General features: G+C 36.6%; 1 long non-coding RNA gene across 1 annotated transcript; it reads right to left on the reverse strand.

Annotated features, from left to right (window-relative positions):
* Positions 1-8,787: 8,787 nt before the first annotated feature.
* LOC128655793 (uncharacterized) lies at positions 8,788-40,443 on the reverse strand. The gene is made up of 2 exons (XR_008401907.1): positions 40,281-40,443; positions 8,788-9,050 (listed from the first exon to the last, which is right to left on the reverse strand). It is a non-coding gene; the product is annotated as an uncharacterized LOC128655793 (long non-coding RNA).
* Positions 40,444-72,089: the final 31,646 nt, after the last annotated feature.

A 72,089-nucleotide genomic window follows, 5' to 3' on the forward strand; every position in this document is an offset into this window, starting at 1 on the left:
TGTATACACGTGTGTGTGTATGCATGTGTACAGTGGTGGTTCTAGAAATTTATATTTTGTGGGGGCTAATAAAAGTGGTGAAGATATAGCACAAATAATAAAGTGAGCCTTTTGCAGTTCAATGGGGGTGCTTCACACTCGTTTGGAGGTGCATAGCATCGCTGAGCACCCCATAGAACCGCCACTGGTGCACGCGTGTATGTATATGTGTGCGTGTATGAATTTGTGTATGTGTGTATGCCTGTATGTGTGTGCCCCTCTTTGTATGTGTATATATGTGTATGTGCGAGCATATGAGAATGTGTATATATGTGTATGTGCGAGCATATGAGAATGTGTGCGTGTGTGAGTGTATGTGTCTGTGTGTATGTTTGTGTGCTTGTGTATGTGTGTGTGTATACATGTGTGTGTGCCCATCTGTGTATGTGTGTATTTGAGTGCGGGGGTGCATGTGAGAATGTGTGTGTGGGCTTGTGTATGTGTGTATATATTTGTCTGTGCGTATGTGAGAATGAATGTGTGTGTGTGTTTGGGTGTGTGTGCATGCGTGTGTTATCTGTGTGTAAGTACGTGTGTGTGCTTGTGTATATGTGTGTGTGTGCGCATGTGAGAATGAATGTGTGTGTGTGTGTTTGGGTATGTGTGTGCATGCATGTGTTATGTGTGCTTGTGTATGTGTGTGTGCATGTGTTTGTTTGTGTATGCGCGTGCATGTATGTTTGTGTATGTGTGTGCATGTGTGTGTATGTGTGCATGTTTGTATGTGTGTGTGTATGTGCGTGCATGTGTGTGTTATATGTGTCTGAGAGTGTTCTTGTGTATGTGCGTGTGTGTGTATCTGTGTATGTGCGTGCATGTTTGTGTGTATGTGTGTGTATGTGTGCATGTTTATATGTGTGTGAGTATGTGTATGTGTGTGCATGTGTGGGAGTGTGTGTGTATGTATGTATATATGTATGTGTGCATGTGTGGGAGTGTGTGTATGTATGTGTGCGTGCGTGTGTATGTATGTGTGCATGTGTGGGAGTGTGTGTATGTATGTATGTATGTGTGCGTGCATATGTATGTATGTGTGCATGTGTGGGAGTGTGTATATATATATATGTATGTGTGCGTGTGTGGGCGCAAATGTTGAAATTAATTGCTCTTAAATTAATAAGAAAGGAACAACCAGACAATCAGAACATAAAATTTGTGAAAAGTAAAAACCTAATTAGACAATTAAATTAACAAAAGATATAATGTATTTTGTATTGCTTCTTCACAAACTAGTTTTTGACCAGTAATACCCTGCTAAGACCCTTGGGCACCAGAGCAATTCCAGCTGCTGGCACACAGCATTCTGTTTGATTTATCCAATGAGGCATATACTTAAGATACACTCAGATTCAATGAAAGAAGGAAAAATGGGATCAAGTTGAAAAATTCTTTAAAAATGTCAGAAACAAGCTCACTGTACTTTTAAAATGCTCTACATTTGGGGGGGGGGGGGGGGAATGTAAGAAACTCATTAATCAGCAATATATATACATATGTGTGTGTATGTGTGTTTATCTGGAACAATACATCCTTTTAGAGTTCAGCTTAACAAGTTTAAAAGTTATAGAATGTAGAACATGAACAATATTTATTTGTATAATTTATATACTATTTGTAAATAAATTCATAAGATTACAATTAAATATACAAAATGTATTTACAATTAAAAAATCAAAACATCAATGTTAGAAATTGTAAAGATCTGAACAAGCAAATGTATTTTTTTTTAAAGCTTACATACAAAGATGTAAGCGTTTTTATAGGATAAATGCTAAGATTTAAATATTGAATGTTGCATTTGAATATTTGCATATTTCGTTATGCTTATTGAATTTTGCTTTAGGTTTTGATTAAACTCCATGAGTATCAGCATTCCAATACTAAATATTTGATTGTTACATTCAATATTTTTAAAACAAGCACATTTGCCAATATCAATACTTTTAAAGAAAATGCTGAAACATTTGTAAACCCCTTTTTCATAAAGTTAGTTGGATAGTTTCCTATCTTTGTTACATGTGGTTAAGAACATAAACTGTGGTACGCCCCGATCACCCCCCACCACGCCCGTGTCATGCCTGCCGCACCCCGGCCCCACCCACTCTGCCCGGCCCGCCCACTCCCTCCGGACAGCAGATCAGGTTTGTTTGTGTAAGGCCAGGTGTGTTTGTCCTAGCACTGTCTCTACACTTGGCCTTTTATATTATAAGATTCTCTAGTTTTGCATAACTAACTCTGTTATATTAATATACATTTTACCTCTGCGATTATCTTGTATCTAAGACTCTACAGACTGCCCCGTTATCACAGTTAATTTGACAGACATACATTTTAGCCAATCATTGTTGACTCATAAATAACTCCACTGGAGTGAGCACAATGTTTATCTATATGATACACATGAACTAGCACTGTCTAATTGCGGAAAACTGTCAAAATGCACTAAGATAAGCGCCTACCTAGGTTTAGCTTTCTACAAAGAATACCAAGAGGACAAAGCAAATTTGATGATAAAAGTCAATTGGAAGGTTTTAAATATGCCCTATTTAAATCCTGAAAGTTTAATAATGTCCCTTTAATGTTTTTTTTGCGTTTGAGATTACATATATTTTATTAAGCCTTACATATAATAACTTAAATGTTGCTTAATCCCTTGGCTAAATCTAGGGCTAGATTTAACATGATGTGAAAGTCCACATCTGATATTTATGAAGCAACGATTTAAACTTAGAGTTTGTGTATGGAAATCACCCAGGACTTATTTGACCAGGGTAAATCATAGGCCATGCTGTTGTGCAATTTTTAGCATGCGAGCAGGGGGTGCCATTGCACGAGCACCCCACAATGTGAGATGAAATGTGGACAAGTTCACAACCTTGTCCATCACAAAACTGATAAATCTAGCCTTTAAAGGAAATTAGATAGTTACTTTTTTATCTCTTTCAATACGAAAATCAGGCACTGAACTTTACATATGTAGAAATGAAATTCTAAATTTGGGTAAATCTATATTAAATAGTTCTTTGCTTTACTAAACACTGCAACATAGATGTTAATAAGCAGTTAATAAGTCCATGGTAATGCGCGTTAACCACAGAAGGGTTAGAGCGGCTAACTTCGCTCTAGCCCAGCCTATACTTTCAATGGATATCGTGGCTGTGCTAATTTGCGCTGGTATAACAAGTTGAAAGCTATAGTTTATGTTCAACCACAAACCGAAACTGCACTAGAATATTTAGAGCGACTTCAGGCTTGACTGAGACTGTAATGGTTAAAAAAAAAAAAAAAAAGATGCACAAAACACATGTAAAAAATATTAAAATAAAGTATTTCATACAAATGTACACTTTTTAATAAAAAATATATCATATTAATATTAGTAAAAAGTTTTTAATAGAGTTAAAAGGGATAAATGGCAAAGTGTTTGATTAGAAAGGGCTCAAATGTGTGTGTGTGTATATACAGTAAATATATGTGTATGCATGTGTATATTTATATGTTTATATGTGTAAATATGTATGTGCACACATAAATAAATATGTACACATATATAAAAAAAACACATGTATATACATGCCAATATATACACTTTTGAAGTCTTCCCAGTTAAATACCTGTACCTTGAAACATGCAATATCATTTGTATTCATGTGTGATGTGTTTTAATGTGTTTTGCATAGAAATACTTGAAATTCCAATGTTCTTTATATCGAAAATATATATATATATATATATATATATATGTGCATAAAAATATATAGTATATCTATATATCTATATGTGTATATATTCATATAGTTGTATATATATATATATATATATATATATATATATATATATATATATATATCTATCTGCATAAAAATATATAGTATATCTATATGTGTATATATTCATATAGTTGTATATATATATATATATATATATATATATACAGTATATATATATATATATATATATATATATATATATATATATATATATTTCAATAAAATAATCAGATATACATAGAAATATATCTTTTAAAATAAAAAGAACATTTTATCCTATGTGAAGAACATTGGAATGTAAAGTATTCATAACTCTCTTTGCATTTAGAACAGTTGGTCTAACGCAGTGTCGGGTTAGCGTGCAAGCGATAACTGTTAGGCTTTTTTTACAGCTGCCCCATAGAAGTTTATGGGGAGAAGAAGTAAGCGCAGTTGCAGCAGCCAAATTCCTAACGTTAGTGTGGTTTGGTCTTTTGCTCACACACTAACTTTTTACTTTCAACTAGTAATATGCACGCTAACCTGGCTACGATAATTTTTACTTTGAGCACAGTTAGTGTTATTTTGCGGGTGACTTGCAATATGGCCCTAAGATTGTCTATGTTGTCCAAGAAATAATAATGAGGTCTGATCCAAAGCTGATAAAAGATGACTAACTGGGGACAAATTATCTGTCCACGCTTTTAGGTTCACAAGTATTTAATTAGCTGTGCAACAGCTTTTAGGTTCACAAGTATTTAATTAGCTGTGCAACAACAACCCTCACCTGAAAGTTTCTGAACAAAATAAGTATTTCAAATTATAATTCTCATTTATTTAAACACTGGCTGTATATGAATATTAGCAATTGTTTTCATTAAAATATATAAAAAGTTAACATACAGTAATGAATTGAAGATTTTTTTAATAAAGTAAAATATTCTTTTATGCTGATATATTGTCAAGACAACATTTTATTCATTTACAGCCACAAACTGGTGTCTTAAGATCAATAGAGAGCTACATACATGAATAATCTATATTAGTACCTAAAATACAAGCTCATTTATTGACAAAGATCTTTATAATACAAAATTGCACACACACCGTGGCACATCTTTATAGACAACAATAAGGCATTTTCCAATGATAATATAAAATTGTTAGAAAGAAACATCACATTCATTTTTCAACCAGCACAAAATAGCTAAGTAAAAATATGCTGCCTCTGTTTATTATACAAGCATTTCTAAGAACATCTATAACTCCCCAACAATTTCTTTGATTTATGTTCAAAAACACACAGGGCATGAAATGATTTCTGCAACCTTACATTTCCCTCAAGAACATTGCGGGCAGCAGATATATTCTAAAACATCATGTTGGATTCCTTGTTATGTCTCCTTTTTAAAATAAATTTATGATAATCAATTACATACGCTTCAAAGGAACTGCCACTGGATTCCCCATCAGGAGAGCTGTTTGAAAAAAAAAATACAATTCCTTTTCCCCTACATTTACGTTACCACAGGGGACTGTGCCCATGCTGACATACAAATTGAAAGAAAATGTGCCAAAAAGGCAAAATAAGACATCTATCAAATAACACTGGTGTCACAGGTATTGCACAAAGGGGTAACCTTTTCTTTTATTTATGCAGAAGATGCTATGAGATAATGGACACTAAAATCTTCTAAAGAATTATCTATTGCTCACTGGCTTTTGTCTAGCTGTTTAATTGAATATTATTAGATGTTTTTTAAAACTTGAATTGCATGCAACTTCAGTGTCATCACAAAGCTGAATTTTTGGGCAAAGATAAAAAATATAATTTAAAATTTATAAAGAAAAATATATCTTTTGTTGACTAAGATTCCGTAAATTTTATAAACTATATATATACACAGTGGATATAAAAAGTCTACACACCCCTGTTAAAATGTCAGGTTTCTGTGATGTAAAAAAATGAGACAAAGATAAATCATTTCAGAACTTTTTCCACCTTTAATGTGACCTATAAATTATGCAACTCAATTGAAAAACAAACTGAAATCTTTTAGGTGAAGGGAAGTAAAAATAAAAAAATAAAATATGGTTGCATAAGTGTAAACTAATACTTTGTTGAAGCAACTTTTGATTTTATTACAGCACTCAGTCTTTTTGGGTATGAGTTTTTCAGCATGGCACATCTTGACTTGGCAAGATTTGCCCACTCTTCTTTGCAAAAACACTCCAAATCTGTCAGATTGCGAGGGCATCTCCTGTGCACAGCCCACTTCAGATCACCCCACAGATTTTCGATTGGATTCAGGTCTGGGCTCTGGCTAGGCCAATCCAAAACTTTAATCTTCTTCTGGTGAAGCCATTCCTTTGTTGATTTGGATGTATGCTTTGGGTCGTTGTCATGCTGAAAGATGAAGTTCCTCTTCATGTTCAGTTTTCTAGAAGAAGCCTGAAGGTTTTGTGCCAATATTGACTGGTATTTGGAACTGTTCATAATTCCCTCTACCTTGAATAAGGCCCCAGTTCCAGCTGAAGAAAAACAGCCCCAAAGCATGATGCTGTCATCTCTATGTTTCACTGTGAGTATGGTGCACTTTTGGTGATATGCAGTGTTGTTTTTGCACCAAACATATCTTTTGGAATTATTGCCAAAAAGTTCAACCTTGGTTTCATCAGACCATAACACCTTTTCTCACATGCTTTTGGGAGACTTCAGATGTGTTTTTACTAAATTTAGCTGGGCCTGGATGTTTTTCTTTGTAAGAAAAGGCTTCCATCTTGCCGTCTACCCCAAAACCCAAACATATGAAGAATACGGGAAATTGTTTTCACATGTACCACACAGCCAGTACTTGCCAGATATTCCTGCAGCTCCTTTAATGTTGCTGTAGGCCTCTTGGTAGCCTCCCAGACCAGTTTTTTTCTCGTCTTTTCATCAATTTTGGAGGGACATCCAGTTCTTGGTAATGTCATTGTTGTGCCATATGTTCTCCACTTGATGATGACTGTCTTCACTGTGTTCCATGGTATATCTAATGCCTTGGAAATTCTTTTGTACCCTTCTCCTGGCTGATACCTTTTAACAATGAGATCCCTCTGATGCTTTAGAAGCTCTCTGCGGACCATGGCTTTTGTGTAGGATGCGACTAAGAAAATGTCAGGAAAGACCTACTAGAACAGCAGAACTTTATTTGAGGTTAATCAGAGGCACTTTAAATTATGGCAGGTGTGTACTGACTCCTATTTAACATGATTTTGAATGTGATTGCTTAATTCTGAACACAGCTACATCCCCACTTATGCAACCACATTATTTATTTTTTTTGTTTACTTCCCTCCACCTTAAAGATATCAGTTTGTTTTTCAATTGAGTTGTGTAGTTTATAGGTCACATTAAAGGTAAAAAAAGTTCTGAAATGATTTATCTTTGTCTAATTTTTTTACATCACAGAAACCTGACATTTTAACAGGGGTGTGTAGACTTTTGGAATGTACTAGACTTAAAGGGATACTAAACTCAATTTGTTTCTTTAATGATTCAGATAGAGCATGCAATTCTAAGCAACATTCTAATTTACTCCTATTATCAATTTTGTTTTTGTTCTCTTGCTATCTTTATTTAAAAAGCAGGAATGTAAAGCTAAGAAACCGGCCAATTTTAGGTTCAGCACCTTGGATAGCACTTGCTTATTGGTGGCTAAATTAGTAACCAATAAGCAAGTGCTATCTAGGGTGCTGAACCTAAAATGGGCCAGCTCCTAAGATTTACATTCCTGCTTTTTAAATAAAGATGGCAAAAGAACGAAGAAGATTTGATAACAGGGGTACATCAGAAAGTTGCTTAAAATTGCATGCTCTTACTGAATCATGAAAGAAAAAAATTGGGTTTAGTATCCCTTTAATATACTGCTAAACATTTGCCCAGGTGTATGGAACATGAATACACCTCAAATTAACCCATTTGGATAATTATCAGTAGCTCAAGGAGTGGTTGTGGGAAAATAAAGATATCACATCTAATGGTTGTTATCCAGCTCAGCTGTTTTTGACTGTTAAAGGGACACTGAACCCAAATGTTTTCTTTCGTGACTCAGATAGAGCATGCAATTTTAAGCAACTTTCTCCTATTATCAAATTTTCTTTATTCTCTTTGTATCTTTATTTGAAAAGCAAGAATGTAAGTATAGATGCCGGCCCATTTTTGTTGAACAACCTGGGTTGTCCTTGCTGATTGGACAGCACTAATAAACAAGTGCTCTCCATGGTTCTGAACCAAAAATTTGCTGACTCCTTAGTTTAGATGCCTTCTTTTTCAAATAAAGACAGCCACAGAACGAAGAAAAATTGATAATAAAAGTAAATTAGAAAGTTGCTTAAAATTGCATGCTCTATCTGAATCATGAAAGAAAAAAATTGGGTTCAGTGTCCCTTTAAGGAACATCCGTTCCAGTTTAAAAAAAAAAAATGCAAATCAGAAAGATTGGAATCAACCCCATTGTTAGAAAACATAACAAGTAACTTGTATTATCAAAATTGCTTTGCTCTCTTTGTATTCTGCTAAATCTCACACCTGCTATATGAAACCTTTCCTGTGGACACCAGGAATCTTTTATTTTCCCAAAGGTGAATAGTTGGGTTTTCTAATCTGGGTTTGTTCTTTAATTCTGCCTGAGTATTTAGAATATTTTGAAGATTATATATCATAAATATTATGTGATCTTACATTGTTTAAAGCAAGGTGGTATAATAGTTTTCATCTGTCCATCATTTTGGTGTCAGAAAGGGATTACACAGTAATATAACAGTAGAGATTAAAAAAATATTAGCTGTCCATCAAAATCAACCGTTATGGACAGAAATATAGGATTGAAAGTTTGTAAATTGTGGAAATCTTACTTGTTGAATATTACCCAGAATGCCAAATTTCCCTCTACCATAGATTCCAAGACAGGGCAAGTTATCAATTTCGTAGTAATAAGGACACACACAAGGAGGATTTTATTTACGTATATGTTTACTGTTTACATTTCTTTTTGTTTGTTTGTGTTATTATGTTCAGTTTGATTTTACAACTTTACTTTTAATCTTCTCATCGATGATTAGCCAATTTCTGGGATGCTATCAGGTTACTCTTTACTCTCAATGCTGAGTTCTTGAAGACACGCTCTGCATTTTGGACTTTTGGTACCTGCTATGTTATCTCAGTATATTTTTTGTTCTGAAATAGTTCTTAGTTGCTTTTCTTTTTGTCTTTGTATACTGTAAAATGAGAAATAAAAAGAAAACGAATGAAAGTTTCTAAATTATTTTAGTTTCTTTTAGGTTGACTTTTAAGAACATTATACCAGTGATTTTGTGAGTAATTGGCTAGTTTCAAAGCAAAATGCCTTTTCTTTACCACTCCTCACCTCCATTATCTGATTTATCTTGCTACTTTCCCTGTTGATTCTGGGGAAACACTCACTGGTTCCTCTAGGAGTATCAGTTCTGAGATCATAGCACCTTTACTTTGTCGGAATTTCAGGATTAATTAACATTCTTTTCTTCATATACCTGATGACGTCAGTGCTCTTAAGTACTATTTCCAATCTGCAAATTCATGGTCTGGTGTCAGAAAAATAAAGTGCATTCAAAATGTCTTTGACCATTGTGATTAGTTTTGCATTCCATATTGTTAATGATCTCAAAATGAAGTTTCCACCTTTCAGACTTTGGGTTTGTTCTATAAATGCTAGTGCCTCTTCATGGGCCATCCATCTGAGGAAAAATGACTTTCTTTGCATTCATGCTAAAAGTTATTTGAACGTTTAGATAGCTGTTTCTCAGACACTGTAAAGAGTATGCTATTGACCCACTCAAATGGTTAGCATTTGGACTTACCCACCAGTCCTGAATATGTTTTAAAAGGAGTGTGACAGAAAACACAATTTATGCCAACCAATAAATCCATTCCTTCCTAGTCTAAGCTAAACCAAATGAAGGTCCAACCTTTCATATACCATTGATTTTGTGCATGTCTTCCATCTGTTCTTCAAACAAATTCATGCTTGTCTAGGTGTGAACTTACAGGAAAAGAGAGAGTGTGCATTCAAAGTGCAAAGAGGGGGTAAAAGCACTAGACGGTTGACATGTTTCCGCCGTGGGCCTTAATCATAACCCACGGCCGAAACATGTCAACCATCTAGTGCTTTCACCCTCTCTTTGCACTTTGAATCTGCATGGATTTTTTAACTTTGATGTTGCAATAAAGGAACTTTTTATCAGCAAGACCGCCTTCTCTCTCTCTTTTCCTGTGACTATTACCAGCCATTTGGTACTTGCTGTATCTCTCTTGCTGTGAGTATCTACACCTGCACTGGGCGAAGAAAGCCTCCACCCCTCCTCCCATGCTGATACACCTACACCTCCTTACAGCTCATTGCCGCACACTGATTTCAAGACAGAAGCTAACACAGAAGGCCAGATTGTGCTGAGCAATTTCTCAGCCCCATAAGGCATACGGATACCTGGATACTCTGCTTCCTCTCACGGCTAACAAGAGCTGCATGATAGGAGGAGTGAAAAGTTGTTCCTGCCTTTGGTAACGCAAAATCTTTGGATTTCTTAGGGGTGAGTAGGCTCTGATAAGACCCGGATACTAAATAAGTGTATGTGCAGGTTTGAAAAGGTACTCACTTTGTTTTGACAAACTCCATTGTGTATACTGTGGGATATTTCATCTTTTTGTCCTCACTTATATTTGGATATCTGTAGGTGTGAACTTATACTAATAGAAAAGGAAAAGGGTATCTATAAGGTGAAATATCCCTTAAGACTTATATGAGGTTTCTACCTACTTCAAAAAGGAATGCGTGCACAATGCAAACAATGGCGTGTTGAAATGACGATTTGAACATGCCAAACAAACAAACAAGATTGTCTTGAAAAAGGCCCATGTGTGGAGCAGAAACGTTGACTTGAATTATGTAATTGTTGCATGAATAAAATCATAAAAATTATCAAGACCTGTGAGTGCCCTCTATATCGTATTGATGTGTATGAAAATTATCTGACGAGACAACCGGGCGAAATAGAATAATCAGTAAGGTTGGAGTGCATGGATTACAGAACATACATAGATAGATAGATAGATAGATAGATAGATAGATAGATAGATAGATAGATAGATAGTGATTCACTGTGAAGACATGGAGCTTTAGCTAACTTCCTTAAAGGAACAGTCAACGCCAGAATTTTTGTTGTTTAAAAAGATAGATAATCCCTTTATTACCCATTCCCCAGTTTTGCATAACCAACACAGTTATAATAATACACATTTTCCTCTGTAATTACCTTGTATCTAAGCCTCTGCAAACTGCCCTATTATTTCAGTTCTTTTGACAGACTTGCATTTTAGCCAATCATTGCTCACTCCTAGGTAAATTCACGTGCATGAGCTCAATGTAATCTATATGAAACACATGAACTAATGCCCTCTAGTGGTAAAAAACTGTCAAAATGCATTCAGATTACAGGCGGCTTTCAAGCTCTAAGAAATTAGCACGTAAACCTCCAAGGTTTAGCTTTCAACTAAGAACACCAAGAGAGCAAAGCAAAATTGGTGATAAAAGTAAATTGGAAAGTTGTTTAAAATTACATGACCTATTTGAATCATTAAAGTTTTTTTTAGACTTGACTGTCCCTTTAATGAAATAAAAATTATTATTATTATTATTATTGATTATTATTACTATTGGTATTCTACAGTAATGCTTTCAGTACTATGCATAACCCTCCACCAGCTAAAATGCTACAAAATTAAAAGAATTATTCTTAAAAAAAAAAATGTATGTCAAAAATAAGGATTTCTGCAAACCTCTGCATTATTGGTCCATAAAAGATTTAAAGTCACTATAAAAATCATAATATTATGAACCCTAAAATCATTATTTTCAGAAATGGCTTAAAGGATCTCTTGTTCACTGGGAAATCTTCAGCTATTTTTTCTACTAAGAAGAGGCTCAATCAAAAGATTCACCAACTACCCTCTAGAGAAAACTGCAGATCTACATTTAAATGGAGATATATTTCCAAATGCACACACTACCTGGAAGGCAGAGACTGTCAAGGTTTCATACTGAGTTAATATAAAATAGTTTCAGCTATATTTCAGTGCTGTAACTATCCTGAATTTTAAGGTTTCTACATATGCAAGTCTAGATATAATATTTCTATCATATATATTAATATTAATCGCTTAGCCACATTTATTAACAAATCTTTATTATGCATTCATTATACTAACATTTCTTCTCATCACAGCAAATGCATTATACATTTATTTGTCAGCTAAACTAAATAATTAAGTGGTTCACTATTATGCCATAAACTGTTGGTTTGTATTGCAGCCAATTTAAACCGTAAGATTGAGTACAAGGTATATATTATGCTTCACCATGATAAACTACAAAGGTGATTAAAAACAACCTATTTCTTCTTTTGACTGTCCGAGCATTCAATAGCTTACTATAAACTGTTTTTATAAATGGGTAACTTTATAAGTAAGATGCTTGTGTTTTTTGTAGACCCGATCAAAGTCTGAACAATGTATGTGTGTTAATATATGTGTGTGTGTAAGTTTGTATGTGTATGTATTTGAGAGTGTATGTATATGTTTCTAAGTAATTATTTGTATATGTATATACAGTATCTCACAAAAGTGAGTACACCCCTCACATTTTTTAAAATATTTTATTATATTTCTTCATGTGACAACACTGAAGAAATTACACTTTGCTACAATGTCAAGTAGTGAGTGTACAGCCTGTATAACAGTGCAAATTTGCTGTCCCCTCAAAATAACTCAACACACTGCCATTAATGTCTAAACAGTTGGCAACAAAAGTGAGTACACCCCTAAGTGGAAATGTCCAAATTGGGCCCAAATAGCCATTTTCCCTACCGGATGTCATGTGACTCGTTAGTGTTACAAGGTCTCAGGTGTGAATGGGAAGCAGGTGTGTTAAATTTGATGTTATCGCTCTCACACTCTTTCATATTGGTCACTGGAAGCTCAACATGGCACCTCATGGCAAAGAACTCTCTGTGGATCTGAAAAAAAGAATTGTTGCTCTACATAAAGATGTCCTTGGCTATAAGAAGATTGCCAAGACCCTGAAACTGAGCTGCAGCACGGTGGGCAAGACCATACAGTGGTTTCACAGGAAAGGTTCCACTCAGAACAGGCCTCGCCATGGTCAACCAAAGAAGTTGAGTGCACGTGTTCAGTATTATATCCAGAGGTTGTCTTTGGGAAATAGACATATGAGTGCTGCCAGCATTGCTGCAGAAGTTGAAGGGGTGGGGATCAGCCTGTCAGTGCCCAGACCATACGCCGCACACTGCATCAAATTGGTCTGCATGGCTGTCGTCCCAGAAGGAAGCCTCTTCTAAAGATGATGCACAATAAAGCCAGTAAACAGTTTGCTAAAGACAAGCAGACTAAGAACATGGATTACTGGAACCATGTCCTGTGGTCCGATGAGACCAAGATAAACTTATTTCGTTCAGATGGTGTCAAGCGTGTGTGGCGGCAACCAGGTGAGAGTGCATGTCTGTGTGTGTGAGAGTGTGTGTATGAGTGAATGTATGTTTGTATTGTGTGTGAGTGCATGTCTGTGTATGTGAGAGTGTGTGTGTGGGTGAATGTATGTTTGTATTGTGTGTGAGTGCATGTCTGTGTATGTGAGAGTGTGTCAGTGAATGTATGTTTGCATTGTGTGAGAGTGCATGAGTGTCAATATGTGTGTGTTTGTGGGGGTATGTTTGTATTGTGTGTGAGTGCATGTATGTGTATGTGAAAGTGTGTGAGTCAAAGTATGATTGTATTGGGTGTGAGTGCATGGGTATGTATATATGTATCTGTGTGTGAGTGTGTGTTTGTATTGTGTCAGTGCATGTGTCTTTGTATGAGAGTGTGTGAGTGTGTGTTTGTATTGTGTGTCAGTGCATGTGTCTTTGTATGAGAGTGGGTGTTTGTATTGTGTGTCAGTGCATGTGTCTTTGTATGAGAGTGTGTGAGTGTGTTTGTATTGTGTGTCAGTGCATGCATCTTTGTATGAGAGTGTGTGAGTGTGTGTATTGTGTGTCAGTGCATGTGTCTTTGTATGAGAGTGCGTGAGTCTGTGTTTGTATTGTGTGTCAGTTTATGTGTCTTTCTATAAGAGTGTGTGAGTGTGTTTGTATTTTGTCAGTGCATGTGTCTTTGTATGAGAGTGTGAGTGTGTGTTTCTATTGTGTGTCAGTGCATGTGTCTTTGTATGAGAGTGTGTGACTGTGTGTGTTTGTATTGTGTGTCAGTGCATGTTTCTGTATGAGTGTGTGTTTGTATTGTGTGTCAGAGCATGCGTCTTTGTATGAAAGTGTGTGTGTGTGCTTGTATTGTGTCAGTGAATGTGTCTTTGTATGAAAGTGTGTGAGTGTGTGCTTGTATTGTGTCATTGCATATGTTTTTGTATGAGAGTGTGTAAGTGTGTGTTTGTATTGTGTCAGTGCATATGTCTTTGTATGAGAGTGTGTGAGTGTGTGTTTGTATTGTGTGTCAGTGCATGTGTCTTTGTATGAGAGTGTGTGAGTGTGTGTTTGTTTTATGTGTCAGTGCATGTTTCTTTGTATGAGAGTGTGTGAGTGTGAGTGTGTGTTTGTATTGTGTGTCAGTGCATGTGTCTTTGTATGAGAGTGTGTGAGTGTGAGTTTGTATTGTGTGTCAGTGCATGTGTCTTTGTATGATAGTGTGTGAGTGTGTGTTTGTATTGTGTGTCAGTGCATGTGTCTTTGTATGAGAGTGTGTGAGTGTGTGTTTGTATTGTGTGTCAGTGCATGTGTCTTTGTATGAGAGTGTGTAAGTGTGTGTTTGTATTGTGTCAGTGCATGTGTTTTGTATGAGAGTATGTGTGTGTTTGCATTGTATGTCAGTGCATGTGTCTTTGTATGAGAGTGTGTGAGTATGTGATTATATTGTGTGTCACTGCATGTGTCTTTGTATGAGAGTGTGTGTTTGTATTGTGTGTCAGTGTATGTGTCTTTGTATGAGAGTGTGAGTGTGTGTTTCTATTGTGTGTCAGTGCATGTGTCTTTGTATGAGAGTGTGTGACTGTTTGTGTTTGTATTGTGTGTCAGTGCATGTTTCTGTATGAGTGTGTGTTTGTATTGTGTGTCAGAGCATGCGTCTTTGTATGAAAGTGTGTGTGTGTGCTTGTATTGTGTCAGTGCATGTGTCTTTGTATGAAAGTGTGTGAGTGTGTGCTTGTATTGTGTCATTGCATGTGTTTTTGTATGAGAGTGTGTAAGTGTGTGTTTGTATTGTGTCAGTGCATATGTCTTTGTATGAGAGTGTGTGAGTGTGTGTTTGTTTGTATTGTGTGTCAGTGCATGTGTCTTTGTATGAGAGTGTGTGAGTGTGTGTTTGTTTTATGTGTCAGTGCATGTTTCTTTGTATGAGAGTGTGTGAGTGTGAGTGTGAGTGTGTGTTTGTATTGTGTGTCAGTGCATGTGTCTTTGTATGAGAGTGTGTGAGTGTGAGTTTGTATTGTGTGTCAGTGCATGTGTCTTTGTATGATAGTGTGTGAGTGTGTGTTTGTATTGTGTGTCAGTGCATGTGTCTTTGTATGAGAGTGTGTGAGTGTGTGTTTGTATTGTGTGTCAGTGCATGTGTCTTTGTATGAGAGTGTGTGTGTGTTTGTATTGTGTCAGTGCATGTGTTTTTGTATGAGAGTATGTGTGTGTTTGCATTGTATGTCAGTGCATGTGTCTTTGTATGAGAGTGTGTGAGTATGTGATTATATTGTGTGTCACTGCATGTGTCTTTGTATGAGAGTGTGTGTTTGTATTTTGTGTCAGTGTATGTGTCTTTGTATGAGAGTGTGTAAGTGTGTGTTTGTATTGTGTGTCAGTGCATGTGTCTTTGTATGAGAGCATGTGAGTGTGTGTTTGTATTGTGTGTCAGTGCATGTGTCTTTGTATTAAAATGTGTGTGTGTGTTTGTATTGTGTGTCAGTACATGTGTCTTTGTATAAGAGTGTGTGTTTGTATTGTGTGTCAGTGCATGTGTCTTTGCATGAAAATGTGTGTGTTTGTTTTGTGTGTCAGTGCATGTGTCTTTGTATGAGAGTGTGTGTTTGTATTTGATATGCATGTTTGTATACGTGCGTGTGTTTGTATACGTGTGTGTGTTTGTATACATGTGTGTGTATGAGTGAATGTATGTTTGTATTGTGTGTGAGTGCATGTCTGTGTATGTGAGAGTGTGTGTGTGGGTGAATGTATGTTTGTATTGTGTGTGAGTGCATGTCTGTGTATGTGAGAGTGTGTCAGTGAATGTATGTTTGCATTGTGTGAGAGTGCATGAGTGTGAATATGTGTGTGTTTGTGGGGGTATGTTTGTATTGTGTGTGAGTGCATGTATGTGTATGTGAAAGTGTGTGAGTCAAAGTATGATTGTATTGGGTGTGAGTGCATGGGTATGTATATATGTATCTGTGTGTGAGTGTGTGTTTGTATTGTGTCAGTGCATGTGTCTTTGTATGAGAGTGTGTGAGTGTGTGTTTGTATTGTGTGTCAGTGCATGTGTCTTTGTATGAGAGTGGGTGTTTGTATTGTGTGTCAGTGCATGTGTCTTTGTATGAGAGTGTGTGAGTGTGTTTGTATTGTGTGTCAGTGCATGCATCTTTGTATGAGAGTGTGTGAGTGTGTGTATTGTGTGTCAGTGCATGTGTCTTTGTATGAGAGTGCGTGAGTCTGTGTTTGTATTGTGTGTCAGTTTATGTGTCTTTCTATAAGAGTGTGTGAGTGTGTTTGTATTTTGTCAGTGCATGTGTCTTTGAATGAGAGTGTGAGTGTGTGTTTCTATTGTGTGTCAGTGCATGTGTCTTTGTATGAGAGTGTGTGACTGTGTGTGTTTGTATTGTGTGTCAGTGCATGTTTATGTATGAGTGTGTGTTTGTATTGTGTGTCAGAGCATGCGTCTTTGTATGAAAGTGTGTGTGTGTGCTTGTATTGTGTCAGTGCATGTGTCTTTGTATGAAAGTGTGTGAGTGTGTGCTTGTATTGTGTCATTGCATGTGTTTTTGTATGAGAGTGTGTAAGTGTGTGTTTGTATTGTGCCAGTGCATATGTCTTTGTATGAGAGTGTGTGAGTGTGTGTTTGTATTGTGTGTCAGTGCATGTGTCTTTGTATGAGAGTGTGTGAGTGTGTGTTTGTTTTATGTGTCAGTGCATGTTTCTTTGTATGAGAGTGTGTGAGTGTGAGTGTGAGTGTGTGTTTGTATTGTGTGTCAGTGCATGTGTCTTTGTATGAGAGTGTGTGAGTGTGAGTTTGTATTGTGTGTCAGTGCATGTGTCTTTGTATGATAGTGTGTGAGTGTGTATTTGTATTGTGTGTCAGTGCATGTGTCTTTGTATGAGAGTGTGTGAGTGTGTGTTTGTATTGTGTGTCAGTGCATGTGTCTTTGTATGAGAGTGTGTAAGTATGTGTTTGTATTGTGTCAGTGCATGTGTTTTTGTATGAGAGTATGTGTGTGTTTGCATTGTATGTCAGTGCATGTGTCTTTGTATGAGAGTGTGTGAGTATGTGATTATATTGTGTGTCACTGCATGTGTCTTTGTATGAGAGTGTGTGTTTGTATTGTGTGTCAGTGTATGTGTCTTTGTATGAGAGTGTGTAAGTGTGTGTTTGTATTGTGTGTCAGTGCATGTGTCTTTGTATGAGAGCATGTGAGTGTGTGTTTGTATTGTGTGTCAGTGCATGTGTCTTTGTATTAAAATGTGTGTGTGTGTTTGTATTGTGTGTCAGTGCATGTGTCTTTGTATAAGAGTGTGTGTTTGTATTGTGTGTCAGTGCATGTGTCTTTGCATGAAAATGTGTGTGTTTGTTTTGTGTGTCAGTGCATGTGTCTTTGTATGAGAGTGTGTGTTTGTATTTGATATGCATGTTTGTATACGTGTGAAAATATTTGTATGTGTATATGTATCTCTGTGTCTGTGAGTGCATGTTTATTTTATGCATGAGTCTATGTTTGTATGTGTGTGGGTGCATGAGTATGTGTATCTGAGTGTGAGTACAGGTATACCTAACTTTACAGCACTTCACTTTACAGCGCTTCGCTAATACAATACTTTGTGGAGCTGAAGTTCAACCTCCAAGGATTTTGAAACAGTTCTGTACTCATTGTGAGATTGCAAGAAAAGTGACTGGAACTATTTTGTTATGCACTGTTCACCCTGTTTACAACATTACAGTGCAATTTATGTCTCAGTATTGTAGTCTGGCAAATTTTACTACAGTAATTGTCACTATTTTACAGGTACACTTTTTATTAAATACTAATTGAATACTTTGCTGTGCTAGTGTTAAACTAAACTTAACGCTATTATACACCTAATATATGTTAGTTCAAACATGTTTTCAAGCTTTTAACACACTGGCAAGTGAAAAGAAAGCTAAAACCACATTGTTTCACATTAAGGCGGTTTTCACTTTACAGCGGGGCTCTGGTCCCTAACCCGCTGTATGAACGCGGTATACCTGTATATGTTTGTATGTGTGCAAAATGCGTAAGTACAGTTTACCCACTCCTTCCACTAAAAGAAACATGAATGATTCAGATAGAGCATAACATTTTAAACAACTTTCCAATTAACTTCTGTTATCTTATTTGCTTTGTTTTTTTTTGTTTCTTTTACTGAAAAGCACAGCTAGGTAGTCTCAGGAGATGGGAGATATCTGCTGATTGGTGACTGCGCTGATATACCTCTTATTGGTCTAGATTACGAGTAGCGAGCTAACTGTTGCATGTGAGCGATAAGGGGTATATTGCAACTCTGCATGTGTCGGAAGAAGTGTGCATATTACAAGTTGAAAGTAAATGCTTTAGCATGAGCGCAATTGAATTTAATGCACTTTGGGATAGCAGGACTTCATAGCTATAGTTAACTGTTACGCTTGCCAAAAAAGCTGCACAAAACACATCAAAAATACCTTTAAAAGTACAGTTACGCTCATAATAACACTGTCAAATAATAAAAAAAAAATTAAAAAATTGCTTAAAAAAGTTATAAGGGCTCAAAGATATGAGGTCTCTGGTGTAAATATTTAACATTCCAATATTCTTCACATAAGGGAATAAGTTCTAAGTATTTTTAAATAGATATTCATATATATATATATATATATATATATATATATATTTATTTATTTATTTTTATTTTACAAAATAACATTATATATATAAATTTGTATTTAAGAATAAATAGAACATTTACTACCATGTGAAGAACACTGGAATGTGAAATATTTATATTTTATGCTCGGTTAGCACACTTGGTTAAACGCATGTTAGGTGTTTGGGTAAGGGTGTTAGTTTTTTTTTCCATTTCTCGCACTCCATTGAAGTCTATGGGGAGAATATTTTCACACGGTCACGATAGTCGAAGTTCAGCTGTTTGAGTAAGTCGGGTTAGCTCTTGTGTGAAAATGTTTTACTTACTCGCGCTACCCGACATGCGCAAGAAGCTTACTACTTTTAAAGTTAACGTGCAAGCGGGAGCGATAAATTACGTTCCACTTGTATTCTAGCCCATTATTGGCTTAAAATGTGTTCAGCTAGCTACCAGTAGTGCATTGCTGCTCCATCAATAAAGGATACGAAGAGAGCTAAGCTAAATTGATTGTATAAATAAATAGAAAATTTGATTAATACTGCATAATCTGTCTGAATCATGCACAACATTTTTTGGTTATCATGTCTTTTTAACATCTCCACGGGAGTGAGCACAGTTTTATCTATATGGCACACATGAACTAGCACGGTCTAGCTGTGAACAACTGTTAAAATGCACTGAGATAAGAGGACCTAGGTTTAGTATTTAACTAAGAATACCAAGAGAACAAAGCAAATTTGATTATAAAAGTAAATTAGAAAGTTGTTTATAATTGCATGCCCTATCTAAACCATGAAAGTTTAATTTTTTTCTAGACTGTCCCTTTAATAAGCTTGGAATTACTCTTTTTTATATTAATACTTAATAATAATAATATATATATATATATATATAATAATAGTTTAGTATTCACACCATAATAATAATAGTTTAGTATTCACACCAAAGTACATTTTAATATTCACTGGGATAGAATATTCTTTCTTTGCAAGAAACTATAGAAAGCTAATTTAAACCCCTTTGTTCTTAGATATAATTGCATTATATTAATATGCACATAAACAAGACTACATGTGAGACCACTGAAAACAATGCCCTTGGGTGGGTGGGGGTAAAATACATTGCTCCACTTTCACTATAAAGTCATGTGATATCATGGGCTAAATTACTTATCCCTAGAAGATGCAAATACTTTACTGCAACAATCTAATTACAATGCAGTTGAATAAGTCTTCACACGTTTGTTATTTTTTAGTGAAATAAATTAAGTTTGGAATGTTGCTATTGATTCACGGCCTCAGTTTAGAGAGAAGCACTTCACTTTTTTGGCTCATAAATAGAACTCTGTGAAACTACCTTCTCTGTGTCTCTTAGGACTTCCGCACCACTCAAATAAGCAACAAAAAGACAGATATACAGGATAATCAGGATGGACATTTGTGGGGCAGCAACTGCTCACTCACCTGTAACAGTGCTCTGGATGGAAACCAGTGAAAACATTTCACAATATATCACAATCTCAGGCTCTTTATCAGTTTTTTGAATAATAAGGATATTTTATAGGTTTTGCAAATTACAACTAAATGACTAAAATAAAAACGATAAAAGCTTTTACTGAGGGGAATGTTATTGATGCAGACATGTTAGGGGATATATTTTTTTATCTTTGAGAGAAAGAAGAATATTTAGTATGTTTACTGCACAGTTACAATATAGGCTGCATACATGCCCAAAGTAGTTTAGCATTGAGTATGGGTTATATCTTAAAAGTTCAAGGGGCCACATTCCAGAGCTTGGACCATTGCCTGATAAAACTAGTACAGTCTTTTGTATCCCTGAGGTGTCTGCTTTATAGGTTTTATTTGCCCCAAACCTGTTTAGTGCTCATGTACTTGCAACCACATGCCCAAGCCTTGCTTTAATATTAAAGCTCAATAATAAATGTAAACAGAACATCAGCTAAACAAGAAAACGTTTACAATGAGTATATTTGCTGAGAGTAGCCAATCGTCTTTGCTCATTATTTTGCTTTGGAAGACTTAACCATATTAGAGATAGGACAGAACTATATTTTGATCAGAGCTTGTGAGACTAACTTGGGAGATTATGGGAAAGGAGGGAAGGGTAACAATTTCAGGGTGCATCCTCCGCAGCGAGTGATGTAGTGGTCTGATTTGCTATTTTTTATTCATTTATATATTTAACAATCAGAACCATTACAGTATTTTCCTTACTTAGAAAATAACACAATATAAATCTTACATTTGGAAAGATTATTTGTGGTTTAGTGGCAACACCTGTTTCTATGCAGAGAAAGTTTAATACAAAGGGTATATGACAATCTGATAATTTCCACCTTATCTAGAAATAAGTAAGCAAATAAATCTTCAATGTGCACACTCACAAACATACATAAATACACTCATACATAATGCTACAATACACCTCACACATACACCCCCAGTCTCACAAAATACTTTCCATCCAAAACACTCACAAACAATTCTATCTAAACACACTGATACATAATGCTAAAATACACATCACACATACCCCCCATTTAACAAAATACTTTCCTTTCCACACACTCACAAACAGAATGGTACTTCACACATGACCCCCCCACCCACAAACACTCTCACTAAATACTCTCCTTCCCACTCTCACAAACATAATCATACATAAACGCACTCAAACAGAATGCTACTTCACACATGCCTCCTACGCGTGCTCACTAAACACTCTCCTCTCTGATCAGCCAATAGGATGTAAGCAGCTCTCATTCTATTGGCTCACATGAAGAGGACCTCCGTGTCGCCAATGACCTTTGCTCTGCTGACCGCTCCGCCTTCACGCCTCCGCCAAGAAGATAGACCCACGATGGATGAAGATGGAGCCGCCTGGATAAAGACCTTTCCCCGCCACCGGGAAGAAGATGGATCGCCGTACTTCAGCAATGGTGAGTACCTATTTTGGGGCTAGTGTTAGTTTTCTTTTTTTTTTTTGAGGTTGTAATTTTTTTTTTAGATTAGTTTTTTTAAAAAATTTTTATGGGCAGTAAAAGAGCTGAATGTCCTTTTCAGGGCAATGCCCATACAAATGCCCTTTTCGGGGCATTGGGTAGATTAGGGGTTTTTTTTATTTTGGGGCGCTGGGGGGTTGTTATTTTAGGGGGTATTTGGTTTTATTTCTTGCAAAAGAACTGATAAATTTAGGGCAAAGCCATACAAAAGGCCCTTTTAAGTTTATTGATAGATTAAGGTTTTTTTATTTTGTTTTTTTGTTTGTTTTTTTTAAACGGGGTTATTAGAATAGGAATAACTTTTTTTATTTTTGATAATTTAGTTTGTTATTTTTTGTAATGTTAGCATTTTTTTTAATAATTTTTCTATTATTTTTTAATTTAGTTAGTATGTTTTTAATTTTATATAGGTGTTTTTTAATTGGGGTTAAGTTAGAGGGTGTTAGGTTAGGGGGCTTAGTTATTAGGTTAATACTTTGCGTTGTGGGGGGGTTGGTGGATTAGGGGTGAATGAGTTAATTAGGTGTTTGTGCTGTGGGGGGTTGGTGGATTGGGGGTAAATAGGTTAATTAGGTGTTTGCGGTTTAGGGGTTAATACATTTATTAGGTACTTTGCATTGCAAGGGGATGGCAGATAAGGGGTTAATAGGTTAATTAGATACTTAGTGTTGTGGGGGGTTGGCAGTTGAGGTGTTAATATGTTAATTAGGTGTTTGCGTTATGGGGTTGGCGGTTTAGGGGTTAATAGGTTTATATTGTAGTTTCAATGTGGGGGGTTAATATGTTTATTAGGTAGTTTGCGATGTGGGGGATGGTGGTTTAGGGGTTTATACGTTTATCAGACATTGCGTAGTGGGGGGTTGGCGGATAAAGGGTTAATACGTTTATTAGACATTGCGATGTGGGGGGATGGCAGTTTAAGAGTTGATGTTGCGCATACGTTAGGCGTTTGTTAAAGATTCCAGGGAGTTATGGTACTTTTTTACTCAATTCAAGGCTTGCTGCGTCTACCTTTGTGTTGCAAGGTGAAAATGGAGTAAAATATCTCCATTCTGCGCGCTTAAGTCCTTGCGCTGCATATGTGATACCGACTTGTGACGCCAGTTCTTTGCTAGTTTATGGAAGTAAAAACTGCAGCCGACGTGTAAAATATACGCAGGTAACTTATCTGCTGCGCCATATATGTGATCACTCGATTAGACTAAAAAATGGTGACGTCTCATTCAACAACATAACAAATAGTAATATCTAAATATGTGTGTTCTAGACCTGGTCCGTATTCTGCAAGCCAAATTGGATAATTTCCCTGCTTGACTGATCAGTGGCTCAGTCACTGTCATCTGACACATTAAGGATACACAAGGACAGTCCATAATATTTTCATAGACAATGGAGGATAATTTGTATCTTGCTCACAGTCCACCAAAAGATTAATGCCAATAAATTACAAATGTACAGTTATCATTGATATTTTTGCTTGTATTTGCAAATAGATACAAAATAAATTACCTGATCTTTCAATGTGGTATTTTTGTCCTTACCCTTATTTTTATCACAAGTTTGGTAATTTTCACTTTTTTAATGTTTAAAGATAATATACATCAGTTTACTTTTTAAGAAGATAGGCCTTAAAGGGATATGAAACCTATTTTTTGTTCTTTCATGATTCAGATAGAGCATGCGATTTTAAGCAACTTTCTAATTTACTTCTATTTTCTTCATTCTCTTGGTATCGTTATTTAAAAAAGCAGGAATGTAAGCTTAGGAGCACTGCAACCTGTATGCACGTGACTATGCGTTATCTTCATGCACATTAAAGCTTGTATGCGCATGACAATGTGCTCTTGGTGGATGGCACTACCAAGCCTTCAATGGGAGTGTTGGTGACGTGGCCACAAACGTGAGGTCACAAAGGGGAGGAGTCACAGTAGGAACAAGGGAGCTGGAAAGGGGAGGTTATTTAACCCTCTTGATCTCGCTTAGCTGCTACAGAACATCAAGACCCCTCATTTGCTCACCAAGCCCCCCCAAATAAATAAAAATGTTAAACCACACACAACATGGTTTTCATTAGGGAAGGTATCTTTAGGGACACATATTAAAAATGTAAAATGCTTATAGTAGACCCCCAATGAAGTTTATTCTATAGTGTACAAGTTTCTTTTTAACTGTGGCGACAGTGATCACCTAGCAGAAAAAAAAAAATATGCTTTTATTTCTACTCTGACACAAAGGGGCCCTTTAGTTTTTATTACAACACCCAAAGGCCTGTGTGGGACCTTCTTTCAAATGTGAATACCATTGAAAAACGATTCTATAAGGTGATCACAGTAGCAACCGTGGTCATCTGGCTATTTTAAATGTTTTTATTAAAATGTTCACAAATAAATACTTTCTTTTCTTAGATGTTTTGTTGTAGCCTTCTCACGTGCAATGAAATTTAAATATAATAAAGATATATTCTGAATCTGTAGTGCCTGATGAAAAAAAAAAGTATATAATTTTTGTGGGTCACTCACTAAAATATGCCTTACAATAGCATTTAAATTTAGGCCACAAAAAAATCTCAAATTTGGCTTAGTACAGATGTGTGAAAAAGGCTTAGTATTATTATCATTATTATTATTAGGTATTTGTAGAGCGCCAACAGATTCCACAGCGCTATAAACATAGTCGGTGTACAGGATAGCTTTTGTAGGGGTCAAGTGGGTAGAGGGCCCTGCCGAGAGTTTCACTGTTGTAGTCGGCTCTTATGAAGCGATCTGTAAACAGCTGGGCCCATAGGCTTACATTCTAAGGGGTTCAAGGGGAAAGCAATGGCGTTAGGGAAGGTTAGTGTTGGTTGTATGCATCCCTGAATAGTAGAGCTTTTAGGGAGTGCTTGAAGCTATAAAAACAAGGGGAGAGTCTTATGGAGCGAGGCAGGGAATTCCACAAGATGGGGGCCAGTCTGGAGAAGTCCTGTAAACGTGAATGTGAGGAAGTAACAAGAGAGGAGGAGAGGAGGAGATCCTGAGCTGATCGAAGGGGACGGGAGGGAGAGTATCTAGAGACAAGTTATGAGATGTAGGGGGAGCAGTGCAGTTGAGAGCTTTATATGTCAGGGTGAGGATTTTATGTTTAATCCTAGAGGCAAGAGGAAGCCTGTGAAGGGATTGGCAGAGAGGTGCAGCACATGAAGAGCGACGAGTAAGGAATATGAGCCTGGCAGAGGCATTCATAATGGATTGTAAAGGAGCTATGCGGCAGCTAGGTAGACCAAAGAGGACGGAATTGCAGTAGTCGAGGCGGGAAAGGATGAGAGAGTGGATTAAAATCTTGGTTGTATCTTGTGTAAGGAAATGTCTAATTTTAGCGATGTTTTTAAGGTGGAAGCGGCAGGCTTTAGCCAAGGACTGAATGTGAGGAGTGAAGGAAAGATCTGAGTCAAGTGTGACCCCAAGACATCGGGCGTGTGGGGTAGGGGTAATGATGGAATTATCAACAGTTATAGAAATTTTGGGGGTGGAGACATTGGAAGAAGGGGGAAAAATAAGGAGTTCAGTTTTGGAGAGATTTAGCTTAAGGTAGTGAGAGGACATCCAAGATGAGATGTGAGAAAGACAGTTAGTGACACGGGTTAGTAAGGAAGGAGGTAGGTCTGATGCAGAGAGGTAGATTTGGGTGTCATCGGCATACAAATGGTATTGAAACCCATGGGACTTTATTAAGGAACCTAGTGACGATGTGTAGATTGAAAAGAGAAGGGGACCAAGGGCAGAGGATGCTCCGGAGAAGGCTACACTAAATGCACGGTTAGTCAGATAGGAAGAGAACCACAAGAGAGCTGTGTCACAGATGCTGAAGGATTGGAGGGTTTGGAGCAGAAGATGGTGGTCAACAGTGTCAAAGGCTGCAGACAGGTCAAGGAGGATAAGCAGAGAGAAGTGGCCTTTGGATTTTGCTGCAAGTAGGTCATTGGTAACCTTGACAATTGCTGTTTCTGTAGAGTGATGGGGACGAAATCCAGATTGCAGTTGGTCAAGAAGAGAGTTTAGTGTAAGGAAATGGGATAGACGTGCGTAAACTAGCTTTTCGAGGAGCTTTGAGGCAAGAGGGAGTAGGGAAAAAGGGCGGTAATTGGAAGGGGAGGTTGGATCAAGGGAAGGTTTTTTGAGGATAGGTGTGACCAGTGCATGTTTTAGAGATGAGGGAAATATACCAGTGCTGAGGGAGAGGTTGAAAATGTTGTGAGTATAGGGGTGAGGGTAGAAGTAGTAGTAAAAGGGTTAAAGGAACAAAAAAGGCAAAAAAAACTTTCATGATTCAGATAGAACAGGCATTTCTAAACAACTTTCCAATTTACTATTACTATTATTTTCTAATTTGCTTTGTCCTTTTGGTATCCATTGTTGAAAAGCATACCTAGATGCACTACTGGCAGCTAACTGCTCTTTGGTGGCTGCAGGCATGTGCCTCTGTAAATTGGTTCACCCGATGTGTTCGGCTAGCTCCCAGTAATGCATCGCAGCTCCTTCAACAAAAGCTACCAAGAGAATTAAGTACATTTGATATTAGAAGTAAATAGTAAAGTTGTTTAAAATTGTATGTTCTATCTGAATCATAAAAGCAAAATGTTTGGCTTTACATTCCTTTAAAGTGTTCCCAATTAATTACCTGTTATACCAGCTGCAGATTACTAAAAGTATGGTCAATTGATCCTTTAGGTTTTTTTTGTATTTTAAATAGCTGGTTTTGCTTGTTCAAAACATTGCTTATTGTTCTCAAGGACATGTTTATTTAAATGGGCTAAGTCTGCAACTTTCATGATTTAGATAGGGCATGCAATTTTAAACAACTTTCCAATTTACTTTTATCATCAAATTTGTTCTCTTGGTATTCTTTGTTGAAAGCTAAACCTAGGTAGGCTAATATGTTAATTTGTAAGCCCTTAAAGTTCCCTTTTTATCTCATTGCATTTTGACATTTTTTCACAGCTAGACAGCATTAGTTCATGTGTTCCATTTAGATAACATTGTGCTCACTCCCGTGGAGTTATAGATTCAGCACTGATTGGCAAAAATGCAAGTCTGTCAAAAGAACTGAAATAAGGTGGCAGTCTGCAGAGGCTTAGATACAAGGTAATCACAGAGGTAAAAAGTGTATTATAGTGATAGTAAATCCTAGCGTTTCTGAAAACGCTAGGATTTACCAGTGGAACAAATAAAGGGGACTTTCAGTCATGAAGTGTAAAATACTTTATGCTGAAAGTTCCTTTATTTGTTTGAAGCGTTCTCCATGCTGAGCGCCTCAGGCAGTCCACGGCAGAACGCTATTTTGCTGGGAGCTGATCTTAGCCAAAAGCGTGCTAGCTTTCCGGCATGGCGCCAACTGGCCCGCATGGCTACTGGCTAAGAGATGGAAACGTCACCTCATAGCAAAATAGCGTTCTGGCATGGGCTGCCTGAGGAGCTCAGCGTGAAGAAAGTCCCCTTTATTTGATCCACTGGTAAATCCTAGCATTTCACAGATGCTAGAATTTACCATTACTTTAATATAACAGTGTTGGTTATTCAAAACTGGGGAATGGGTAATAAAGGGATTATCTATCTTTTAAAAAAATTCTGGAGTAGATTGTCCCTTTAAGGAGAATACAATAACATTGAAGTAGACGTTCATTAGTTATTCTTGCTGTTTTTGCTATTAAATATCTCTGAAAAGCATCCCTGAGCTTTTTTGTAATTTGCAAAACCTTGACAACAAAAAGACAGAGTTACATGATTAAAAAGAAAAAAAATAGACTGCATTTAATGGGACAGTCTTGTCAAAATTAAACTTTCATGATTCAGATGGGGCACGTAATTTTAAATAACTCTCCAATTTACTTTTATCATCAAATTTGCTTTGTTTTCTTGGTATTTTTAGTTAAGAGCTAAACCTAGGTAGGCTAATATGCTAATTTCTAAGCCCTTGAATGCATTTGACAGTTTTTCACAGCTATACAGTGCTAGTTAATGTGTGCCATATAAATAACATTGTGCTCACGCCCGTGGAGTTACTTATGAGAGGGCACTGATTGGCTAAAATACAAGTCTGTCTAAAGAACTGAAATAAGAGGGCAGTCTGCAGAGGCTTAGATACAAGGTAATCAGAGAGCCAAAAGATATATTAATATAACCATGCTAGTTATGCAAAACTGGGGAATGGATAACAAAGGGATTATCTATATTTTTAAACAACAGAAATTCTGGAGTAGACTGTCCCTTTAAAGGGACAGTCTACACAAAAATTGTTATTGTTTAAAAAGATAGATAACTCCTTTACTACCCGTTCCCCAGATTTGCACAACCAACATTGTTAGATTAATACACTTTATAACATTTAAACTTCTAAATTTCTGCATGTTTTAAAGGCTCTATTGACAGCCTCTTAATCACACGCTTTTGTATTTGCTTTTCACAACAGGAGACTGATAGTTCATGTGGGCCGCATAGATAACATTGTGCTTGCACCCGGGAAGTTATTTAAGAGTTTGCACAACACAGTACTAAATTCAACTCAATAGATTCTAAATAGTCACAGTCATGTGATTAGGGGGCTATCAGAAGATGCTTAGATACAAGGTAATCACAGAGTTAATATATTAGTATATTAATATAACTGTGTTTGTTGTGCAAAACTGGGGAATGGGTAATAAAGGGATTATCTATATTTTAAAATAATAAAAATTATATTTTAGACTGTCCCTTTAAGTGATTTATTGGGGAAATATGTTATGAGTTTATTGTCCCTTTAATGAAATATCTTGTAAGAAAAAAGCCTTGGGAAAAAAAAAAAAACTTTCTGTTTTCTTGCAGCTTTGACTAAAAATGACGTTACTTTAAAATAAAAAATGACTATATTTAGCAACGTGAAGCCCTTGCAATATTTATCTTGTAAAATAGGGCTATTTGTTATTGATACGTTTTGGGAAATCACAATGCTAACCATTTAAAGCTAATTCCCACAAACCAATGGGAAACTGATATGTTTTCAAAACGCAGTATGATGTCTTTTTCATTCTTTAATCTTTTAATGGGTATTGATTTTGTCTTCTTTTTATTTTTTTTTTGCAAGGAAAATGTCAAATATTTTAAAAATTGGAATTAAGGATTGAACAAAAAAAATTCAGCCTAGCTTATTTCAAGTTTAGAGATGTGCATGATGTACAATTACATGTAAAGAAAACTAAATCAATGCCCATCAAAGTATAGATATAGGCTCATAAGAATGAGCTTCTGATTTGCTGTATCACTCCTGACTTCTTGGTATAAAAAGGACATTTCTGAGGGAAGGATAAAAGGTAACTTAGGTTTATTTTATGCTAAACTACATATGCAACATTTTAACACACATTTAAATTGCCCATAAAGGCAATGCAGCCTTTCAACAGCCCTTTAATATATTTTAACATTACTGCTGTTCTACCGCAAATATATTTACAGTCTTTTCTTTTGAGGGACATAAAGTGCAAAAAAGAAAATGCTGTAATCCAAGCAATGACTCAATAAATACAATTATTTAACTACGTGTTTAACCCCTTAAGGACCACAGCACTTTTTTCTGACCGTTTGGGACCAAGGCTATTTTTACATTTCTGCAGTGTTTGTGTTTAGCTGTAATTTTCCTCTTACTCATTTACTGTACCCACACAAATTATATACCATTTTCTCGCCATTAAATGGGCTTTCTAAAGATACCATTATTTTCATCATATCTTATAATTTACTTATAATTTATTTATAAAATATGATGAAAAAATGGAAAAAAACACACTTTTTCTAACTTTGACCACCAAAATCTGTTACACATCTACAACCACCAAAAACAACCATACTAAATAGTTTCAAAATTTTGTCCTGAGTTTAGAAATACCCAATGTTTGCATGTTCTTTGCTTTTTTGCAAGTTATAGGGCAATAAATAAAAGTAGCACTTTGCTATTTCCAAACCACTTTTTTTGCAAATTAGCGATAGTTACATTAGAACACTGATATCTTTCAGGAATCCCTGAATATCCATTGACATGTATATATTTTTTTTTAGAAGACAACCCAAAGTATTGATCTAGGCCCATTTTGGTATATTTCATGCCACCATTTCACCGCCAAATGCGATCAAATAAAAAAAATTGTGAACTTTTTCACAAAGTTTAGGTTTCTCACTGAAATTATTTACAAACAGCTTGTGCCATTATGGCACAAATGGTTGTAAATGCTTCTCTGCGATCCCCTTTGTTCAGAAATAGCAGACTTATATGGCTTTGGTGTTGCTTTTTGGTAATTAGAAGGCCGCTAAATGCCGCTGCGCACCACACATGTATTATGCCCAGCAGTGAAGGGGTTAATTAGGGAGCTTGTAGGGAGCATGTAGTGTTAATTTTAGCTTTCGTGTAGTGTAGTAGACAATCCCAAGTATTGATCTAGGCCCATTTTGGTATATTTCATGACACCATTTCACTGCCAAATGCGATCAAATAAAAAAAAATGTGAACTTTTTCACAAACTTTAGGTTTCTCACTGAAATTATTTACAAATAACTTGTGCAATTATGGCACAAATGGTTGTAATGCTTCTCTGTGATCCCCTTTGTTCAGAAATAGCAGACTTTGGTGTTGCTTTTTGGTAATTAGAAGGTCGCTAAATGCCGCTGCGCACCACATGTGTATTATGCCCAGCAATGAAGGGGTTAATTAGGGAGCTTGTAGGGTTAATTTTAGCTTTAGTGTAGTGTAGTAGACAATCCCAAGTATTGATCTAGGCCCATTTTGGTATATTTCATGACACCATTTCACCGTCAAATGCGATCAAATTAAAAAAAAAACTACATTTTTAACAATTTTTGGTTTCTCACTGAAATTATTTAAAAACAGCTTGTGCAATTATGGCACAAATGGTTGTAAATGCTTCCCTGGGATCTCCTTTGTTCAGAAATAGCAGACATATATGGCTTTGTCATTGCTTTTTGGCAATTAGGAGGCCGCTAAATGCCGCTGCGCACCACACTTGTATTATGCCCAGCAGTGAAGGGGTTAATTAGGTAGTTTGTAGGGAGCTTGCAGGGTTAATTTTAGCTTTAGTGTAGAGATCAGCCTCCCACCTGACACATCCCATCCCCTAAAACCTCCCAAACAGTTCTCTTTCCTCCCCCACCCCACAATTGTCCCCGCCATTTTAAAGTGAATGTAAATTTTGACAACAAAGTGCCCGTTTTTTAAAAATTTGATTAAAAACAGGGGCACTTTAATTCATCAAAATTTACATTTCACTCGTTGTGAAAATACTTACCTTTTAATCTTGAAAGCCGCTGCATCGCAACCTCCGCCCGTCGCAAAGCCTCTTCCTGGGTCTAAAATGAGGAATTTGGCTTCCTCCAATCACGGCGTTGAATCAGACACTGATTCCCACGGGGGGAAGCCGTGATTGGAGGATGACTGATCCGTCATTTATGACGTAGGAAGAGGCTTGCGACGACCGGGGGAAGCTGGAGCGGCTGTCAGGATTAAAAGGTAAGTATTTTCACAACACAAGTGAAATGTAAATTTTGATGAATTAAAGTGCCCCTGTTTTTAATCAAATTTTTTAAAAAACGGGCACTTTTTAATGAAAATTTACATTCACTTTAAGTACTGGTAGAAAATCTGCCAGTACTAAAATAAAAGGTATTTTTTTTATTTTTTTTAAAAAACCATATTCTGCTGTGTAGGATCCCCACTTAGCCCCCAACCTCCCTGATCCCCCCCAAACAGCTCTCTAACCCTCTCCTTCTACCTTATTGTGCGCTACCCGCTTCCCTGCAATGGCTCCCACCCACCAACGATCCGATGCAGAGAGGGCCACAGAGTGGCTCTCTCTGCATAGGATGGCTAAAAAATGTTATTGCAGCATGCCTCAATATCGAGACATCACTGCAATAACATAAAAGCGACTGGAAGCAATCAGGATCGCTTCCACCACTTGAAAACACTAACGAGACATAGAAGCATATGTGTGTAGCAACCAATCAGCAGCTAACTCCCAGTAGTTTATTGCTGTTCCTGAGTCTAAGTATATCAACAAAGGATACCAAGAGAATGAAGCACATTTTGATAAAAGAAGTAAACTGAAAAGTCTCTTAAAATTGCATGCTTTATCTGAATAGGGTGACCATATTGCCGCTTTAAAAAGGGACACATATGAAAAATACATATGTCAGGGTTCTTATACAAAACAGTTCTTTAAACAGCCCGGGCATATGTATTTTTCATATGTTTCCCTTTTTAAAGCGGCAATATGGTCACCCTCTGGGGCCTATTTATGAAAGGTCTTGTGGACCTGATCCGACAGTGCGGATCAGGTCCGCAAGACATCGCTGAATGCGGAGATCAATACGCTCTCCGTATTCAGCATTGCACCAGCAGCTCACAAGAGCTGCTGGTGCAACGCTGCCCCCTGCAGACTCGCGGCCAATCGGCCATCAGCAAGGGGGTGTCAATCAACCCGATCGTATTCTATCGGGTTGAATTGCGGCGATTCCTGTCCGCCTCATCAGAGCAGGCGGACAGGGTTATGGAGCAGCAGTCTTTAGACCATTGCTCCATAACTTGTGTTTCTGGCGAGTCTGAAGACTCGCCAGAAACACGGGCCCACAAGCTCCATACGGAGCATGATAAATGGGCATCTATATCTGAACCATGAACACTTAAAGGTATGAACCAATTTTCATTTAACTGCACGTAATAGACACTACTATAAAGAGGAATTTGCACAGATACTGATATAAAAATCCAGAATAAAACCTTTTAAAAACTTACTTAGCACTGTTTATGAGGTTAGGCTTGGACATCCACTGAAATGGGCTGAGAGTAGACCCTTAACTCCCCGCTCCCCTGCATATGAAAAGACCCATTATACAAACAGAAGCAATCTGAATTCTGTATACATCAGTATACATCTAAAACTTTGGGGCTTGGTTAGGAGTCTGAAAATCAGAACAAAAACACTCCCAGGTGGGCTATATAAATGGATCAACTACAAAACATTTATGCAAAGAAAACTCTAGTGTACAACGTCCCTTTAAACAGTAAAATAACACAGCTTTTCTCAGACATGGAGATCATTTGCAATTAATAATAACTAACTTTTGTAAGAACATCCCATTCCTTCATATTTACCAGATGTAAAGCTGATATTAAGACCAGTCTGCTGCAATAAGATCTGAAACTGGGGAACTGAAAACAGAGCGCTGAGACAATATGTTATACAAAAAAAGCATAAATCTACTTTCCATCACACAATGAAAATACCAGCTCAAAATAAACTAGAATATTTTTATTAGTGACAATAGAAAGCAAGCACTGGAGATTTAGCAAGTCATTTTACAGGATACATCTTCACCACATGAATAAATCACACAGAAGTAACTAAAATATTTTGCCACATTAAATAATGTGCATTAAAAAAAGTTGTGTTTTTAATAACTAAATATAAACATTTTGCATTGTATGTAGTATTTTTCCTTTTAATTTATAATAGTAACAGTCTTGTGTTAACTTATGTACAGTATTTCCTCATATGTCTCACTCACAATATTATTACTGTTGATGTTTAATTATAAAGCAAATTCCATAGCACTGGGCACATAAGTAGGGGGTAAAAAAAAGTAGGGTATATATAGAGTTAACACTAGTACTGTTATGACCAGGGTAATGCTGGAATCAGGGGGTATGTCCCGTGTTATGGGTCATCCTCTCAATGTCCTGGACTCTTCTTTCTCCATCTTCTTATCAAACACAAAGAACCCTCCTCTAAGCTGCACAGCCCTGGTCTCAGTGTTTGTAAGCCGGGGCGGGATCTGGAAGATCCAGAAGACACTGCAGAGGCAGAGCAGAATATCTAATGCGGCTTAATCATACAAACCGCTTACCAGAACACATGTTTACAGGTCTTGTTCAAAATTTGGTAAACAAAGCACTAATGCAACATGTAAGACTAGTAGAATGCTTGGTTGTATAGATAGAGGTATTTGCAGCAGAAATAGAAATGTTTTTATTCCACTTTACTTTATCACTATTTAGGCCTCATCTTGAATAATGTGTACAGCTATGGAGAAAACATCTGCATAAGGGTGTAACAAAACTGGAATATGTTAAAATTAAGACTATTAAATGGTACATTGTTAACAAAAATAAAAGGCTGAGTAACCTTAATATGTATAAGTTAGAAAAGGAACAGAGATACAATGATAAGGTACTTAAAGTGATTGTAAACTTTAACCTTTTTCTTTACAATATTAGTAATCATAAAGTAAAAGATGGGGACTTTAAATCATGAAAAGCTTTGTAAACACTTTTTTTAATAATTAAAATTTCCGGTCTTGATGTTATCAGCCATTCCTCCGCCCATAACGGATACTCTAGTTCTTACTTCAGTGATGATTCAGGCTGTAACCAATCATACCGCGCCCCCTTTGGCATCCAAAGCAAGGGGTGTTATTATTTCTTTTCTGGATGCCAAAGGGGGCGCAAAACGATTGGCTACAGCCTGAATTCTAACTGAAGTAATTTGTTACGGGCGGAGGAACGGCGGAATATATCAATACCTGAAATTTTATTTATTAAAAAAGTAAGTGTTAACAAAGCTTTTCATGAATTAAAGTCCCCATCTTTAACTTTATGATTACTAATATTGTAAAGAAAAAGGTTAAAGTTTACAATTACTTTAATAAAGCTGAGGCCGGAAGTATTTCAACGCCATAAAAGGGGTCATAATCTCAAGATGAAGGGTAGCAGGTTTAGAAGTCATTTGCAGAAGAAAGGGGGCTTGAATCAAGGAATATACAAACACAGCAGGAAGGTCTGGGATAAGCATAAGGCTAATCTTTCAACTAAATAAGATTACATTTTATAGGAAATATTGGAACACTTGTGGCCTAAGGTACTTATCTGCCACCAAAATCTATGTTTCTATGAAGTACAAAGGGAGGAAGGTCCTGCTCCAAAGAACTCCCAATCTGCAGGTTGAAGGGTGGGAGACAAAAGGTGCAAAGTAGTGTGTCACATGCACTGTAGTTGCAACAGTGAAATAAAACAGTTGTGATTTATTTGTTAATTCAGATGAAGAGGAACGGGGAAGAGGTGGCAAACCTCTCTAAAAAGGTGAACTTTCAAAGAACGCCTCACGCTATACAATGTGTTACACAGAGCGGGTAGAGAGTCCCAGAGAATAGGAGCAATATGTGAGACGTCTGGGAGGCAGGAGAGGGAAGAAGTAAGTATAATGAAAGTGGACAAATGTAGGTCAGAAGTTAATTTAAGAGGGCAGTTCTGGGGTATTTAGAGATAAGTGAGATAATACAGTTGTGTGTGACGTTGCTGTAAACTTTGTAGATTAGGGTCAATATGCTGGTAGAGAGGGGCAGTTAGTTTTAGGGACAGGACAGTGTAAAATGTTACTTTTATATAGTGCTCTCTAAAATATAAACATTTTACATAGCAGTCGTAGAAAGTGAGGACAAAGTATTAGAAGAAAATGCTACAAGGTAACAGTGCTAAACTGAGGAGACAAACAGGTAGTCTCATTAAACTACAGTTTAGCTAATCGTCTTTAGAATCTATTACTATGACGTCTGTGGTGCAACAAATGATTGACTGCATGGGCCAAGCTTACAGCATTCATTTGTGGCAGGCAGCCATAACTTAAAATTATTTATTTAAAAATCTATCTATTTTCAAATGTTGCTATACAAAGTGTTTTATGCATTCCATACACTGCATGAAGTATGTCCTACTCCATTATTTTCACTCTTCTGCTACTTAAAAGGATACTAAACCCAAATTGTTGTTTTCTATGATTCAGATAGAACATGCAATTTTTAGCAACTTTCTAATTTACTCCTATTATCTATTTTTCTTCGTTCTCTTACTATGTTTATTTTAAAAGCAGGAATGTAAAGCTTAGGAGCCAGCCCATTTTTGGTTCAGAACCTGGGTTATGCTTGCTTTTTTGTGGCTAAATGTAGCCACTAATAAGTAAGTGCTATCCAGGGTTCTAAACCTAAAATGGGCCGCTCCTAAACTTTACAGTCCTACTTTTGAAATAAAGATAGTAAGAGAACAAAGAAAAATTCATAATAGGAGTAAATTAGAAAGTTGCTTAAAATCTATTGCTATATCTAAATCATGAAAGAACAAATTTGAGTTTAGTATACATTTAAGGTTAAAAATTGCGGAAAATAGTAAAAAATACTAAAAGCTTGCATATATTTAGTATAAGGTCTGTCTACTAACTTAAAGGGACAGGCTACACCAGAATTTTTATTATTTGAAAAGATAGATACTCCCTTTATTACCAATTCCCCAGTTTTGCATAACCAACACAGATATATTATTATTTTTACCTCTGTGATTACCTTGTATCTAAGCCTCTGCAAACTGCCCCCTTATTTCAGTTCTTTTGACAGACATCCATTTTAGCCAATCAGAGCTGGCTCACTGGAACTCCACGTACGTGAGCACAGTGTTATCTATATGACACACGTGAACTAACACCCTCTAGTGGTGAAAAACAGTCAAAATGCCCTGAGAGAAGAGGTGGCCTTTAAGGGCTTAGAAATTAGCATATGAACCTCCTAGGTTTAGTTTTCAACTAAGAATACAAAGAGAACAAACCAATATTGGTGATAAAAGTAAATTGGAAAATTGTTTAAAATTACATTCTCTATCTGAATCATGAAAGTTTATTTTGGACTAGACTGTCCGTTTAAGCCAATAGCATGTGTAATATATACAAGTTGTTTAATGCAGGCAGTAAAGCCTGATGACTGAATGGCTAAGGACCAGTGTGCAGACTCTTTATTTGCCTTCAGCTGCAGTTACTATGTCTGCCTCTATCACTTACAGCCCTGATGTCAAGTGAGATTAATACAAGAGGACAGTAATCATTGGTTTTACTTCACATAATATTGAATGGAAAATACACTAGTTTTATAATTGTGTTCACATGCTGAGCTAGCAACTAATTGTGATAACTTCATTTATAAATGCTTGGTTAAAGTAATTAAAGAGAGCAACGTTCAACCATTTCAACACTTTGTTTTAAAGTTTGCCCTTAAGACTATGCATGCGCTCAACAAGCTTAGTATTATGTTTTTTTATGACCAAGATTTACAATAAATTAAGAGAACTCTCTTTAAATGGATGTTATAGTGCAAAATGACATGTTATAATTTGTTAGAGCATGTCCTTTTAGCACTAATGACCCTGCAAGAATATTTGATTAACCTGTAGCAGGGGGGTTAAACACATTGTTAAAGTACAGCTCAGAAGCTGCAGAAACCTGCTGGTCCCAAGCAGACACAACCAGCGAGCCAATCAGCAGCGATTGCAATGCACAGAACCTCTGGCGCAAGAGTTACGTTAATCTTTGAGGGAGTTAAACACATAGAGTTGCAGCATTGTTAGTGTTAAAATGACATGCTCCAACAAATTAGAGTGTGTCATGTTTGCATAATAATACCCCTTTAAAGTAAATCTCTCTAAATTCCTCATCATATATAGTGATGGCTAACTTCCTAACACGTGGGGCCTCAGATCAATACTATAGGAACCTTCAGTGCTTCATATAAATTTACAGCTATTAAACACATAAAGTATAATATATTTCCTTAAAAATGTCCTGTGGCACAAGACCAGACTTAGCTAAGGTTGCAGGGTACTCTCTCCGTCTGCTGTTCTCCCTACAGAGTTGTGGCCATCTTGTTGCCTCACCCACCATCATTTTTAGTTCTGTGTTTTCCTGGAGCCACAAAAATAAAGGCACACATTCTTAATCCTACTTTTTCCCAGGAAACACAAAAACGAGTGCAGAGGGACGCATATATACCACACACCACCTGTTGCATATCCCTGATACAAAACGTTAAAGGGACAGTCTACTCCAGAATTGTAAAAGTTTAAAAAGATAGATAATCCCTTTATTATCCATTCCCCAGTTTTGCATAACCAACACAGATTTATTAATATACTTTTTACCTCTGTGATTACCTTGTATCTAAGTCTCTGCAAACTACCCCTTATCTCAGATCTTTTGATAGACTTGCATTTTAGCCACTCAGTGCTGGCTCTTAAATAACTCCACATGTTGGAGCACAATGTTATCTATATGGCACACATGAACTAGCGCTGTCAAGCTATAAAAACTGTCAAAATGCATTGAGATAAGCAGCGGCCTTCAAGGGCTTCGAAATTAGCATATGAGCATACCTACGTTTAGCTTTTAATAAAGAATACCAAGAGAACAAAGCAATGAGATGATAAAAGTCAATTAGAAAGTTGTTTAAAATTGAATGCCCTATCTGAATCATGAAAGTTTAATTTTGACTAGACTGTCCCTTTAAGTGTAATTAAAATTTGGAGACCTTCTGCCCTCTTTGGTGAATCAGCTCCACAGAGTAAACCAGGTACTGAAGAGGTTGGGTTCACCAAAGAGTTATTTGTGAATCTAGCCCACTTATCTTATTTAATTTTGTTAGTCAGTGAGAGATGCCAAGCTATGTAGATATTAATTTTACATAGATATTTGGCCTTGAACATTATTAATCATCCCCACCTTATCTTCAAGCACAACCTGATAAGCAAATTGCTCTAAAGAATGCCAGGGCCCCACTCATAAGGAACAAGCGTGGTTTGGAATTAACACAGATTACATCTCTACGTAATTACCAGTGGTCAAGTGCTGACAGGTAGGAATATTAATGCATTTGCGTAACTAAACCAGTTTTCAACTAGAGTATGATGAAGGGACAGAAATAATTACTTCACCTCCAAGGCCTGAACTGGACATCAGTCCACAGGAGCTTATTTAGCTCAAATATTCTTTCAGAAACCTGGGCATTAACCCCTTACAAAGCATTGTCCTTTTCTACACACACCTTATATAAATTAATTATGTTAACTTGTATTAACTTAGATAGAAAACACTCAGAACAAAAAACAAATATCAAAAAGTGTCAATCAACCATATACTCTGTGTATGAATTGCAAATATAGCAAAGTGTGTGTGTATATATATATATATATATATATATATATATATATATATATATATATAAATGTGTGTAACCGTATATATTTATATACACAAACCTGCAAATAGGTAGATAAAAACTATTATAAACTGATACCTCTTCTTAGTTAAACACATCAATAAAGTAGTGAAAGAGTTAACACAGTTGTATACATATACTATTAAAAGGATGCAAATCTGCTAGAATATGACACATTCTACAGCAAATACAGTGTGCCAAGCTCTTATTCACTGTATATAAGTAGCTGTTTTTGCAGATTATATAATTGCAAAGAAACACACAGCAGCGTTGCATTTATTAAGCATTGATTTACATTGAGTTTGTCCTTGAATCAGTCTGGTACTACACGGTGTCCCAGTTGATGCATATAGGTCTCGTAACTGAGCTCATCATATATTCATAATTAGGACATTCTGATCCCATACACAATATCAGAACATAGACTTCTATATTCCAAAGTAAGCACAAATAAAACATATTTGATATCCCAGCTATACCATGTGGTTTTACAACACTGCAAAATGTAAAGAAAAAAAATAAATAAATCAACATTAAGATGTCACCAGTTATACCATTAGGCCCCTCCATCTGCAAAATTATTTATATATAACATTTTAGAAACAATTGTTTGCAAATGAAATAATGTTAACCCTAAAGGGCATGGATACAGTGTATGAGTTGTATTTATTTTTTTGGGATTGTAAAGTGGTCATGAACTTGCACTGTCTGACAGCAATTACATTTTGTGACTGTAAATGTGCATTGTTGATGCAAAATAAAATTTTAAAAGTCATGGTCTCATAATGCAGCCTCTGACCTCTCTCAGCTAATGATCTTGACTGTACCAGTAGGTGAACTGGATTCATTTTCTTGTCTCCAAATAGAGAGAGGGTCACACAACTTGCACAGTCCAGAAGAATGATGCTTAGATCACTAACATACAAGTAATGCACTACAACTCCAGCAATACAAAGGTCAGTATCTCCTGCTGCTTTCTAAAACTCTATTTAAAAAAAAAAAATCACTTTCCAGTTTTACAATTATAAAACATTACTCTGTCTGCATAACGCAGATCAGTTTGTGTTAACTGATGCTGTTGGTATTTTAATGTTTTACATTTTTTTCTAGACACTGAGCAAATGTAAAAATAAAAGGCTAAGAAGCTGTCCTGTAATGTTTGCCATGCATTACCTGCATGTGAGCTGATGAGATGGGCTGTTACAGTATCTTGTCATATCAGGGCTGCAGCAGGTAATCAGGTAAATGCCGTCAAGTATTTAAAGAAGCAGAAGCCGGTGGAGTTGCTGCTATTGAGTAGTGTGGAGCATGCAGGAGTATTGTAAGCGCAGACACACACACACGTGCACACGCCTCCTCTCACTCAGTCCTCCGGCTGTCATAGCTCAGGCTGAGTCCTCAGAACATCCCTTAGCCCTCTCATGCACGAGCATCCATCCCAAACCCCTCCCCTGCCTCTGTCACAGCCTCTCTCCCCTTTGTGTGGTTAAGGTGGATTACACAGAGCTGCTGCTGTTACTGTTTATAAAACAAATATTCTATAAAGCTTGTTTCACAAAAGTAATTAAAATATATAGTAGAAAACAATTATTTCCTAATAACAATGTTTTCTTTCAAAACTAAAAAATCCCAATAAATGCTACTAATTTTTCACAGATAGAAAACAATCTTTATTCCAATAATATTACAATTGAAACTACTGTGCTAAAAGGGTCTGACTGGTTTAGGTCCACAGACCATACTTATAGTCCACATAGCTCTCTGTACACTCCATCCTCATAGGTTAAAACAGGGCAAATAGATAAATAGGATAAATATAAAAATAAGGATAAATATAACTGAGTACAAAACAGTAATATAATATTACAAGACTTTACACTTGATGATAAAGTCAGTCATACACAAATGTACTTAACTTTATCTATAAAATTGCAAAGCTATTACATTGCATTTGCTAACCTACCAATTACCATAAAGTATATAAATATGTATATTCTACTTGATCTGAACACAATTATATTCCATTATATCAAATATCTAAGTTTCCCAAAATATAGCAAGCATATAACTATGCAGATATTCTGTATAATCTAAGGGCAAATATAAACCATTTGCTAATTTACAAACTAGAATAAAAAAAGTATAATCCATGCACAAAAGTAATTAAATTATAGATCAGTATTTAACAAAATCACTTAGTTATACCTAGAAGAAAGGGGGGGAAATACTCAATTTTCTCATAACAGCCCTGAACTGTAAACATTTTCCAGCAAATATATCATAACATTACACAGGAGTTCCTATTAAACAACAGAAGGTTCAATACATTTTGGGGGGCAACTCAGAATTTCAGTTTTAGATCCATTACAAGCAAGCAGAAATTAGAAATCTCTCCACATTTTTCATATTTATGAGACCTTAAAGGCTAGATTAGAAGTGGAGCGATATCATTATCGATAGGAGCGTAAACGCGGTCGCAAGGTTGTGGTTTTCTTTACGCTCAAATCCATATTACAAGTGGAGCTATCAAAATTACTGCAAATTCATTTGTGCAAACTTATGGTAATTTACTCTCCCCATATTTTCTATGGGTAACGTACAAGTTTAAAGTAAATGTGATCGTGAAAACACAATCAAATTTACTACTCAAACTTTTTACACAACTTCAAAGTTCACGTAAAGAGTTTGGCCAGATGAAAAAGTTACACTAAACTACTCTATTAACCCCTAAACTGCCATCTCCCCACAGTGCAAACTATCTAAATAAAAGATTAACCCCTAATACGCCATTCTCCCACATCACAAACTATCTAAATAAACTATTAACCCCTAAACAGCCACCCCCACATCACAAACTATCTAAATAAACTATTAACCCCTAAACAGCCACCCCCACATCACAAACTATCTAAATAAACTATTAACCGCTAAACCGCCACCCCCCACATCGCAAACTAAACTATTAAAGGGCCACTAACCCCACCAAATAATGTTATATGATTCTGCACACAGTGTGCAGAATTATATAACATTATTTGGTGGGGTTACTGGCCCTTTAAGCCCTAAACCACCATTCCCCCACGTCATAATACCTAAACTATACTATTAAACCCTAAACCGCCACCCCTCCTCACATCACGAAGTAATACACTAACATCTAAACCCCATAAACTGCCCCTAACTTAACCAAATTTTTTTAAAAAATCCAAACTACCTTAAAAAAACTGTAAAATTAAATAAAAACATACAGCTAGATTATGAGTTTTGAGCGCTATTGGGATTTTAATGACTGCCACAAAAGCGGCGTTATTTCACCTCCCTATAGCGCTGCTATTACAAGTTTTAAAAAAGCAGGCTTGTGCGGGCGATATGGTTGCATGAGCTCCATACCGCACTAAAATCAAGCGCTGTTTTGACGTGCTCATGCGCGATTTCCCCATAGACATCAATGGGGAGAGCGGGCAAAAAAAAAAGCCTAACACCTGCGATCGTGGAATGAAAATCTCCGTAACGCAGCCCCATTGATGTCTATGGGGAAATAAAAAGTTATGTTTAAACCTAACACCCTAACATAAACCCCGAGTCTAAACACCTCTAATCTGCCACCCCCAACATCACCGCCACCTACATACAGTTATTAACCCCTAATCTGCCGCCCCCGATATCGCCGACAATTAAGCCCTAATCTGCCACCCTCAACATCTCCTCCACCTACATAAAACTATTAGCCCCTAATCTGCTGCTCTGCTGCTCCCGATGTCGCCGCCACTATACTAAAGTTATTAACCCCCCCTCTGACCTCCCACATCACTACCACTAAATAAATCCATTAACCTCTAAAGCTAACCCTAACGTAACCCTAAGCCTAACACCCCCTAACTTTAACATAATTAAAATACAGCTAAAGTTACAATTATTAACTAAATAATAACTATTGTAAATTAAATACAAACTTACCTGTAAAATAAAACCTAAGCTAGCTACAATATAACTAATAGTTATATTGTAGCTAGCTTAGGTTTTATTTTTATTTCACAGGTAAGTTTGTATTTATTTTAACTAGGTAGACTAGTTAGTAAATAGTTATTAACTATTTACTAACTACCTAGTTAAAATAAATACAAACTTAACTTTCAAATAAAACCTAACGTGCCTTACACTAAAACCTAACATTACATAAAAAACAAACACTTCATTACAAACAATAAGAAACAAATTATCCAAAATAAAAAAAGAATTACACCTAATCTAACAGCCCTATCAAAATAAAAAAGCACCCCCAAAATAAAAAAACCCTAGCCTACAATAAACTACCAATGGCCCTTAAAAGGGCCTTTTGTGGGTCATTGCCCCAAAGATAACAGCTCTTTTACCTGTAAAAAAAATACAAACACCCCCCTCAACAGTAAAACCCACCACCCCCACAACCAACCCCCTAAATAAAATATCTAAAAAAAAACTAAACTCCCCATTGCCCTGAAAAGGGCATTTGTATGGGCATTGCCCGTAAAAGGGCATTTAGCTATTTTACATGCCCAGAACCTAAACTAAAAATAAAACCCACCCAAAAAACCCTTAAAAAAACCTAACACTTACCCCCGACGATCCACTTACAGTTCTTGAAGTCCCGCTTGAAGGATCCATCCAGCCGGCGAAGTCCTCATCCATGTGGCAAGAAGTCTTCATCCAGACGGCCTCTTCCATCTTCATCCAGCCGATGAAGTCCTCACCCAGGCGGCAAGAAGTCTTCTTCCAGACGGCATCTTCTATCTTCATCCATCTGGCACGCAGCGGGTCCATCCTGAAGACATCCGGCGCGGAGCATCCTCTTCATATGGTCACCGCCGTAAACTGGAACTTCAATGCAAGTGACGTCATCCAAGATGGCGTCCCTTGCATTCCTATTGGCTGAAAGATTTCAATCAGCTAATAGAATTAGAGCTGCTAAAATCCTATTTGCTGTTCCAATCAGCCAATAGGATTAGAGCTGCTAAAATCCTATTGGCTGTTCCAATCAGCCAATAGGATGAGAGCTCAATCCTATTGTCGGTACTGACAGGCTAAAAGGTGTGCGGTACACCTATACCGACAAGATTTGTAATAGCAGAGTTAGGGAAAATGAAGCGTTATGGGCCATAACTATGCTATTTGACTCATAATGCAAAACTCGTAATCTATCTGATAATCTTACCTTTACAAATAAAAAACCCTACCATTATTAAAAATAAAAAAACCTAGCATTACAAAAAAAAACTAACATTTCAAAAAATAAAAAAACTAACATTACCAAAAATTAAAAAGTCTAACATTACAGAAAATAACAAAGTAATTACCAAAAAAATTTACTCCTATTCTCATAACCCCTATAAAAACGACCCCAAAATTAAAAAAAAAGACCTATTCTAAAACTAAACTACCAATAGCCCTTAATAGGGCCTTTTGTAGGGCATTGTCCTAAAACGAATCAGCTATTATTAAAAAAACAAAACACATTAACCAATCTAACATTAATGCCCCCCAATAAAAATAACTAAAAACCTAATCTACAAAGTGAACTGAAAAGGACATTTGGATGGACATTTCCCTTAAAATGGCATACAGCTCTTTTGCTGCCTATTAAAAAAAAAGGAAACCTAATCTTTAAAAAAAAAACACCCCAAAAATAAATAAAAACTTAACACTAACCCCCAAGTTGGTACTCCCCGATGTTGATGTGTCAGCGCTCCATCTTTATCCCGGCGGTGGTCCTTCTTTATCCATCTTCTTCTCCGGTGGTCTATCTTCTTATCGTCTTCCCGGCGGCAGCATTGGTCGCTCCTCTTCGTGCGGTCCCCAGCTGCATACTGAATTATGAATGCGAGGTACCCCTTTTATTTGGGGTTAACTTTGCATTCCTATTGGTAGATTTGAATCTCCAAAGTAAAATGAGCCAGTCTGCCCATTCTCCTCTGACCTCTGACATCAACAAGGCATTTTCGCTCACTGGATATTTTCTCTTTTTCAAACCATTCTTTGTAAACCCTAGAGATGGTTGTGCAGGAAAATCCCAGTAAATCAGCAGTTTTTGAAATATTCAGACCCGTCCGTCTGACATTAACAACCAACTGCCACGTTAAAAGTCACTTAAATCCCCTTTCTTCCCCATTCTGATACTTGGTTTGAACTTCAGCAAGTTGTCTTCACCATGTCTAGATGCCTTAATGCATTGAGTTGCTGCCATGTGATTGGCTGATTAGCAATTTGTGTTACCAAGCAATTGAACAGATGTACCTAATAAAGTGGCCGGTGAGTGTATATACATTGCCATTAATGCAGTATAAATGTCTTGGACCTATGAAGTTTGATGCACATTATAGTGAAAAATTACTTCTCTAATTTGCTACAGCATGCAATTTTTACACAGTTTGCTGCGGAACTCTATGGCCTAGCAGAGCAGAGCTATTGGTAGCGCAGGGTGTGCTATCCATTTTGAGAACCTGTACTAAGAATAGAGCGCAATCTGGTATTACAAGTCAATGGTATCTTAGCATAACCAACATTTATTTAGCACGTCCTATACTTTTAATGGATAGCACATATTACAAATGGTGAGTTATATGTTGCTTGAAAGTTTAACACATAGCTCTGAAATATTTAAAGTGACTGAAGTAAAATGTTAGGGCTAAAATAAAGCATCTCTCACCATATGAAACCAGGTCAACGATTGTTAAAGAGAGTTACACTGTCTGTGTCACTCTCTGTAACAATCATCTGTTGGTGCCTATTTTTAGTGGTTGGAAGGAAGGAGGGAGGCGGGTGGGCGGCCCAGCGGAAAAGGGGGGAGGGAGGGCCAGGGTTCCCTACACTACTGGCTGCCAGTAACAAATATGGTGGTGGACAAGAGACCTGTTGGGGGGATCAGGGAGGTAAGAGGATAAGAAGGGATATATATTTAAAAAAAACAAAAAAGGAGCGCTGGTTTACAAATAGTAGATAATTAAATTATCCTATGAGCAACCTGCTAATCAGTATGTGTCAGTATATTCTACAAAGTGCTGTATGAATACTATGATAGTTAGATGAACAGGTTCATATACATATACTAATCTTCAAAATAATCCAAATGAGTTTAAAAGGAAAAAAATTGAATTTAATACATAAAATTCCAGAATAAAAAATAATAAAAACATTTATATATTTAAGCACATTTCATAAAGCACAATATACAATTAAACATATCATAGAAAGCACACATTAAAGGGATAGTAAACCCCAAAATTTTATTTTATGATTCAGATAGAACATACAATTTTAAACAACTTTCCAATTTAATTCTATTATCACATTTTCTTCATTCTCTTGTTATCCATTGCTGAAGGGACAGCATTGCACAACTGACAGGAAGCTAAAAATATCTATTTAGCCAATCACAAGAGACAAATGTGTGCAGGCACCAATTAGCAACAGCTCCCACTAGTGTATGATAGGTGCATATTCATTTTTTAACAAGGGATACTAAGAGAACGAAGCACATTTGTAAATAGAATTGAATTTAAAAGTGTCTTAAAATGGCAAGCTCTATCTGAATCATGCAAGTTTAATTTTGACTTTCCTATCCCTATTGCAGATTAATTTTATTAATTTTGGAATATAATATTTATATTAATAATAATAATAACTATTATTTATGAAAGAATTTGCTTGTGAGAAAGACAGCTTAATATAGCAACTTTATTAGTCACAGCACCCAAAATCTTAGATCACACGATATAGTAGTCTATGCTTCTTTATATGGTACCATTAATATGAGTTACATTAAATACATTACATAAAACACATTGACATAACTGCATACAATTTCTTACATCAAATGCAAACAGACATAAAAACAACCTTATAGCTATAAAGTAAATAAGTGCATAATAGAATTACCTCTGGGGCCCAGTAAGGGCTTGTAACCTCTTTCCTTTCCTTTCTCCTCTCCTCTCTCTTCCTTCTCCCTATACCTTATATACCTTTTAAATGACAAGCCTCTTCAGCTAATACTTCCCAAAATGGATAATGGTGGGTATCCATTTTGGGTTAGCCTTTGAATGTGATTGGTTAGTATAATTCTGAGATATATTTTTGTATTTCTGCACTTCTAGCTATTTCTGACTTTTGAATAGCTGTTTCTTAGGCCACCAGTTGCGCTATTAATCATGCTCCTGACATGGCTTCTGGCCTGGACTTTATTTAACTAAAGGAATTTATTGCTTTATTCTTGTAAATGAACAGGTGTGTTCTTGGGAAGTTGTAGTATTTGAAACACACACAAACACACATAAATATATATATATATATATATATATATATACACACACACACGCACACAAATACATATATACAATTTGATGATATTTAGCCAATTACTCATATTGTAACAGTCGCCCCCTTGTGGCCATGAGAAAATTTTTGATTGGCCACACCTTATGAGAGTAATTGCTTATGTCTCATTTCTGTTAATATTCTTAATTTCCTCCGCTGTTTCCTCATAATGTATCTGATATGAATTATCAATATGATTAGTGTGATAACCAAACACATTTGTACAAGTAGTAGACATTTCATCCCAATTTCCACCCATGAATTGGTTGTTGCTAGTTCAAAATCCCCATCATGTAATAGTTCATTAAGTTTTACATCTGCCTTCTCTATCATGTTGCTAATGTGCATGATATGAGTGTCTTTTCTTTCTAAAAGTTTTTCTAAATTTAAGGATAGGGAATCTATGTGCACATTGAAAATGGGAATGTAGTCCTCAGGATTGGGGATAGGATTGCTATCCAGTATATTTTCTTTGCCATAGACAGGTACAGGTGTAATTACAGTATTACCAATGGTAGTGTACTCATGTGGAGTGAAACAAAAATTTGGGTTAGATATTGGACACAACTGGCCCCCATAGAGATACTCCCTATAGTTTGTGACAATACAGTACTGTCCGTCCATATTGTATGTGGCCTTCACCATAGGAGTCCTCCATTTTGTTAGCTGTATAGGACATGTGGCTTCCTCTGGTATATAACTTGATCTTTTCTCAACTTGATCTTTTCCTGTTACAGCAAGGCTCATTACAAATGTCTTCTGTCTGTCATCTGTGGATAGTCTATCAGCTCTCTTTGCATCATAAGTTGCAGCTGCTGGGCTTGCCTCAGTATCCAGGATGTATGGATTCATCATACCATTCTGTTTCACGGCTTCTTTTGTGTTAACATTGTCATCCCAACTGTTAGCGTCTTTTGGTGCAACTGAGGGGACTGATCCTCTCATAGGGGTTACTCGCAGCATCTTGCTCAGTATTCATGGTGGATGGGTTGCTTGCCCCACCGGACTCTAGACCACAGACTGGAATGTCAACTTCAAAGACATTGCAACGACACAAGTACTGGCTTTCCTTGACTGTGCAGCAGGCGGTGTGCGGTACTTTCCAGCTCCCATTTACTTGTATCAGAAGTTCAGGAAGGTTTAGTCGTTCTTTGTATACATTCTTCTCCAAGTATCCCACTGAATGAACCTTTGCCAGCTTGTTGAAGAAAGACTTGCTTGGATCAAAAACAGGAAGTGACATAGTGAAGGAAACATACAGAATATCATTCAATGAGCAGGATCCTGGCTTGCCACGACAATAGTCAGCACCTCTATTCGGGTGTGGTGTCACAATACCTAAATTTCTAATAGTGGAGGTAGGCAAAGGCCTACACCCAATTCCTGAAGAGCCTCTTACACTATTCACTCCACTCCTGTTATAGGATTGAGGACAATACCATCTAGTAAGATCCCTGTCTCTTAAGATGTCTGGGACTTTTCCTGATTCTATGTCTTTGACTACATTTGTGATTGTGGTGAGGATATAACTACCATATGCAGTACAAATTATCTCTCTACCCCTCTGATTCATTGTTCTCTCCTTATTATTTAATTCAATGATCTCATTAATTTTATCTTGAGTTTTGGAGAACAATTCGGCAATATCATGCATATTATACACAGTGAATTTTTCCTCTTTAGCCAGACCCTCAATACCTTGCAGAACAGGTTTTAAAACATGTTGCCCTTCTTGCTGTTCAAAATTGCCTATGTGTCTACGTATTACTTCCAAATCAGCCCTATTCCAAATTGACATCCCAGATCCAAAAAGACCAGGGATGGTCCCAATGATCCCATCTAAAGTTTGGAGTTTTCTAGATCTAAAAATACCTTTTTGGGGAGGGCTGTCCTGTCCTGCAAATGGGTCTTGAGTTCTGCTGTGATAACTGGCAACAATATCTACTAATAAAGAAGCATAGAATAACGATACATTGGTATTTTCACAGACTCCAACCTCTGCCATGTTCCATTTAGACAAATTTAAAACAATTGGCACATGCATGAACTGAACATTATTTAAAAGATTTCTAGGGATTGAGGTAGCAGTAAGCCCACTGGTTGGTCCTTCCTCTGTTTTTGGGCAGTCAGGGAAAATGGTGTTGGTAGGGGAAGAAAGTTCATTAATTTGAGTTGTTGTTATGGTACTTGTGGATAAAACTCTTGGGGACACCTTGAGAGTGAAGCTACCTGGAACATATTGATCCATTACTGCTGAAGGATTAATAAAACTGGGTATAGAGAGAATAAAATTATAGGCCCATCTGCCATTGTCTGTTATTTTAGCTTCTTTAATCATTATGGATCCGTTTTGGAAAACTTCTATTCTGTTTTTGTATTTCATTGAATTTCCAGGTTTACCATTGTCCCAAGCTTTGTTGTCTTTGTCAGCAGGACCCCACCAGGATACACGTTCACTTCCTGTACCCTGCACGGCAATGGGAAGAATGACAGAGTCACCTTCATTACACTCAACAAGATTTTGTAGCTTTCGGATTGATATAATTGCTTTGCTGCTTATTGGCCTGGATATGCTTACGAGCAGAAACAGGATTCTTGTCATTCTGTAAAAGCAGAAAAAGAAATAAACAAAATTAGTTGTTTGCCTCCTCCCCTCTGAATGTTTTGAGCTGATTGGCATGGACCCATTTATCCTGTGTTTTATTTTTGTCTGTTATTCTCACTTTGTACACTGAGGGGCTTAGCTTGTCTATGATTACAAATGGCCCTCTCCATTTCTTAAAGAGACAATGGTCAGCCGGGCGAAATTCAAGAAGCATGACCTTGTCACCGACTTCCCAGCAACTTTCCCTCACTCCTTTATCGAATTGGACCTTAGCCTTCTGATGGGCTTTTCCTAGCTGCTGTGCTGCAAACAAATGAATTTCCTTAAGGGCCCCTTCCAATTTAATTAAATACTGGTCTAATGATAATCTATCAATAGTAGGGGTATGCAAATCTACCCATAGGTGTTCTGGTAATCTCATTTGTCTGCCTGTCATTATCTCAAAGGGAGTTAGCTGTGTAGCTGAGGATGGTGTAGCCCTGATAGCCATTGACACTAGAGGTAACAGATTATCCCAATTTTTCCCATTTATGTGTACAAATTTCCTAAGCATTGTTTTGATCTGTCTATTGGCTCTTTCTACTTGACCTGAGGATTCTGGGTGATATGGGATGTGGAAGTTTTGTTTTACCCCTAACATCTGTAAACATGTTTGCATTACTTTCCCAGTGAAGTGTGATCCCTGATCTGATTCCACAGACGTGGGTAAACCCCATCTAGTGAAGATCTGTTCAACTAGGATTTTAGCTGTTGCCTGTGCAGTGTTGTTCTTTACAGGAAATGTTTCTACCCATTTTGAGAAGAGGTCTGTAACTACTAGTATATATTTGTTGTTCCTAGCTGTTACAGGACCCATATAGTCAATTTGGAGGGCATTCCATGGGCCTTCTCTTCTTTTTAACCTAGGAGGGGCATTTACTTTTCTGGTTGATGGGTTTACTTGGGCACAGACAATACAATTTTCACAATATTCCTGTACATCCTTAACCATATTTGGCCACCACCCCACTGTTTTAAGTCTCTGACCAGTTTTCTCTACTCCTTGATGGCCACCTATTGGAAGATCGTGAACTAGGTACATCATCTCTTTTCTGTAATCTTTTGGAACTACCCAAGTGACTTCATCTCCATTGTGAAGCAGAATGTTTTGATCCTTGGACAACTGCAGCGATTTTATGTGTCTAGCTAATATGTTTCCTTCTGAAATGTCCAGTACCTCATTTTTTAATCTCTGTATGATTTCATTGATCTCTGGGTCCTGTTTTTGTATTTCTGATATGTCTGGTGTGTCAGTTTCTGAAGTTTTTGTAAATGCACATACAGGGGCACATGTGTTTATTGTATTTGTCTCTAGAATTTGCCATATCTCCCCCCCTTGTGCCCCTTGTTTAGCTAACTGGTCTGCAGTATGATTTTGTTCGTAATAAGGTGAGTGAGGTGAATGACTTTTTACTTTACATACCCATGGTTGTTGTGCTAGACTCTTGGCTAAAGAGACAATGTATTGTAGGAGGTGTGCATATTTTAGAGGAGTTCCATCAGAGGACATGTAGTGATGTGTATGCCAGAAGGGCAGAAATTCAGTTAAAGCATTGCAAACCCAGGCCGAATATGAGAATATTATGATTAGATTGCCCTTGGAGTAGTTCCAGAGTATGTGCGATTGCTGCTAGTTCAGCATATTGTGCTGATTTAACATTACATGACCTGTACACAGACTGTGTCAGGTCCTCCCCAATAATGTATATCCCAAAACCAGCTACTGGGGACCCCTGATCATAGAAACATGAGCCGTCAGTGAATGCTTGGGTGGCTTGTGTTGGGACAGAGGTATCTAGGGAGAATGCTTTAAAAAATGATTCTGAGGCAGTAATGGGTAGAATGTCACATTCATGTGGCACACCTTGATAAAGAAGACCATGGGCAGGAACTGATGGGTTTGTACTTGCTTTTACAGTTATATACCTATCCTGCAGTAATAGGGCCCAATTTGCAAGTCTGGCATTAGACACATTACCATCTTTGATTCTATCTGTTAGAAGGAATCTGGTTGGTGTGTGGGTAGAATGTAAAATTATTGGATTTAGCCCTATGATGTATGTGAAGTTTTTAACTGCCCAAAAGGTGGTGAGGAGGTGTTTTTCGCAGACAGAATATTTTTGTTCCACAGGAGACAGGGACTTGGAGGCATATGCAACGGGCCTCTGTTGTCCATGTACTTCCTGAGCCAAAACAGCAGACATTGAGGTGTCTGATGATGCTGTCTCTATGTGGTACGGTAACTGAGGGTTGGGATTGGCTAATGCTGGTGCTTTAGCAATTGCTTCCTTTAGTGTGTGTACTGCAGTTGTGTGCTCTTTTGTCCATTCCCAAACAACATCTTTTTTTAAGAGGTCATAAAGGGGTGCAGCTATGTTAGCGAACTGGGGAATGAAATTTCTTGAGTAATTTACCAGTCCTAGGAAGGACCTCAGAGTCGGTACACTGACTGGGAGGGGTAGTCGAAGTATGGTTGTTACCTTATCTGCTGCTATGGTTCTCCCGTCACATGTGACTTTAATTCCCAGGAATGATACTGATTCCCTGAGTATCTGTGCCTTTGATGGATTACACTTCAAACCTTCATTTTTGAGGATGCTCAGGTTCCTCTAGTAGCTGTAGATGCTGCTCCTTGGTGCTTGTCGCTAGTAGCAAATCATCTACATACTGCAATAGATTCTTAGGTGAAGAAAAATTAGCCAAAATGTCTCTCATTTTTGCATGGAACAGTGAAGGTGAATTATGAAATCCTTGAGGGAGACAGGTGAAGGTATAGCTTTTGTCCAAGAATTTAAATGCAAATTTGTACTGGCATATTGGAGAAAGTGGCAGTGACCAAAATCCATTACTTATGTCTAAGGTACTGTACCATTTATGTTCAGGCCTAAGCATTTTCAAGACATCAGGAGATGATGCAACAGTGGGAGCACAACTAGGTGTGACATTGTTGAGTTTTCTGTAATCTATTGTTAATCTCCAGGGCCCATCTGGCTTTTTAACAGGCCAGATTGGAGAATTATTTGTTGAAATGCATGGTCTGATCACACCCTGTTCCAAAAGTGATGTGATAGTTTCTTGTATGAAACTTACAGCTTCTTCTGGGAAACTGTATTGCTTTTGAGGAGGGGGATCAGGACCATGAACCTCAATCATTGTGTTAATTATCCCACAATCATGCTTGTGTTTTGCAAATGCATCATAGTGTCTTTCAAGTATGGGTTTTATCAAAGTTATATCTGGGTGATCCTTAAACATTTGTAAAATGTCGTATGTGGCATTGTTTGGTTTTACTGCTGCAATTGCATGTGAATCTGAAATTACCACAGTTGCCCCCAATGAATCAGTACAACTTTGTAATAACACCAGGTTAGTAAAATCAAGCATGCATGCATTTGGTACAAGAAAGTCAGATCCCAGAAGATTAGTTTCATTTGGTAGTGAGACTAAGGCAAAGGTTTGTGTGACATTGAGATTTCCTATTTGTATGTCTAATGGTTTTGATAGCATTGTGTCCACATTATTTCCAGCAAAACTTTGCAGATGTATTAGCTTCCCTGATGACAGAGATGAATTATGTGGTTGTTTGGTATTCAGAATAGATATGGCTGCCCCTGTGTCTATTAACATTGTACATTGATAGCCCCCAACTTGTGCTGACACCTGTGGACGTCCACATTTATCTAGTGCTATTATTGTTGGGGCCATTGATTGTCAATTCACACTATTTTGAGGAGTAGATGTTTGTTGAAGGGAATTACTGTTGTCTTTTTGCAAATATTCCTGTGTGTGGTGTACCCTATTTGGTGTTCTTGCATTGTAGTAATGATTTCCCCGTCCTAAGCCCCGCATTAGGTATTTTCCTCTGAGAGGTCTACCCCTAAAACCTGATTGATTGGTCCTAAACCAATGTGGATTGTATGGAGTGTTCATTTCTCCTTGGGGATATGGGCCTTCCACCACTGTATTTTTGCTCCCAGTCTGTAAAGATGCCACCCTTTTTACCAGGTACCTATCATTCCTGTCCTGTAGTCTGCGTTGTTTATTTGCTTGCACTGCCTGAAAAGATCTCTGCATTAATTCTACAATCTTTGTATAGCTATGCTTTCTTGGATCTATTAGGTGTTCACATTTACTTTTAATTAATGGGTGAGAATTTTGTAAGAGGAGGCTTTTATATTCTGGGTCATTTCTGTCTACAGCCCTGCCATTGCCAATATGATATGCTGCCCACAGTCTATTAGCATATACAAGGGGGTTTTCCTCATTGTGTTGTGTTATTTGACAGGCTAGCATTATACCTACAGCTGAGGGATGCATGATTTTCTGTAGTTCCTCAACAGATTTTTCATAGCTGCCTTTACCTTCCTTAATAACATCAGGTAGTGCACACCAAACATTCATATCTATAGTTAGTTGTAATACTTTAACTTGATCTGAGGGATTGCTTACTCCTAGTAATTCACATTTTGTTTAACAGTAGCTGCATGTGATGTTATATGCTCCCCTGTACTCATTTTTCCAATTGAGTCTGCTGCTCCCATAAGTGTCTTGAGTGGCTGTGTGGGGTGTCTAATTTGGGGATGTGTGGAATGTACGGCTTCCCCTGCACTGTTAAAGCCTTGTAAGGTTTCTCCACTATCTAAAGTTGAGAAAGTGAGTGGTTTGAATGACACAGGGGTTATATGTGTTGTCATTGCCTCATAAGTGTCCTGTTCCTGATCAATGAATATGGAGCATTCCCCATTGACTATATCTCCCATGGCTATAGGCACACTGAAATCCTGATTATCTGTGTCTTCTTGTACCCAAGTGTAATCTCCTGGAGAGTATTCTAAATCATGTGTACCCATTTCATATGCACATACTGGAAATGGTGCAGTGGCTGCAGTGTTGTTAAAATGTATTCTGTCAGTAGCTGCTTTCTGTCCATTAAGAACTGAAATTTGTTGCAGCAGCTGTTTTTCTTTTTCTTTACAATGGGCATGGTCAATTATGTTACCCTTTTTAGTTTCAATTAACTGATCTTGCAAAACCTTATAAGCACTTACAATATCATTCCTTTCTGTTTTGGTCTCTATTAGTGTCCTTTCAAGTTCTGACACTTTGGTTTGTGCACATTTTAGTTTGTGTGTTGCGTCCTCTTGAGAGGTTTTAAGCATTTGATTCATAATATTAAGGGATTGTATCTGTGTTTCTAAATCTTCCCTTTTCTGTTGTTCAATTTTGACACAGCTTAAGGCTGACTCCAGCTGTCTCTGGTGTTGTTCTAAATTAGCATTAATTGCCAGGCATGCTGCATAAAGACCTGCAATTGCCATGCCTTTTTGTTTATTTTTAATTTTATTTACACTTTTTTCATTTTTAAACAATTCCTGGACATAAGTCCAGGCATTTTCTTTCTCTTTGGCATCTTTAGCAAATTCTGTGCTTTTATGCTTAGTGATATATGAAAGAATAAAACTTTCTAATTCTGACATTGTTTCCATATTTTTTTTTATATATATATTTATTTATTTACTTACTATGGCCTAGATTTGGAGTTTTGTCGGTAACGACCCTCGTAGCTAATGCCGGCATTTTTCTGGCCGCACCATAAAAATAACTCTGGTATTGAGAGTCCACATAAAGGCTGCGTTAGGCTCCAAAAAAGGAGCGTAGAGCATTTTTAACGCAGCTTCAACTCTCGATACCAGAGTTGCTTACGGACGCGGCCAGCCTCAAAAACGTGCTCGTGCACGATTCCCCTATAGGGAACAATGGGGCTGTTTGAGCTGAAAAAAACCCAAACACCTGCAAAAAAGCCGCGTTCAGCTCCTAACACAGCCCCATTGTTTGCTATGCGGTAACCCTTCCTACGTCTGCACTTAACACTCTAACATGTACCCTGAGTCTAAACACCCCTAACCTTACACTTATTAACCCCTAATATGCCGCCCCCGCTATCGCTGACCCCTGCATATTATTATTAACCCCTAATCTGCCGCTCCGTAAACCGCCGCTACTTACATTATCCCTATGTACCCCTAATCTGCTGCCCCTAACACCGCCGACCCCTATATTATATTTATTAACCCCTAATCTGCCCCCCACAACGTCGCCTCCACCTGCCTACACTTATTAACCCCTAATCTGCAGACCGGACCTGAGCGCTACTATAATAAAGTTATTAACCCCTAACCCGCCTCACTAACCCTATCATAAATAGTATTAACCCCTAATCTGCCCTCCCTAACATCGCCGACACCTAACTTCAATTATTAACCCCTAATCTGCCGACCGAATCTCGCCGCTATTCTAATAAATGTATTAACCCCTAAAGCTAAGTCTAACCCTAATACTAACACCCCCTAAGTTAAATATAATTTAAATCTAACGAAATTAATTAACTCTTATTAAATACATTATTCCTATTTAAAGCTAAATACTTACCTGTAAAATAAACCCTAATATAGCTACAATATAAATTATAATTATATTAGAGCTATTTTAGGATTTATATTTATTTTACAGGTAACTTTGTATTTATTTTAACCAGGTACAATAGCTATTAAATAGTTAAGAACTATTTAATAGCTAAAATAGTTAAAATAATTACAAATTTACCTGTAAAAGAAATCCTAACCTAAGTTACAAATAAACCTAACACTAGACTATCAATAAATTAATTAAATAAACTACCTACAATTACCTACAATTAACCTAACACTACACTATCAATAAATTAATTAAATACAATTGCTGCAAATAAATACAATTAAATAAACTAGCTAAAGTACAAAAAATAAAAAAGAACTAAGTTACAAAAAATAAAAAAATATTTACAAACATAAGAAAAATATTACAACAATTTTAAACTAATTACACCTACTCTAAGCCCCCTAATAAAATAACAAAGCCCCCCAAAATAAAAAAAATGCCCTACCCTATTCTAAATTACTAAAGTTCAAAGCTCTTTTACCTTACCAGCCCTGAACAGGGCCCTTTGCGGGGCATGCCCCAAGAAATTCAGCTCTTTTGCCTGTAAAAAAAAACATACAATACCCCCCCCAACATTACAACCCACCACCCACATACCCCTAATCTAACCCAAACCCCCCTTAAATAAACCTAACACTAAGCCCCTGAAGATCATCCTACCTTGTCTTCACCATACCAGGTTCACCGATCGGTCCAGAAGAGCTCCTCCGATGTCCTGATCCAAGCCCAAGCGGGGGGCTGAAGAGGTCCATGATCCGGCTGAAGTCTTCATCCAAGCGGGCCAGAAGAGGTCTTCCATCCGATTGAAGTCTTCATCCAAGCGGCATCCATCCGGAGCGAAGCGGCAGCATCCTGAAGACCTCCACCGCGGAACATCCATCCTGGCCGACGACTGAACGACGAATGACGGTTCCTTTAAATGACGTCATCCAAGATGGCGTCCCTCGAATTCCGATTGGCTGATAGGATTCTATCAGCCAATCGGAATTAAGGTAGGAATATTCTGATTGGCTGATGGAATCAGCCAATCATAATCAAGTTCAATCCGATTGGCTGATCCGATCAGCCAATCAGATTGAGCTCGCATTCTATTGGCTGTTCCGATTGGGGCATGCCCCGCAAAGGGCCCTGTTCAGGGCTGGTAAGGTAAAAGAGCTTTGAACTTTAGTAATTTAGAATAGGGTAGGGCATTTTTTTATTTTGGGGGGCTTTGTTATTTTATTAGGGGGCTTAGAGTAGGTGTAATTAGTTTAAAATTGTTGTAATATTTTTCTTATGTTTGTAAATATTTTTTTATTTTTTGTAACTTAGTTCTTTTTTATTTTTTGTACTTTAGCTAGTTTATTTAATTGTATTTATTTGTAGCAATTGTATTTAATTAATTTATTGATAGTGTAGTGTTAGGTTAATTGTAGGTAATTGTAGGTAGTTTATTTAATTAATTTTTTTGATAGTCTAGTGTTAGGTTTATTTGTAACTTAGGTTAGGATTTCTTTTACAGGTAAATTTGTAATTATTTTAACTATTTTAGCTATTAAATAGTTCTTAACTATTTAATAGCTATTGTACCAGGTTAAAATAAATACAAAGTTACCTGTAAAATTAATATAAATCCTAAAATAGCTCTAATATAATTATAATTTATATTGTAGCTATATTAGGTGTTAGGGGCAGCAGATTAGGGGTACATAAGGATAACGTAGGTGGCGGCGCTTTGCGGTCGGCAGATTAGGGGTTAATAAGTGTAGGCAGGGGGAGGCGATGTTGAGGGGGGCAGATTAGGGGTTAATAAATATAATACAGGGGTCGGCGGTGTTAGGGGCAGCAGATTAGGGGTACATAAGGATAACGTAGGTGGCGGTCGGCAGATTAGGGGTTAAAAAATTTTTTCCGAGTGTCGGCGATGTGGGGGGACCTTGGTTTAGGGGTACATAGGTAGTTTATGGGTGTTAGTGTACTTTAGAGCACAGTAGTTAAGAGCTTTATAAACCGGCGTTAGCCCAGAAAGCTCTTAACTACTGACTTTTTTCCTGCGGCTGGAGTTTTGTCGTTAGATGTCTAACGCTCACTTCAGAAACGACTCTAAATACCGGAGTTAGAGAAATCCCATTGAAAAGATAGGATACGCAATTGACGTAAGGGGATCTGCGGTATGGAAAAGTCGCGGCTGAAAAGTGAGCGTTAGACCCTATTTTGAGTGACTCCAAATACCGGAGTTAGCCTAAAACCAGCGTTAGGAGCCTCTAACGCTGGTTTTCACGGCTAATGCCAAACTCCAAATCTAGGCCTTACTGTTTAAACAAAAGTAATTCCCTTGTTTTTTTTTTTCTTTCTGTTTGTATATCCTCCCCAGTAAGTTGGCCGGCACTTAAAGGTTCTTCTTATATACAATGCTTTAAAATATTATTTGGGAAATTTTAATTTTCAGTGTAGATCCTCTCCCTTATGTTCACTAGTCGTAAGGGTTACTCTAATCATACACTTTTTAAACAAAGAACTATATCGTGATTTTGTTAGCGTGGGGTAGGTTTTAAAACCTTTCCTTCATCTAATATCCTATCCATTAGGTTTTCTTCCTTACCGAGATAGGCGTTGTTCAAAATTATGCTTAATTTCTCACCGACAAAATTTTTTATTAGAACAGTTTCAAAACAGCAAATCACATAATATACAATACTTTAGGCCTATATATTAATGCAATAGTAATTGTTTTATTTCAAGGTGACAATTTAGCTTATGTCCACAAGATTTTAACTATTTATTTACATAGCTTCCTGTGGCTCATTGGAAAAATTAACAATTCAATACTAATTAATCCAGAAGTATATACTTACAGTACATGACCATGCATGATATAACTATATAAATTCTGGCTTATTGTTTTAATTAGAGGGGCCACAATACAATATTTCTATAGTATGGGGCTAGATATTTCTATATCAAAGCAACATGTTGCTTACAAGTAAAATGACTAGAATTTTATTCCACACAAATGTGTGACTATTGCATAAACATATATAAATGTATATTTAAACCCAAATAAATATTGTATTAAAATAAATATTATAGCCAAATTTAATCTGTGAGGATTCTTTGAATAGAAGTAATCGTTCCAAAAAGATATAACTTACTATTAGAACAATAAGCAGAATATGCTATGATTCTGTTATTGGTGATGACTGAAAACAGCCTAAAACATCCAATAGCCTCATCATATGTATAAAACATACATGCCGGATCTTATACCTTAATGGACACGACAAGTTCTAATATCCCTTCGTGGTCGCCAATTATTATAGATTAATTTTATTAATTTTGGAATATAATATTTATATTAATAATAATAATAACTATTATTTATGAAAGAATTTGCTTGTGAGAAAGACAGCTTAATATAACAACTTTATTAGTCACAGCACCCAAAATCTTAGATCACACAATATAGTAGTCTATGCTTCTTTATATGGTACCATTAATATGAGTTACATTAAATACATTACATAAAACACATTGACATAACTGCATACAATTTCTTACATCAAATGCAAACAGACATAAAAATAACCTTATAGCTATAAAGTAAATAAGTGCATAATAGAATTACCTCTGGGGCCCAGTAAGGGCTTGTAACCTCTTTCCTTTCCTTTCTCCTCTCCTCTCTCTTCCTTCTCCCTATACCTTATATACCTTTTAAATGACAAGCCTCTTCAGCTAATACTTCCCAAAATGGATAATGGTGGGTATCCATTTTGGGTTAGCCTTTGAATGTGATTGGTTAGTATAATTCTGAGATATATTTTTGTATTTCTGCACTTCTAGCTATTTCTGACTTTTGAATAGCTGTTTCTTAGGCCACCAGTTGCGCTATTAATCATGCTCCTGACATGGCTTCTGGCCTGGACTTTATTTAACTAAAGGAATTTATTGCTTTATTCTTGTAAATGAACAGGTGTGTTCTTGGGAAGTTGTAGTATTTGAAACACACACAAACACACATATATATATATATATATATATATACACACGCACACAAATACATATATACAATTTGATGATATTTAGCCAATTACTCATATTGTAACACCCTTTAATAATGATTCTTGATAGAGTTAAAAAAAAAAAAACTTTTTTGGTTTTTAAATATATAGCCTTTTTTTAATCTGTTCTCTAGATCATCATTTTAAAAGGGAGCACAGTAACTTAAATTTGCGCTGATACCCTTTGTTGGTTTTGTTTTTGTATAATTCGGATAAGAAGGAATCCCTACACTACAGAAATTAAAAAATAAATAAATATATTTTAAATGAAAAAAAAAGCCCTAAACTGCATACTGGCAGACTGTCTGCTAGTACCTAATTTGGTGGTAACCAGTGTGGGGGGAGGAAAGAGAGCTGTTTGGTAGGGATCAGGTAGGGATCAGGGGGTGGGAGGTGTCAGGTGAGAGGGTAATCCCTACAGCAAAGCAAAAAATGATTTTACAAGCTAAGTGATTAACCCTTTTACTGCTGGGAATTTAAAAAGTGTGGTGCCCTGCTGCAGGGTCGGAACTACCATTGGTGCAGCAGGTGCAGTAGCACTGAGGCCCAGGAGCTGGGGGGGGGGGCATAGCAGCCAGTCTGTACAAACACATATGGTTAATGTGTTCAATCCTAATGCAGGGGTGTCTTTTATAACTGCTGGTCTGTCTTTATCTATCTATCTATCTAACCTCAAAATTATTACACAGAGCAGCATGTGTATTATTACTATTGTTTTCAATTGAGTTACCTTTGGGGGTCCCAATAAAGATTTTGCACCAGGGCCCTCTGTTGTGTAGGTCTGCTACTGCGCTGCTGCAATTAGTGGCCTTCTAATTGTCAAAAACCAATGACAAAGCCATGCATGTCTGCTGTTTTTGAACAAAGGGGACCCCAGAGAAGCTTTTACAACCTTTTGTCTTATGGCAGCAGAGGTTGTGTTTAAATAATCTCAGTAAGAAACCCAAAGTTTGCAATAATTTTTTTTTCTTTCTATATGATCGTATTTGGCGGCCAAATAGTGGCATCAAATATAACAAAATGGGCGTAGATCAATACCTCGGGTTGTCTACTTTATAAACATATTTAGGGGCCTATTTATCAAAGGTCTTGTGTACGCCGCCAGCAGGGAGGCCAATTGGCCGCCAGCAGGGAGGTGTCAATCAACCCTATCGTACTCGATCGGGTTGATTTCCGGCGATTCCTGTCTGCCTCATCAGAGCAGGCGGACAGGGTTATGGACAGAACGTTGCTTCATACACGGGGCCACAAGCTCCATTCGGAGTTTGATAAATGGGCCCCATAGTTTCTTAGTTAAATTAAAAAAAAAAAGGCTCTTTTTCTGTTTTATTGGAGTTATAGCTAAAATTCCCAGTAGCAAAGGTGTTAAAACTTAGTACAACTTTGTACATTATAACAAAAAAAAGCAAGAGGTTAATTGAAACAACACTTTATAGACATCGGAACAGTGGATTATGTAGTTTACACGAACTATGCCTTATATAGTTCCTCAAATGATACCCCTAATGTGAGACCACCCTTAAGTTCCATGGCTTCATTTAGTACTTAAAACGTACTTACTAATTATACAACCAAATGCAGAAAGCTTTTATGCTAAAATATTTTTAGAAATATTTCACAAGAGTGATTAGTGTTGTAATTTCCCCTTATCCCAGTAATATTCCATCATAGTGAAAAACTGTGCTTATGTTCATTTGAAGTAATACAACGCTTATAAAAGATACAGTATATGACATTTCTGGTTGAGAAAATTGTATGTATTTTTTTTTATAATTCTTAGAATACAAAAAAAAATCAGCAGGAAAATCAAGGAAAAACAAGTATGTTAATTGCAGAGTGTTAGTAGCATTCCAACCAAAAACATATTCATCAGATGGCAGGTAAATTAAAGAGACAGTAAACACATTTGAGATTTGTTTATTTATGCATAGCAAAATAATAACAACACCCTGATTGCGTAAGTCTGCATACCCCAACTAATACTTTGTAGAATCTTTTGCTTTTATTACAGCAGCAAGTCTTTGTGAACAAGTCTTTATTAAAGTGAAGGTAAACTTTGATGAATGAAAGCCCGTTTTTTTAAAATACTATTAAAAACAGGGGCGCTTTCATTCATTAAAGTTTACAAAGCAGCCGTTTTGATTAAAAATTTACCTCTCTTCTTTGCACAGCCAGAGCAGCTTCCCCCACCCGGATATCCTCTCTTACCACGTCATCAATGACTAATCCAGCATCCTCCAATCACGGCTTTCCCCCCAGGGTAGTCATTGCCTGAGTGATAAATAAATTGAGAGTATTTAAGAAGGCGCTAATCAAGCTCTAAGCATTAAAGACAGGGATAAGTTATAATGTGGCAATTGTTTTGTTTTTATTATATAGGAGGGAATGGCCTTTGTATATGTTATTTTATAACCTTTTTTGTAATGTATTTCAATAAGGATATTCCTATTAGGGTGGAAAAGGTTTGAGTCGAAAATAAAATTAACTTGTTATGTGTACTATTTTAGACCTAGTATATGTCTTTCAATAGAGAATTATGTTTATATAATTGTTGTGTCAATTATGATGTCTTTCAATGAAGATTTTCGATAGTATGTCCTACAATAAAGATATATATTTATATAGTTTGTGTCAATTGTGGTGTCTTTCAAAAAAAAAATTTCTTTGTATAATTGTTAAGTCTTTTGTCAAACTATTCCTATGCTTCTTATTGTGACTTAGAAAAAAAAAAAAAACTAAATAAATAAATCAATCTTTTAAGAATCCATATTTACTAATACTTGTTAAAAACAAAAATATATACAATACATAGATCTAGAACAAAAAATAAAATTTCAGGCCTGTGACTATGATATATATATGAACGGTTATTATAACCACGGTTTATACTTAAACATTCTCTTGTTTTAAAAATTAAAAATGAAGCATGTACTTTTTGCAAAAATTGTGCTTATATATAGTTCAGGAGCTCCTAGTAGGAGCGATTGCAAAATATCAACAGCCCAAAAATATAGCAATATAGCGATACCACCTTTTTCAGATGGAATAAAAGAGTTAAGTGAAGAAGTCTCTCCTAGTATATTGTATTAGTAACAATATAACGATGCCCCCTCTATTTGACAGATGGAATTTCAATGTACTTGGTAACAAAGTCTATCCTAGTACGTTCCGTTGAAACAATAGAAAACAGTAGTGGCCAACTACTTATTAGCTTATTTGCCTCTCCAAAGTCACTATAGAGAGAAATGTGAATGATAGTGATGTTAAAAATACAGTCTTAAATGGAAAGCGCCGTACCTTTTTTTTACCTTCTTTGGGTCATTGTCATGGTTTTGGGGTAACTGAGTGCATCTTTTGGCATAATTTAGACAAGATTGGATATTCAATGTATCTTTTGTAAGAAAGTGTTTCTATCTTGCTACCCTACCCCATAGCCCAGACATGTGCAGAATACAAGAGATGGTGGCTAAATGCAATGAGTAACCGGTACCTGCCAGAACTTCCTGTAGCTCCTTCAAAATGGCTGCTAGCCTATTGGTAGCCTTTCTACGTTTTCTCTTTGTCCTGATCTTTGCAATGTCATTTAATTTTCTCCACTAATTGATGATGGTTTTGAAACTGCTCCATGGAACATCCAGTACCTTCGATATTCTTTTATATCCCTCTCCTGATTGGTACTTTTCAACAATTATCTCTTACTGTTTCGTTGGCAACTCTTTGCAGACCATGGCTCTCCCAAAGATTCAAGCAAATCCTACAGCAAAAGTTAACTTTTATCTGGGTTTAATCAGAATCACTTTTATTGATGGCAGGTGTATGCTATTTACCTACTATCATGATTTATAATGTGATTGGTCAACTGTGAACTTAGCTAGAGTCCCCGTTATGAAAGGGTGTGTACACTTATGCCATCAGGGCATTGTATTATTTTTTATTATTATTTAAAATGTTGCTAATAATTAACTTTTTGTTGCTTTTTTTCCTCTGGATTTTTGATTTTTGGAAGATCACATTACAGATGGAAAAAGTCTGGCATCTACATTATTGTTCTTTTTGTCTTTACATTTCAAAAACCTGAAATTTAGTAAATGTGTTTAGACTTTTTATATCCACTATACATATATTTTCCTAATTGGCTTTAATAGATAAGAACTGCAAAACAATGCACTTAATACTAACATTATGACTGTGGCTAGCCTTGTTGTCTTCAGACTCAAGCCTGGATTGGTTCCTCTAAATGAGGCAAGTGATGGTTGGAGTTTAGCTATTTAAAAACAATTATCGCAAACAAGATGTTAATTATTTTTTTTATAAATGTTTAGGCTTGTCTGATATGATATTCTGTAGCAAGACAACAGATATAGCTTTTAATTACAAGTGGCTATTCAGCACTTTTTGCTTGTGCACAAACACCGCGAGAAGTAAACTTTTAACGCGTGTGGGTTAAAGTCACGTTAACGTCTTCTCCCCATAGACTTTAAAACTTTAATGGAGCACACTGGTGAAAAAAACACTTATCACCTAATACCGTGTTAGACCAAGTGCTCTCAACCCAAAGGTAGTAATGCATATTTTACATTCCAATGTTCTTCACATAGAAGAAAAGGTTATTTTTATGTTTAAATATATAATACTTTTGCAGGGGACTGTATAGATATATATTACATTATATATATATATATATATATATATATATATATATATATATATATATATATATTAATTTTTTTTTAAAATATATATCTATACAGTTCCCTGCAAAAGTATTCACCCCTTTGACATTTTTCCTTTTTCTTTTGCATTACAACCTGGAATTAAAATGTATTGTATCATTTGATTTACACAAAATGCCTACCACTTTAAAGATGGAAAATATTTTTTATTGTGATACAAACAAGAAATAAGCCAAACAAACGGAAAACTTCAGTGTGCATAACTAGTAAATACTTTGTAGAGCCACCTTTTGCAGTAATTACAGCTGCAAGTCTCTTGGGGTACGTCTCTATAAGCTTGGCACACCTAGCCACTGGGATTTTTGCCCATTCTTTAAGGTAAAACTGCTCCAGCTCCTTCAAGTTGGATCATGGCTGGCATTGTCAGTATATGGCTGGGTTATAACACAATATATTTAATAATTATTCTAAACCCCCAATCAATATGCATATACAAAAACCATAAAATTAATATAAATTTCCTAAGTTCTTTTTATTAGTTAATATTTATAAACACATTGAAATATATTTGTAGAACCCAGAATATGAGTCAAACTATACAGTGTTTAAACTAATGCAATACTCTTTACAAAGCAAACCAAATTGTAACTTTATAACTAACCTTATTCACAATTGAATTGCATTAAAATATCACACTGAGACCAAGATATAAGCTACTAACATTCAAGCAATACAATCAGCTATCTAGCCACAATTGAATCTAATACAATTCTAATTTAAAACATCAAAATAGTATCTATTATTTGTGCAACAACCAATTTCTATGCTAATTTATCTAAGCTGAAATAAATTCTTAGTTATCTACAATTAAGACAACACTAAAATGTAAATATATATATATTTGCAAAGATAAACTACGTAGCATTTATGATTTGTTTAAAAATACACAGGCTATGAAATACAAGGTTAAAATACAATTGTTCATTTAAATCTGCTAATTGCAGTTTAGTTATAATCACTAAATACCTTTTGATTTAAATATTATATATATTAGAACAATCATACATCACCAGGGGATCAAAGAATATTTTCCTGTTTCCAGAATTTCCAATGTATGTCCAGTTTCACCTCAGAATACCAAAATAGAGTTTTGCAATGTGGAGAAGTAAAAGTAGCTATTTTGCTTATAATAACTGCAGCAGTTATCCGTCCAGGGTTTCAGCAAAAAAAGTTTTCCAGACAAAGTTTAGCAAAAGTTATCCCTTTTCTCTCTCTATGCTTGGGGTTAAATCATGTGATATAACCCCACCCCTTTGTGTTCTGTACCATCATTGGTGAAATTGGAAACGCTCAACGGAAGCTTGTCTCGGATTGGCCCTGGGAAATTTCATTTTTAACAGCCAAAGGCTTTTTGGCTGCAATACTTGATTTTGGCCATCGGGGGCAGCAGACAGAGAAAAACAATTTCATTCAATCATTTCTATACAATAAAAACATTTCTTTAAATGTGTATTTAAAATGCTATAATTTCTTTACATTAATAAGTTATATGTTCAAATCCACATGGGTTACACAGTATCATTTTTCCTGATCACTTCAATATCAAACACAGTGGCCTAGATTTAGAGTTGGGCGGTAGCTGTCAAAACCAGCATTAGAGGGTCCTAACGCTGGCTTTTACCACCGTCTGGTATTTGGAGCCAGTCATTAAAGGGTCTATCGCTCACTTTCCAGCCGCGACTTTTCCATACCGCAGATCCCCTTACGTCAATTGCGTATACTATCTTTTCAATGGGATCTTTCTAACGCTGGTATTTAGAGTCTTGTCTGAAGTGAGCGTTAGAAATCTAACGACAAAACTCCAGCCGCAGAAAAAAGTCAGTAGTTAAGAGCTTTCTGGGCTAACGCCGGTTTATAAAGCTCTTAACTACTGTGCTCTAAAGTACACTAACACCCATAAACTACCTATACACCCCTAAACGAGGTCCCCCCACATTGCCGCCACTCTATTAACATTTTTTAACCCCTAATCTGCTGTCCGTACGCCGCAAGGTACGTTATACTTATGTACCCCTAATCTGCTGCCCCTAACACCGCCGACCCCTATATTATATTTATTAACCCCTAATCTGCCCCCCTCAATGTCGCCTCCACCTGCCTACACTTATTAACCCCTAATCTGCCGACCAGACCGCGCCGCTATTATAATAAAGTTATTAACCCCTAATCCGCCTCACTCCCGCCTCAATAACCCTATAATAAATAGTATTAACCCCTAATCTGCCCTCCCTAACATCGCCGACACCTAACTTCAAACATTAACCCCTAATCTGCCAACTGGAGCTCACCGCTATTCTAATAAATTTTTTAACCCCTAAAGCTAAGTCTAACCCTAACCCTAACACCCCCCTAAATTAAAAATAATTTAAATCTAACGAAATAAATTAACTATTATTAAATAAATTATTCCTATTTAAAGCTAAATACTTACCTGTAAAATAAACCCTATGGAATCAGCCAATCAGAATCAAGTTCAATCCGATTGGCTGATCCGATCAGCCAATCAGATTGAGCTTGCATTCTATTGGCTGATCGGAACAGCCAATAGAATGCGAGCTCAATCTGATTGGCTGATTGAATCAGCCAATCGGATTGAACTTGATTCTGATTGGCTGATTCCATCAGCCAATCAGAATTTTCCTACCTTAATTCCGATTGGCTGATAGAATCCTATCAGCCAATCGGAATTCGAGGGACGCCATCTTGGATGACGTCCCTTAAAGGAACCGTCATTCGTCGGGAAGTCGTCGTAAGAAGAAGATGGGTCCGCGGTGGAGGTCTTCAAGATGGAGTCAGTCGTCATCAGATGAAGATAGAAGATGCCGCTTGGATCAAGATGGTTGCCGGTCCGGATCGCCTCTTCTTCCCGGATAGGATGAAGACTTTGGAGCCTCTTCTGGACCTCTTCAGCCGCCGGATTATGGATCGCCAGCCCCCGCTTGGGCTTGGATGAAGATTTCGGAGCCTGGAACGATCGGTGATACCTGGCATGGTGAAGACAAGGTAGGAAGATCTTCAGGGGCTTAGTGTTAGGTTTATTTAAGGGGGGTTTGGGTTAGATTAGGGGTATGTGGGTGGTGGGTTGTAATGTTGGGGGGGGTATTGTATGTTTTTTTTACAGGCAAAAGAGCTGAATTCTTTGGGGCATGCCCCGCAAAGGGCCCTTTTAAGGGTTGGTAAGGTAAAAGAGCTTTGAACTTTTGTAATTTAGAATAGGGTAGGGCACTTTTTTATTTTGGGGGTCTTTGTTATTTTATTAGGGGGCTTAGAGTAGGTGTAATTAGTTTAAAATTGTTGTAATTTTTTTCTAATGTTTGTAAATATTTTTTTATTTTTTGTAACTTAGTTCTTTTTTATTTTTTGTACTTTAGTTAGTTTATTTAATTGTATTTATTTGTAGGAATTGTATTTAATTTATTTATTGATAGTGTAGTGTTAGGTTTAATTGTAGATAATTGTAGGTAGTTTATTTAATTTATTTATTGATAGTGTAGTGTTAGGTTTAATTGTAACTTAGGTTAGGATTTATTTTACAGGTAATTTTGTAATTATTTTAACTAGGTAGCTATTAAATAGTTATTAACTATTTAATAGCTATTGTACCTAGTTATAATAATTACAAAGTTGCCTGTAAAAGAAATATAAATCCTAAAATAGCTACAATATAATTATAATTTATATTGTAGCTATATTAGGGTTTATTTTACAGGTAAGTATTTAGCTTTAAATAGAAATAATTTATTTAATAATAGTTAATTTATTTCGTTAGATTTAAATTATATTTAACTTAGGGGGGTGTTAGTGTTAGGGTTAGACTTAGCTTTATGGGTTAATACATTTATTATAGTAGTGGTGAGCTCCGATCGGCAGATTAGGGGTTAATTATTGTAGGTAGCTGGCGGCGACATTGTGGGGGGCAGATTAGGGGTTAATAAATATAATATAGGGGTCGGCGGTGTTAGGGGCAGCAGATTAGGGGTACATAGGGATAATGTAGGTAGCGGCGGTATACGGAGCGGCAGATTAGGGGTTAAAAAAAATATGCAGGTGTCAGCGATAGCGGGGGCGGCAGATTAGGGGTTAATAAGTGTAAGGTTAGGGGTGTTTAGACTCGGGGTACATGTTAGGGTGTTAGGTGCAGACGTAGGAAGTGTTTCCCCATAGAAAACAATGGGGCTGCGTTAAGAGCTGAACGCTGCTTTTTTGCAGGTGTTAGGGTTTTTTTTCAGCTCAAACAGCCCCATTGTTTTCTATGGGGATATCGTGCACGAGCACGTTTTTGAAGCTGGCCGCGTCCGTAAGCACCGCTGGTATCTAGAGTTGCAGTGGCGTTAAATTATGCTCTACGCTCCCTTTTTGGAGCCTAACGCACTGAAAACCCAGCCATTCTGTGAACTCTAAATACCAGCGGTATTTAAAAGGTGCGGGAGAAAAAAAGCACGCGTAGCTAACGCACCCCTTTGGCCGCCAAACTCTAAATCTAGCCGAGTATGTTTTATAGTTATATCACATCAAAGTGATTTCTATACATTCATCTTATTATATTTTAATAGATGTATTTAAAGTTTTATAAACATTGTGTATAACCATGTGATATGACTTAGGTCAACCCATGCTGGAATTCTGTATTAGCATCTTTGAGCCCCGTCTGGAAGATAGAAAAAACAACAACAATATGTTATATTTCAATAATGGGATCATTATAATTGTTATTTAATCTATTATAAATTTTAATCTCCCATATATATATATATATATATATATATATATATATATATATATATATTACAATCTGAGGCGTATATTTAATATGTTGTCTGAATATATGTTAATATATATATATATATTCATACAAAATACAGCAGATTAAACATTGTTATATTTTTTTTTAAATCATGCAGGCTGTATTAAAATGAAATTTAGTTACAATGCTACATTTGTCTCTGCTTAGCCACTTTTCATTGTCTAGAATTTGTGGATTTAAGCTCTAGGGTTACTAACAAGTCTATGCTAATCACTATACAGTCAGAATTTATTTACTTATCTGACTTTATGGACAGAATGTCGTCTCCAAACATTTTATGATGCATGCTGGCCTGGTTGACCATCAGGCCCCTGTTTACTACCCCCTGCAGGGCTGTGGGCTTCAAAAGCTATGTTAATCAGGAAAAAGTGTCTCATATCTGATTTCATATACTGAATATACAGCTAATATAGATTGACCATCTCTTATTGAAGTTTTTGCCTTTGAAATGACTGATGGCAAAATGTTTTAGGACCAGAAAAAAGGGTTAGTGACAATCTGATGGGGGTTTCAGCTTCACACCTTAGTAAGAAAATGTTTCTTTTCAAGTGACCTTATGATTCATCCTGTGTAATCAAAAGAAGGGGCTAAATTGCACACAGGGACATTTTATCTGCATTGAGCTTTGAGATGTGTATTCAGATTACATGAATTTCAAGTCAATTCCTAACATCAGAATTGTAACCTTATAATAAATATCTGATAAGAATATGGCTTCACATATAAACAAATTATTTTGTCTTATTCTATACATATATGTTGGTATAATAATAATAAAAAAAAAATAAAAATATATATATATATATATATATATATATATATATATATATATATATATATATATATATATATATATATATATATATATAAAATTCACCTGTACCCTGACAACATACTGTAGATTCTCAATTGGATTGAGATCTGGACTTTGACTAGGCAATTCCAAGACATTTAAATGTTTCCCATTAAACCACTTGAGTGTTGACTTAAGGTTATTGTCCTGCCAGAAGATGAACCTCCATCCCAGTCTCAAATCTCTGGAAGACTGAAACAGGTTTGCCACAAGAATTTCTCTGTATATAGCGCCATCCATCATTCCTTCACAGCATGGGGGTGATGTTCTCAGGTTGATGAGAGGTGTTGGGTTTGCACCAGACATAGCATTTTTCTTGATGGACAAAAAGCTAAATTTTAGTCTCATTTGAACAGAGTACCTTATTTCATATGTTTGGGGCATCTCCCACATGCCATTTAGCAAACAGCAAATGTGTTTGCTTATTTTTTTCTTTAAGCAATGGCTTTTTTCTGGCCATTCTTCTGTAAAGTTCAGCTCTGAGGAGTGTACTGCTTAAAGTGGTCCTATGGACAGATACTCCAATCTCCGCTGTGGAGCTTTACAGTTCCCTCAGGGTTTTCTTTGGTCTCTTTGTTGCCTCTCTGATTAATGCCCTCCTTGCCTGGTCAGTGATTTTTGTTGGGCGGCCCTTTGCATGTCAGGTTTGTTGTGGTGCCATATTCTTTCCATTTTTAAATAATGGATTTAATGGTGCTCCCGGGGATGTTCAAAGTTTCCGATATTTTTTTATAACCCAACCCTGAACTGAACTTCTCCACAACTTTGTCCCTGACCTGTTTGGTCTTCGTGGTGCTGCTTGCTCAGTGTTGTTGCAGACTCTGGGACCTTTCAGAACAGGTGTATATATACGGAGATCATGTGACAGATCATATGACACATGGGGCAAGATTACATATACGGCCTGTTTTTAGTCGAATATTGCTATCACATATATGGCACTGCATATAAATTTGTATGACAACAAATGCAAGAAGCATGACGAGTCAAATAGGGGAGCTGGAGCTCTTAGCTGCAGAAGAGGACTTTGACATTATCAGTATAACTGAAAATTGGTGGGATGATTCACATGACTGGGCAGTTAACTT

This window comes from Bombina bombina, chromosome 4 (assembly GCF_027579735.1).
Source record: "Bombina bombina isolate aBomBom1 chromosome 4, aBomBom1.pri, whole genome shotgun sequence".
Taxonomy (NCBI): domain Eukaryota; kingdom Metazoa; phylum Chordata; class Amphibia; order Anura; family Bombinatoridae; genus Bombina; species Bombina bombina.